The 72089-nt window shown below is 35.8% G+C and overlaps 3 protein-coding genes, 1 long non-coding RNA gene, 1 other non-coding gene and 1 pseudogene across 5 annotated transcripts; 2 read left to right on the top strand and 4 right to left on the bottom strand.

Annotated features, from left to right (window-relative positions):
• Positions 1 to 17918: 17918 nt before the first annotated feature.
• Positions 17919 to 19196, bottom strand: LOC148210885 (uncharacterized; annotated as a pseudogene).
• Positions 18502 to 18608, top strand: LOC148210886 (small nucleolar RNA R71). Its single transcript, XR_015792046.1, has one exon. It is a non-coding gene; the product is annotated as a small nucleolar RNA R71 (small nucleolar RNA).
• Positions 19197 to 20864: 1668 nt separating the features above from the next.
• LOC148210884 (uncharacterized) lies at positions 20865 to 24958 on the bottom strand. Its single transcript, XM_088125234.1, has 10 exons — positions 24750 to 24958; positions 23780 to 24615; positions 23706 to 23738; positions 23176 to 23390; positions 22614 to 22865; positions 22355 to 22553; positions 22104 to 22249; positions 21833 to 22009; positions 21272 to 21466; positions 20865 to 21173 (listed from the first exon to the last, which is right to left on the bottom strand). The coding sequence occupies exons 1-10, from the start codon at positions 24956 to 24958 to the stop codon at positions 20865 to 20867; spliced, it is 2571 nt and encodes an 856-aa protein (XP_087981360.1).
• A 9559-nt stretch (positions 24959 to 34517) lies between these two features.
• LOC148210883 (uncharacterized) lies at positions 34518 to 38314 on the bottom strand. Its single transcript, XR_015791680.1, has 2 exons — positions 36462 to 38314; positions 34518 to 34824 (listed from the first exon to the last, which is right to left on the bottom strand). It is a non-coding gene; the product is annotated as an uncharacterized LOC148210883 (long non-coding RNA).
• A 1137-nt stretch (positions 38315 to 39451) lies between these two features.
• On the top strand, positions 39452 to 40577 carry LOC148210882 (uncharacterized). Its single transcript, XM_088125623.1, has 3 exons — positions 39452 to 39610; positions 39768 to 39884; positions 40252 to 40577. The coding sequence occupies exons 1-3, from the start codon at positions 39590 to 39592 to the stop codon at positions 40366 to 40368; spliced, it is 255 nt and encodes an 84-aa protein (XP_087981749.1). The 5' UTR covers positions 39452 to 39589; the 3' UTR covers positions 40369 to 40577.
• Positions 40578 to 45445: 4868 nt separating this feature from the next.
• On the bottom strand, positions 45446 to 46605 carry LOC111025099 (uncharacterized). The gene has a single exon (XM_022302951.2). It carries the CDS (start codon positions 46098 to 46100, stop codon positions 45687 to 45689), a length of 414 nt encoding a protein of 137 aa, XP_022158643.1. The 5' UTR covers positions 46101 to 46605; the 3' UTR covers positions 45446 to 45686.
• Positions 46606 to 72089: the final 25484 nt, after the last annotated feature.

The raw sequence follows: 72089 nt of genomic DNA, 5'->3' as shown, positions 1-72089 counted from the left end.
CGATTTTTATGGGTTTTATTTTGGGTCAAACATTAATCCTTTGTGATTTAAGTTTCAAATCTCTCCTTAAACTCATAAATACTTCAATTCTTGTTTCCCTAATCTTATTTGGAATTCAAACTTATTTTTCTCTTTTAGGTTTAGGAAACCTAGTTGAACTTAAATCCCAATCCCTTTCCATTTAGGATTTAGTTTGGGGAAAGCTTTAAATAGACTCATTGCCTAAGCTTTACAATTCCACCAAAACCCACACAACTCTCTTCTTCCCCTTGTTTTTTTTCGGCAAAACCCACTCCCTTCATCACCCTTGTTTTCGATTTCCAGCCACCACCAAAAAGAAGAAGAAATTTCCAGCATTTGCTTACATCTATGGCTTCTTCTTCTCAACATACTTCACTTCCTACCTCTTCTACTCAAGCTCCAAATGCCACAAGCATTCCTTTTCCACCATTGGAGAACTTCCAACACCACATGGTTTCAGATTCTAGGCTAGCTGCTGTTAGGGGAGGAAACCCGCTTCAAACATTTGAATGTCCTCCATCCCAAGCTCCTACACAACATCCTATAATGAGCCCACATGGTTATGTTAATTTTCAGCAACTACCCACCCTTAATATACCTCAAAACAGTGAGTTTAGGGCTGAAAATCCTCAACAACTTCCTCCAATGATCAATCCGGGTATGTACCAACCGTTTATGTTTAACCCGGTTCCATCCTATCATTTTCCCTTGTCCCAAATGCAAATTCCAGCTAGTGTTCATCCTTATGGAATGCCAAACCCATCTACTCTATTTCCTAGCCTTCCACCTTATTATGGAATGGGTCATTGGGTACCTCCAACCAATTATGGGATGATTTCACCTAGGGTTCCCCCACCAGCTCAACTTCCATTCCTAGAAAGAGGACCTCAAGCACCACAATTGAACCCTAACATATTGATTACCTTCAACATAGGACAACTAAAACCCTTAGAGCCTCCTAGGATGCCAACCCCAACCAATATGCCAATGGATGCAGGAGATGAGCATGGAGGAGAGCAAGAGAAGAGCCATAGCCATAGGCTAGAGCCCGGGGTTTCGATAGGGCAAAAGAGGAAGGGCAAGGAGGTGATGACAGACCCAGAAATTGAGGAAGATGGGAGTAGTAGGCGTCTGACGCCTAAGGATTCATCTATGGAGAACAGGGACGAGGAGCAGTTTTATTCATCTCCATTGATTATTCCACTGGAAGATGGTAATGATGATTTTCTACTGGTTTCACGAGGCCATTGTTCAAATATGCCGGAAACAGAGGATATCGACAACGAAGTGGTGAGAACAGATACTCAGGAACCTTCCCCATTGGATACACCTACAGAAGGAGCATTTTGTAGTCACCAAGAGTTGCCTACTGGGGCAACTGGATCTACTCCGTTGGCAACAGATGAGTATGTCACACCGATGGCCACTCTACCAGGGGTAAGGGATGCTCACACTATTCCTTCTAATGCAGTTAACCCGCTTGGGTGTGATACAGGTAGATCCAAGGTTGGGGAGAATAGTACTCAAGAACCTACCAGCGAAGAAGATCTTGAGGACACGCAGACGATAAGGGAAATGTTCCAATACAAGAGGCGGGAGAAAAAGAGTTCAAAACGTCGTGCAGTTCAGGCTAAGAAGCCGACAGTGCCCATGAATGAACCTAAAACGAGAGCTGCGAAAGCTAAAGCAGCTGAAGCTAAGAAGAAGGTAGTGGCACCTGGGCCAGTTGATACAATTGAACTGGACTTGTCTGAGGGAGAGGAGGTCGAGACGAAATGGAACGCGGCAAATTTAGTCACTCGAACTTCATTAATGAAATCCCGTAAGATTATGACAGAATTGGGATTCGATCTCACTCTAGGAGATGTGCCTGATGATTGGAGGGAGACCGCTAGAGACAAAGAATGGAGACCACTCATTCAGCCCATACAATGTGAGGCTTTGGAGTTAGTCAGAGAGTTCTATGCTGCTGTCCATCCCCAGTCACATATAGCCATAGTGCGCGGGAAGGAAATACGGTTTGATGCCACTCAGATCAACTACACCTTCAACATTAAGAATATTAGAGATGCTGTGGGCAATAAGATTTTAGTGACTCCGACTCTGGAACAGCTTGATGAGGCTCTAGAATGTGTTGGGAAGCCCTCTGCCACTTGGGATTTGACTACTCATGGCAAGGCACGACTAAAACCCGAGGATGTTTCCCTAGCTGCTGCAGGATAGTTATACATAGTCAAAAACAGAATTCTGCCACCGGAGCATGATGAGCATGTCACTCAGGATAGGGCACTGCTGGTTTATGCCATGCTAAAGGGCATAGATGTGAATTATGGAGAATTGATCAATACCAGTATCCATGAGTGTGCTCACCGAACACGTGGTAAGCTTTATCACCCACGATTGGTCACTTCTTTATGCTTGCGACAAGGTGTACAGCTCCCTGAGGATCAAGTTAAGAGAGATGCCCCAATTGTGGAAGAGAAGAATATTCGGCGTATTATCGCCCATGCGTTACAAAGAAGGGAAGGTACTGGGATGTCTCCTACATTGGAGATCCGTCGTCTTCGAGAGGAGAACCAACAGCTGCGAGATCAGGTTCGAGAAGTCGTGCAACATATCTACAACTTGAGGGCTTCATTGGATTTTGCGGTTTTACCTTCATGGCCTCCAGCGCTAGCTGCTATCCTTGGTCATCCATCTTCCAGTACTGACACTGATTCAAGTCCACAACCTCCGACTTCATGAAGGGGAGGTTCCTTCTTTGCTATTTTTTGTGTTTTATTTTTTTGGTTAATGACGTAGTTTGCATATTCTAGCATTACTACGCATGTTTTTGTATTGATTATGTTTCGAGCTCCGTTGAAGCATGTATAAATTAGTATCATTTATCTTCTGATCACTTAAAGTATGCCTTCACATAGCCTTAGTTTAGCTTTTCACATGCCGATTTTGAAGCATCTGTGCTGTGCATGTAATTTCATGTCGATGATGATTATAAGAGATTGTTGAGTTTTCTGTTCTATGTCTGACTAAGCTTTGAGCTATTTCCTTTGTTTATGTGATAAACTCATTTTCTTTTATGTCGTTTTGATCTTTACAAACTTTAAGCTTTTTCTTTGCTCCTATATAGGAAGTCCTTGTCCTTTTTACTGTTAAGCCTTTTTCATCCGATGCAAAAGTCTTTTCCCAGTGAGGACACTGTCTCTCTTAAGTTTTGGGGGGACAGTCGTTGTGTGAGTCGTTGTTTCAGAAAGATAAAGTGTTATTTATATTTGAAAAATCATGCTATTTTCTTTTGAAAAAGAGTCAGTTGGAAAGAAAGAAAGTGTTGAAAAGCACTTTGCTTAAAAAAAAAAAAAAAAAAGACAAAAGTTGCAAAAGAGTAAAAAAGAGTCTTTGTCAGAGAAAATAAGAGTGGGGAAAAGACTTGTGTTAGAAAGAAAAGAGTGGTAAAAACAATGAGAGTTAAAGAAAATGTATTTATGATTTCCGAGTCCTACTGTAGACACCCATTTAGTTTTAGGTTGGGTGTTGACTTTGAAAATAGCAGTAAAGATGGTGATAAGTGACTTCATGTTTCTCATTGTCGTCGTCTAATGACCTACCTGTTAGTTTCAAAGTCTTTTTACGAGTAGCTGTGGTTGAAACCGATGTTAGTGTGTGGAAACCTCAGGGGCTAGTAGCCGGTCTTTCAGATGTAAAAGTCTTAGTGTAAGGAGGGAGTGTGCAGATTCCTTAGGGGTATTTGAAAACGTTTTCTGTTTTTGAAAGGAAAAAGGATTTTGAAAGAGAGTTTTTATCATTTCAAACTTGGTTTATAGTGACTAAGCTTACAAAGGCAATAGAATGGTAGGCTTTGACATCTTTTCCTTGAGACAATTTATGATTGAACATCTCGGTTGCTTTTGCTTTTCCTTGTCCATGTGTTAGAAAGCTGATTAAAGTTGCTAAGTTTTGCTTGAGGACAAGCAAGAAGTTAAGTTTGGGGGTGTGATTACGCTTGTTTACATGCGTAAAAAAAAGATTTTAGATGCTATTTTTACTATGTTTTAACTTTGTTTCGGACTTTTTCTCGGTCGTTTGAGTTCCAATTCATGCAAAATTCATATATTCTGATTTGTGGTTGGCTTATATTGTATTTATGACATTTTAGGAGCATTTGGGAGTGCAAATTAATCAAAAGAAGCAAAAAGACGGAAAAACCTACATGGGAGGCGCCAGGCGCCTGCGTGCCTGCAGAAAAACTGGTTTTCTTCCACTTTGTCCTTAATGAAACGCGTCTTCCAATGCGTTTTGGTGGTTCCAACCGATGCATACGTGTAGAAGAAGTGTTCCACTATCAGTTTGAGCACGATTTGGTCAGTCAAAAGAGTTGGAAATGGGTGATTCACCATCGTTTTAGGACCTACCTAACCAAGTCTGCACAGCTATAAATTCCAGCAACTTCTCCACCAAATTCATCAAGCCTTGCTTCCTTCTCTTGATCATTTTTATTGTTTCTTTATTGCTTTCTAAGTACTTTTGAGTTGCTTTCATTAGTTGCTTTTGGTTTTTAAATCCCCAGCACTTTATATTCCGTTATTGAGTTTTGTTTTGTTTCCACTTGTACTTAGTTATTTTCTACTTATTCAAATTTATAAAAATCCAGCACTTTGCTTATCTTCCCTTTGCCTTTGCTTTATTTTTAGTTAAGAGAGTTGTGTTTTTAGAGGAAAGAGCACGTGACACTCCCGCCTACTTGAAAGAGAAGGGCGAAGCTCTCAATCCCGATAAAAACTCTCCGTTAGTTAACTTTTGTTTTTCACACATGCATTTCAATTTCAACCACTCTACTTGCTGTATTTTCTTCAATATGTATTTCTAAATTCCCGTCTCTAGCCCAGTTATGAATAGTTAGCCTTTTATTTCTAAAAAGGGTTATTGCTAAGAAGTAGTGTTTTTGCTTTCCATTCATTGCTCAACATGTTCTCCCAAAAGTTAGGATTTAGAGAAGGCCACTGTAAGTCTTAACAAGTCAATACTGAAAAGGTTGCTTATTTGCATTATTGAGTGGTTAAACCGAGGAGAGGAGCGCCTTAGACATAAGGGTTCCGCTTAAGTAGCCTAGACATAGGACCTTAACCCGAGGTTGCGACTATTTCCATCCTAAAACTAAGATATCTCTCATAATAGACATATTAGGGAATATCTTAGGACTTTGAACTTGCTTAGACATAGGTCAAGTGAAAAGCGTAGTCGTTGGTTCCTAAAGTAAAATGCATAACGTCCTTAGCATATCCTTGATTCTTTGTTGGCTAACTTGAAGTAATTCGGGCTAGGTTTTATCATTATAAGTCCAAATCCCAAATCCAAAACCATTATTTGTGACCACTTCCCATTTTACAAGAATCACTCATTTCAACATTCACTGTTCTTTAAAACTTTAGAGTTTGGAAATTATTTAGAAGTCCTTGAGGATCGATACTTGGATACTTCATCCATTTTATATGACTCTGACAGGTTTGCGCTTGCATCTATATAATTGTTACCACGCTTAGTGCGTGCGTTCAGCAAAAACGCCCAGTCAAAGGTCATGGTCTCAAAAATTCATAATTAACATTCCATATTTTGATACTAACCAAGCTAAAACTATGAAAATAACATAAACCGTTAAAAACCGTTATGAAGCAATTTTATGAACATTTTTAGAATCTTTTTAATTATGAATTTCAGATCTCAAATTAACAAAAAGAAGGCCTAAACAGTACCTATTTTATCTTAATAATGACCTTAAAAATAATTTACACTAGGAAGAATGATGCTTACCGTTGGTGTGTTTTTCTCTCTGCCGTAAAGAATAAAAAGAGAAAATTTTCCAGCAAATAAGAGAGCTTGAAATGATGATGGAAACCTTAGAAAATGGATATGAACATGCTTAGGTTCTATAAAAATTATTAGGAAAAATCTACTTACAAAACTAGACTAAAAGAAACCGTTCTTACCGAAAAGACAAAACCGCAATGAACGATCCTTGAAGGGATTTGGAAAAGCAACCACAACTACTCTAAGGTGTGATTTAAAACATAGTATAGATGATTGAGAGGAAATTTTCAGATTTGTTTACAAATACTCTTGGAGGGAGATGGAAGAAATATACATATGAAACTTAAAGAGGAAATTCTAGGAAGATGAAACAAACCCTCCTCTCTCTCCTCCTTGCATGGCCGAATAATTAATGGGGACGATGAGAAATTTTTGGTATTCCCAACAAACTTAGTTAATGAATGTGTCTCTTGGGTGGAAGGTGGGTTATATTGCCTAATCATGGTTAGTGAAAGATAAAACTCTCTATATTCCCCAAATTAAATTAATTTAATTAAGGTAGAAAAATAAAGAGTAAAATAAAATTAATGTGGGGCTTTACTTGGTTAATTACCTTATAATAAAACTTTGGGTAAAATGTGTGAAACTTTATAAATACTCAAATAATTCTACCATTACAATTACCATAATTCACAACATTTATCTAATTACTAAAGTACTATTGCTAATTTTGCTAATTAAATACAATTCTAATATTGCTAATCTTATTAGATTTGACTAGCTTAGCTGAAAGACAATAATAATGTAAAGTCACAAAAATACTGTTAAAGGTAATGCAGGGCATTACAGTTGTCCTCCAAAATGTCCATCATAAGAAGCAGAGTGACAATGCTCCAGCACTATCGATGCTTTAGCACTATCAACACATATGCGCATGATTTGATCTTTACATAGCTTGTACAGATAAAGGTCATCCCAATAATAGAACTTACTGTCATGAATAAACCTTTTTAGCTGCTGCTTTTTCATGTCTGGTGGTAAAATTTCACTGGCCACATAGTTGGCCATGTCAGCAAACCATGGTTCCATGTCTTTCTTCTTTTCTGTCACAACTAATAGCTGCTCATCAGGGAATGCATCTCGTATAGCAGTCTGCCCTTCCACTGTTCCTTCAAGTTCTACCCTCGATAAGTGATTTGTCACTTGGTTCTCCGAACCTTTCTTATCTCTGATTTCCAAATTGAATTCTTGCAAAAGCAACACCAATCTAATTAGCCTTGGCTTGGTGTCCTTTTTGGCTAGCAAATACTTGAAGACTGTGTGGTCTGTGTATACAACTACCTTCGTTCCAATAAGGTAAGCTCTGAAATTTTCAAATGAAAAGACCACTGGTAGTAACTCTTTCTCAGTGGTAGTGTAATTGATCTGAGCTTCAACCAATGTTTTGCTAGCATAATAAATGGGGTGGATCAGTTTCCCTTTTCTTTGTCCCAACACAGCTCCTACCATATAATCACTCGCATCACACATGACCTCGAAAAGTTCTTTCCAGTTTGGGGCTATCATGATGGGAGCCTGGATAAGAGTCGCTTTTAAAGTAGTGAAATCCTGCAAACAATCAGACGAAAAGTCAAAAATTCGTTCATTTTTTAATAGAGAGCATAAGGGTTTAGAAATTTTTTAGAAGTCCTTGATGAATCTCGTGTAAAACCCTGCATGCCTAAGGAAACTTCTAACTTCTCTAACTGAGGTGGGCGGTGGCAGCTTCCCTATTACTTCAATATTGGCTCTGTCCACTTCTATTCCCTTTCTGGACACTTTGTGGCTCAACATTATTCCTTCCTTCACCATAAAGTGGCATTTTTCCTAGTTGAGCACCAAATTGGTGTCCTTGCACCTCTTCAACGCTTGCTCCAAATTGCTCAAACATTCACTGAAGTCCCTTCCAAAGACTGAGAAATCGTCCATGAAGACCTCAACCACAGTTTGTATTCAGTTCGAGAAGATTGCCATCATACATCTGTGGAATGTTGATGGAGCATTGAACAATCCAAAGGGCTTTCTCCTAAATACAAACATACCATATGGGCAAGTGAAAGTAGTCTTTTGCTGATCTTGAGGGGCTATGGTAATTTGGTTGTAACCACTGTATCCATCCAAGAAACAATAGTATTCTTGGTCAGCCAAGCAATCTAACATCTGATCAATGAATGGTGGTGGGGAAGTGGTCTTTCTTGGTTGCATCGTTCAATTTCCTATCATACATACAAATGCGCCAACCTGTGATGGTCCTAGTGGGAATCAACTCGTTGTTGTCATTTTTGTTGGCTTTTTGGAGTAAATCTCAAATTAATTAATTTTAATTAATTAATTAATTAATGTTTTGATGATAACAAACTTAATTTAATTTATTGATATTTTTTGTATTTTAAAGTGTCCAAAGTGTAGAGCTCGTTACAATAATTCCAACGACTGTTAGATCATCCAAATCGGAGCTCAAACAGAGAAGTTACGATCGAAACAAATTGGAAGGAAAAATACCCGTAAAGATGACGTGGACAATTCGTAAGCTGACAAGTGACAAGCTTCTTTTTAAAATATATATATATATATATATATATATTGAAAAAAAGAAAAGAAAAAGATTAAAAATAAAAATAAAAACAAAACAAAACAAAAGTTACCAACGATAAAAAAAAAATTGAAAACTTTACTGTTTTCTCACACACACACACACACATATATATATTATTTTATTATTATTATTATTATATATATATATATAATTCAAAAAATTTGTCACATCTTTATATATATATATATATATATATATATGTATATATATATATTTTATCATTATTATATATATATATTATTCTTAATTTATTTTTTTTTTCAAAATTATCACAACTCTTCATTTTTAATGATTAAGATCTAATGGTTCAAAATTAAACTTGATTTTTTTACCATTTTCTTCCCTCTATTTAAACATAATTTCTCATTCAAAATAAAACAACAATTCTCTTATTCTCAATCCTCCATAACTTCAAAATTCTCATTTTGCTAATCTCTCCAAGTTCTCAATTTTTCTTTCCATCTTATTTGTGAGAGAAATTTTATTGTTGTGAGGATTGAAATTTTTGTGAGCTCAAATTTGTATATTTACTCCATTTGAGAGTTCGTAAGTGTGTGTTTCAAAATCTTCAACTCATTGTAACGATGTGATCCTCACCATGGAGAGGATCGTATTTGCTCTTGTGAAGAGCAGTGTACCGGTTTGACTCCTACCGTGGAAAGAGTCAGAATTTCAATTTACAACCCAAGAGGTGCTTAGGAAGTGGAGTAGGACAGTTGTGCCGAACCACTATAAAAATTTCCGGTGTCAAATTTCTCTAACCCTCTCTCTTATTTATTTTTGCAATTAATCTTAGAATTTTATTGTTTGCTTTAAATTTCTCTTGTTTGCCTTAGAATTTATTTTATCTTACTTTGTTAAAATTGCATATCTCAAAAAGTGTATTATTTTTGTTTAAATTGGGCCCATTTATTAAAAAGTTTATATTTTGTTAATTAAACTCTATTCACCCCCTTCTAGGGTTGCCATACCGATCCAACAATTGGTATCAGAGCAAGGTTGCTCTTGTTTGATAAACTTAATTGTTTTTTAGTTATGACAACTTTAGGTTTCATCCCTTTTACCGATAGTCAATCTATTACTAAGCCCCCTTTCTTTAATGGTAATAATTATAGTTATTGGAAAAATAGAATGAAATTTTTCTTGCTTTCTATTGACTATGATTTGTGGGATGTTGTTGAAGAAGGATTTAAAATTCCAACAGTAGATGTTGATTGTGTTAGAGTTGTAAAGCCTAAAGAAGAATGGTCTATAATTGAAAAGAAAGCATGTTCTTTAAATGCTAAAGTTATTAATTGCTTGTTTTGTGCTTTGAATGAAGTTGAGTATAATAGGGTGTCGATTTGTAAAACCGTTAAGGACATATGGGATAAATTAGAAATTACTCATGAAGGAACTAGTCAAGTAAAAGAAACAAAGATTTACATGTTAGTTCATCAATATGAAATGTTTAAAATTGATGAAAATGAAGTTATTTCCGTTATGTTTATTAGATTTACTAACATTGTCAATGCTTTAGAAGGACTTGGAAAAGAATATTCAAATCTTGAGAAGGTAAAGAAGCTCTTATGGTCCTTGCCTAAACAATGGGAGCCTAAAGTTACCGCCATTCAAGTGGCAAATGATCTCAAGACTCTCTCCATGGGCGAACTCATTGGTTCGTTGATGACGCATGAGATAAAGATCAAGAAAAACATGGAGGATGAGAAGAAAAAGAAAGAGAAGAGCATAGCATTAAAGGCCATCACCTTGGAAGTTGACTCCGAAGGTGAGAATGCCTTTGATGAAGATGATGTGGCCTATCTCTCACGTAAGTAAAAAAATTTCATCAAGAGAAAGAAACAATTCAAGAAGAATTTCTCCAACCAAAAATAGTCAAAATGCTAAAAGAGCAAAAAGGATGAGGTAATTTGTTATGAATGCAAAAAAACCGGGTCATATTAGAACCTATTGTCCTCTTCTTAAATCATCCAAGAAATCCAAGAAGAAAGCAATGAAGGCTATTTGGGATGATAGTGATGAAAGTGGAAGTGAAAGTGAGAATGAAGAAGTGGCCAACTTTTGCTTTATGGCTCATAGTGACAAGGAGGATGAACAAGATGATGAGGTAACTCTTGATCCCCTTTCTTATGATGAGCTGTTTGAAGCTTTTGAGAATATGCAAAATGATTTAGAAAAGCTTGGTTCTAAATATGTTATGTTTAAAAAGAAATACAATGTCTTAACTAGTGAAAATAAGTCTTTACTTGATGATATTGCTTGCTTAAAGAAAAATGAGCATGATGTTGTAAATATCTCTTGTGATAAGCATGTTCTTGATTGTGATGAGAAAAATGCATTACTTGATAAAATTAGATTTCTTGAGCATGATGGTTGTGAAAAAGATAATTTGATTAAATTTCTTAAGAAAAATGAATCAAATGCTTTAGTGGAACTTGATAAGGCTAAAGATTCTATTAAAAAATTAACAATAGGTGCTCAAAGCTTGGACAAGATTAGTGAAGTAGGTAAACCTTATGGTGATAAAAGAGGTTTAGGCTATAATGATGAATGCTCTACTCCCTCAAGTTCTAAAACTATCTTTGTTAAAGCATCTCCTAATATGCCTAAGTTTGTTGCTCCTAAAGTTGTATCTAAACATGCTAAAATTAACTTTGTGCCTATATGTCATTATTGTGGTGTTGAAGGTCATATAAGACCTAAGTGCTTTAAATTAAAATATGCTCAAACTACTAGAAGAAATTTTTCTCAAAGAACAAAGTTTCACAATGCTCCAAGAAAAATTTTCTCCAAGAAAAGTAAGATGCAAAAAGTTGTCGTAAAAGATAATTCATTGCATAATGTTGTTTGTTTTTCATGTGGCAAGTATGGACATAAATCTTATTCTTGTTACTTGTCTAAATCTTATGCTTTCAATAAAAATGCAAAAATGAAATGGATCCCCAAGTTTGTTAATGCTAACCTTCTAGGACCCAAACAAGTATGGGTACCAAAGGATCAAATTTAAATTTTTGTGTTTGTAGGTTTGTTTGAAAGCTTCCAAGAAAAGTAAGTGATACTTGGATAGTGGTTGCTCAAGGCACATGACGGGAGACCAATCCAAGTTTGTCACTTTCTCCAAAAAGGATGGAGGTTTTGTAACCTTTGGTGATAACAAGAAACGTAAAATAATAGGTAAGGGTAGTATAGGTAATGAATCTTCTATTTTGATTGAAGATGTACTTTTGGTTGATGGTTTAAAGCATGACTTACTTAGTATTAGTCAATTGTGTGATAAAGGATTTAGAGTTGTGTTTGATAAAAAGAATTGCATCATTGAAAATACTAGTGATAGAAAAGTTTTATTTGTTGGAAATAGAGATGAAAATGTGTATACTATTGATTTGAATGATTGTCCTATTAGTGATAAATGTTTATCGGTCTTGCATGATGATTCTTGGTTATGGCATAGAAGACTAGGACATGCTAGCATGCACTTAATTTCAAATATTTCCAAGAATTCTTTGGTTAGAGGTCTTCCCAAGTTTAAATTTGAAAAAGATAAAGTTTGTGATGCTTGTCAAATGGGTAAGCAAACCAAGTCTTCTTTCAAATATAAAAATATGATCTCTACTACAAGACCCCTACAACTATTACACATGGACTTATTTGGCCCTTCTAGAATTGCTAGTTTTGGAGGGAACTATTATGCCTTTGTGATAGTTGATGATTTTTCAAGATTTACTTGGGTTTTGATGCTAAAACATAAGGATGATGCTTTGAAAAGTTTTTCTAGTTTTGCCAAAAGAGTTCAGGATGAAAAAGGATTTTTGATTTCTAAAATTAGGAGTGATCATGGAGGAGAATTTGATAGTAATGCTTTTGAAAATTTTTGTGAAGAAAATGGATTTTCTCATAACTTCTCCGCTCCAAGAACTCCTCAATAAAACGGTGTGGTTGAAAGGAAAAATCGTACTTTGCAAGAATTTGTTAGGTCAATGTTACATGAGTATGGTTTACCTTCTTATTTTTGGGTGGAGGCCGTTAATACCGCTTGTTATGTTTTAAATAGAGTTTTAATTAGACCTTCTTTAGATAGAACTCCTTATGAACTTTGGCATAACAAAATTCCAAATATTGAGTACTTCAAAGTTTTTGGTTGCAAATGTTTCATTTTGAATAACAAAGAAAAGCTTGGAAAATTTGATTCTAAGAAGGATGTTGGTATTTTCCTTGGTTATTCCTCTACTAGTAAAGCTTATAGAGTTTTCAATAAAAGAACTTTGATAGTTGAGGAATCTATGCATGTGGTATTTGATGAATCTTGCAATGTTGTTTCTAATGATTCTTTTTGTAGTGATTCTTTAGAAAGAAATTTTGGAGATTTACTTGTTAGTGACAAAAGCAAAGAGATTGCTTCAAGTAAGCAAGAAGTGAGCATCAACGAAAATAAGGTGGACGGTTTTTCATCCATGCCTAAGGAGTGGAAGTATGCTCCATTCCATCCTAAGGATTTAATTCTTGGTGATCCCGAACAAGGTGTGAAAACTCATTCTTCCCTTAATATGTTTAATAACATTGCTTTTGTTTCTCAAATTGAACCAAAAAGTTTTAAAGATGCCGAAAGTGATGAATTTTGGATTTTAGCTATGCAAGAAGAATTAAATCAATTTGAAAGAAACAAAGTTTGGGAATTAGTCCCTAGGCCTTCTAATGCTTCTATAATTGGGACTAAATGGATCTTTAGAAATAAAATGGATGAAAATAGAAATATCATTAGAAATAAAACTATACTTGTAGCTCAAGGTTATTGTCAAGAAGAAGGAATAGCTTATGAGGAAACTTTTGCACCCGTTGCTAGATTAGAAGCCATTAGAATGTTACTTGCTTTTGCTTCTTATAAGAATTTTATTTTGTACCAAATGGATGTGAAAAGTGCTTTTTTAAATGGTTATATTATGGAAGAAGTTTATGTGGAACAACATATGGAATTTGAAAGTTTTGATTTTCCAAATCATGTTTTTAAGTTGAAAAAGGCTCTTTATGGTTTAAAACAAGCTCCAAGAACTTGGTATGATAGACTTAGTAATTTTCTTATTGAGAATGGTTTTAAAATGGGTAAAATTGACACTACTCTCTTTATTAAGTCTAAAGAAAATGAGATGCTTCTAGTGCAAATATATGTGGATGATATTATTTTTGGTTCTACTAATCCTTCTATGTGTGAAGAATTTTCTAAATGCATGCATAATGAGTTTGAAATGAGTATGATGGGAGAACTTAGCTTCTTCCTTGGACTCCAAATCAAACAACTCAATGATGGTATCTTCATAAGTCAAGAGAAATACACAAGGGATTTGCTCAAAAGGTTCAAATTCAATGAAGGTAAAATTGCCAAAACTCCTATGAGCACATCCACTAAGCTTGACAAGGATGAGAAAGGTAAATGTGTGGATGTAAAGACTTATCGAGGTATGATTGGCTCTTTACTTTATTTAACCGCTAGTAGACCCGATATTATGTTTAGTGTATGTGTTTGTGCTAGATTTCAATCTTGTCCTAAAGAATCTCATGTGCATGCCGTTAAAACAATTTTTAAATATTTGCTTGGAACTATTGATTTAGGCTTGTGTATCCTAGAAATGTTGAATTTAATTTGGTAGGATATTCCGATGCGGATTTTGCGGGTAGTTTACTTGACCGAAAGAGTACTAGTGGGACTTGCCAATTTCTTGGTAGTTCCTTAGTTTCTTGGTTTAGTAAAAAGCAAAATTCGGTTGCTTTATCAACTACCGAAGCGGAATATATTGTGGTTGCTAGTTATTGTGCTCAAATTCTTTGGATGAAACAAACTCTTCGTGATTTTGGATTAAAGTTTGAAAATGTGCCTATATTTTATGATAATACAAGTGCCATAAATTTGACTAAAAATCCTATACATCATTCTAGGACTAAGCATATTGATATTAGGCATCACTTTATAAGAGAGCATGTGCAAAACGGTCATATTACTCTTGAATTTGTAAGCTGAAATAATCAATTAGCGGATATTTTTACCAAGCCTTTAAATGAAGAATGCTTTTGCAAAATTAGGCTTGAGCTTGGTATTATTTGTTGTGATGCATCTTGATTTTGTATTTGTTATTTTTTTTTTAAATGCATATTGATAGGGAGAGCATTTATGCAAAATTGTGTTCATATTTTTAGGGGGAGCTTTTTATGTTATTAATTATTTTTTTTTGTTCTTTTTGATGATTCCAAAGGGGGAGAAGTTTAAGAAAAATTTGTTCTAGAAATGTTTCATGATTTATTGGTTTATTAATCCATGGATGTATCAATTGAGGGGAAGAAATTAATCTTTGAATGGTTTTTAAGTATGATATTTTGGATTTACTATGATGTCTATGTATTTTTCTTTGGAAGTTTGTCATCATCAAAAAGGGGGAGATTATTGGCTTTTTGGCCTTAATCTCAAATTAATTAATTAATTAATTAATGTTTTGATGATAACAAACTTAATTTTATTTATTGACATTTTTTGTATTTTAAAGTGTCCAAAGTGTAGAGCTCGTTACAACGATTCAAACGACTGTTAGATCATCCAAATCGGAGCTCAAACGGAGAAGTTACGATCGAAACAAATTGGAAGAAAAAATACCCGAAAAGATGACGTGGACAGTTCGTAAGCTGATAAGTGACAAGCTTCTTTGTAAAATATATATATATTGAAAAAAAAGAAAAGAAAAAGATTAAAAAAATCAAAACAAAAATTATGTCACTGTCACATTAAATGTTGTGTCAGTGTTTAAAAAGAAAAAAAAATTGAAAACTTTACCGTTTTCTCACACACACACACACACACACACATATATATATATATATATATATATATATATATATATATATATATATATATATATATTATTCTTAATTTATCTTTTTTTCAAAATTATCTCAACCCTTCATTTTTAATGATTAAGATCTAATAGTTCAAAATTAAACTTGATTTTTTACCATTTTCTTCCCTCTATTTAAACAAAACTTTTCATTCAAAATAAAACAACAATTCTCTTATTCTCAATCCTCCATAACTTCAAAATTCTCACTTTGCTAATCTCTTCAAGTTCTCAATTTTTCTTTCCATCTTATTTATGAGAGAAATTTTATTGTTGTGAGGATTGAAATTTTTGTGAGCTCAAATTTGTATATTTACTCCATTTGAGAGTTTGTAAGTGTGTGTTTCAAAATCTTCAACTCATTGTAACGGTGTAATCCTCACCATGGAGAGGATCGTATTTGCTCTTGTGAAGAGCAGTATACCGGTTTGACTCCTACCGTAGAAAGAGTCAGAATTTCAATTTACAACCCAAGAGGTGCTTGGGAAGTGGAGTAAGACAGTTGTGCCGAACCACTATAAAAATTCCCGGTGTCAAATTTCTCTAACCCTCTCTCTTATTTATTTTTGCAATTAATCTTAGAATTTTATTGTTTGCTTTAAATTTCTCTTGTTTGCCTTAGAATTTATTTTATCTTACTTTGTTAAAATTGCATATTTCAAAAAGTGTATTATTTTTGTTTAAATTGGGCCCATTTATTAAAAAGTTTATATTTTGTTAATTAAATCCTATTCACCCCCCCCCCCTTCTAGGATTGCCATACCGATCCAACAATTTTGCACCACTGTAATCCCTCCTTTCTTGGGTACACATTTGACTGGGCTCTCCCAATCACTATCTGCTATTGGGTAAATTATCCCAGCATCAAACCACTTGATGATTTCTTTCTTAACTACCTCCTTCATAGCAGGGTTCAGCCTTCTCTAGTGTTTAATTGAGTTCTTGCAGTCCTCTTTCAGATTGATTTTATGCATCCAGTAGCTTGGACTGATACCCTTTATGTCTGCTATAGTCCAGCCAATGGCATTCTTGTGATTCTTTAGCATTTCTATCAGCCAAAACTCTTTCTCCTCGGCCAAGTCAGCTGCAATAATTATTGACAATGTCTCAGCTTCTCTAAGATAAACGTATTTAAGATGTGTTGGCAGAACCTTCAGGTCCAACTTGGGGGCTTTCTCCATAGAAGGTAGCAATGGTGCTTGCTCTCTGTCATTCAATTCTAGCAGTTCAAATGCTTTCTTGTATACTCTATCGGATGGGGCTTCATTTGGTCTGCCTTGGATCAGTTTGGCTTCATTTTCCTTTTCTTCGAAAATTTTGGTTATCTCCTACTCCAGTTGGTCTAGTAGCTCTGCTGTTTGCATTTCTTCACTCCGCAAATCATCTGCAAGCCTTAACAAAGAGCATTCTTCTATATCAGCAGGAAATTTAATGGAATTAAAAACAGAAAATGTCACCTGCTAGTCATTAACTCGCATGGTAAGTTCTTCATTATGTACATCTATTAAGGCTCTAATCGTGGATAAGAACGGTCTTCTCAAAATAATTGGGATTTCCTTGTCAACTTCGTAGTCTAGGATGATGAAGTTTGCTGGAAAGATGAATTTGTCCACTTGCACCAAAACATCCTCAATCTTACCCTCTAGATATGTAATGGACCTATCTGCCAACTACAGGGTGACGGTTGTGGGTCTTGCTTGACCAATCCCTAGCTTTTGATACACTAATAGGGGCATAAGGTTGATGCTGGCTCCTAAATCACACAGAGCATGCCCTACATTCTTTCCCCCTAAGACACAGGAATGGTGAAACTCCTTGGGTCACCCATTTTCTGAGGAAGTTTTCCTGTCAAGATTGCACTCAAAGCCACTGTCTCAAATTCTCCTAGCCTTCTTTTCTTTGCCAATATGTCCTTGAGAAATTTAACGTAGTTTGGCATATGCTCCAGTGCTTCCACCAAGGGTATGTTAATATGGAGCTGCTTCAGCACCTCTAAAAAATGGTCATATTGTAAGTCTTGGCTTTTCTTTTGCAATTTCTAAGGGTAAGGAGGGGGTCCTCTATGCTCCACTGGAATTTTTACTTTCTTTTGCACTAGAATTTCCATCGAGACTTCTTCAACCGGTTCTATTTCTGTTGCCCCCTTTCCTTTTTTGATCTCAGGCTCAGTTTGCTTCACAATTTCCTGCTATGCCACTGGTTCTGGTTGTCCCATTTGCTCAACTGATGCTCCAACATCGTTCACTACATTCTCTTCAGTGGTCATGTTTTCTGCTACACTTTCAGTTAGCTTTTCTGTCTAAGGTTCATCCTGTTGTACTGCATTATCTTCTTGCATCAGATACAAGTATGGGTGTGGTAATGCCTTTCCACTGCGAAGAATTAATGCTTGACATTGCTCCTTCCCTTCCCTCTTAAGATTTTCAGTATCACTTAGCAAGGTACCTTGTGGCCTGTTTTTCAATTCAATAGTCATTTGTCCCAGTTGAACTTCCATATTTCTTAAAGTAGCAGCTTGGCTTTGAATCAATGCGTCACTCTTGGCCATATAATCTCTCATCAGAGCTTCCATAGAATTCGAGAGGTTAGTTGCTTCCCCTTGCTCCTTGTTGTTGATTAGGCATCAGTAATCCTGGTTGCTGGATTGTTTTCTGCTGATAATGTTCGGCATTTTGATTTCCATGACCACCCTGATTTCCTCCCCAGCTAAAATTTAGTTGTTGCCTCCACCCTGGGTTATAAGTATTTGAGTAAGGGTTGTTCTTGCTAAGATTGCCCAAATAATACAGTGATGTTGGGTTTTCTGGGCAAGAATCATACGAATGATCACCTTCATAGTAAGAATAAGAGATTGCCATTACCTTGCTTGATACAGGGGTAGTGGATGATGTTGTAGCAGGACTCATGTTCTTCATCATGTTGGTTAAGTTTGCAATTTGATCTTTTAGGGAGACCATCTCATTAGTGCTTGCAATCCCATAGTTGCCTCTATCATTTATAGCTCTGGAATCTGACCAATGGTAGTTATTGGACGAAATTCTTTCCAATATATCCACTACTTCTCTGTAAGATTTAGACAACAGGGCTCTATGAGCTGATGCATCAACAACCATTCTGGTTGCTTCGTTAAGTCCATTGTAAAATGTTTCTATTTGGATACACTTTGGCAAACCATGGTGTGGACATCTTCTGAGTAGCTCCTAAAACCTTTCCCATGACTCACTCATGGATTCTCCTTCTCTTTGCTGGAAGTTGTTGATGTCCCCTCTAAATTTGGCGTTCTTGCTTGAGAGAGGGTACTTTATCATAAATTTCTCGATGAGGTCATTCCATGAGGTAATAGATTCTGCTGGCATAGAGTTCAACCAGTCTCTTGCCTTGTCCTTCAATGAGTAAGGGAACAATTTCAAACGTAATGCTTCTTTTGATACTCCTTGCATCTTAAAGGAGTCACTCACTTCCAAAAAATATCTTAAATGGAGATGGTGGTCTTCAGATGGGTTCCTATAAAATTGGCCCACTGTTTGAAGCATTTGAAACACGACAAGTTTTAGTTCAAATCGTTCAGCTTCTACCTCTGGTCCTACTATGACTGGATGAAAACCGTGGAATGAAGGCACAGCATAAACTCTGATAACTCTATCTCCGTCGTCTACCAACATAATGGCATTAAAAGGGGGTACAACTGCTGGTTCAGCCATTTCTCCTCCGTTGTGTTCCTCAACTACTGGGTTAGGGAGCCTTGGTGGGTGATCCATTGGGTTAATTTCCACTCTTTGTCGATGTTGCTCTCTCCCTCTCTGATGGAATGTGTGCTCAATTTCGTTGTCAAGTAGATACTCTAACTCTTGCAAATCGTGCATTCACCATCAAAGTTCACCAACACAGTAGTCAAAGATCTAGCACAAAATTTCTTTAAGTAAAATACAGAGTGTTAAACAATTTAGTCCTCGGCAACGGCGCCAAAAACTTGTTGTCTACAGATTATGCAACCAATTCTTATATGCAAGTATACACAATCATCGAAGCAAGTAATAAAAAGTTTGAATCTACAGAGACTAAGTGCTAAAACACTGGATATTTCCCAAGAAATCAGTGTATTAAACTAAATAAGTTTTCTTCTGAACAAACGCTAAACTAAACAATGATGCAGACGTTTCAAATCTATTCTTAGACACATGTAAATTTTCGCTAGAGCTAGCAAATATAACCACTCAACGAGCAACTTCTTATGAAAATAAGGGCGTAAGGTGGAGAGAACAGCGACTCTTTCTAGGCTACTCTAACAATTCTGCAGCATTAATGGAGTGAATGCAGTGGTCAAACAGACAAGATACTTTTTCAAGCACCCCAAATTTTCTACCATTAGAGTTCTTAGACAAACAATAACAACATATATGAACAGTTTTTAACAAAGCTATGTGGTGCTTATCCCTAAGTTACCACACTCTAAACTCAAGTAGACTCTAGCTCGAGATGAAGTTTTTCGCTCCCTAATACATTTTTCCAAAGGTTATTAAGAAGATATTTCAATATGATGATCAAGCACATTGAAAATAGAGTGACACAACAACTTCAAATCAAAACACACTATCATTAATACAAAACAAAAAAGTTACATCCATTGAAATGAGTTCACAACATCTGCCCCTTACACAAGATGTTTAGCAAGAGATAGCCATAAGGAGACTAAAAAGTATAGGAATAAAAATAATACAAAGAGCTTAAAAGATGAAGAGAGGGAGCTGAAGATCAGCTCCCAACTAGAGTTCTCGGCTTTTTTTTATGCTATAGTTGTCTAGTCTTCTTCTCCTCTTAACTTCCTCGGGCGGTTGGAGAGGTTTTCTTGGAGTTAGGTTTGAGTAATTTCAAGAATGAAAAATGAAATATGTCTTATGTCTTATGTGTTATGTAGAGGCTTCTCTTTCTTGTGGCTGTTATGCTACCCTCCGATTTTAGGGCAACAAAACAAGCCTTGTGGGACCCAGCTTTCACTCTTAGGCGAAACCTCCAGTTACAGTAGTAAATTTCGTTAAGAAGTCTTTCCACTGCCAGCTTGCTGCTTTTTATCCCTTTTTGGACCCGATGCTTTAGTATCATTAAAGCTGCAGAAAAATGTTCAAAATTAGACCATTTATATAAATGCTAGTATTTTACAGGAGAACCTTGATTTCTTTCCAAATAAGGCACAACTCAGTGAATATGGGGGTTAGATGAGGCTATCTTTAGCTATTTTATGCGAATTTTAGACAAAAATAATTCTCTTTAGGAGAGTTATCAACATACTTTCTCAACATGGACACATGGAACACATTATACGACGCATCCAAATATGGAGGCAAGGCCAACCTATAAGCTATTGAACCAATGCGCTCCAATATCTCAAAATGACCAATATACCTCGAACTAAGTTTCCCCTTCTTACCAAAGCGTAGGACTCCTTTCACCGGTCTCACATGAAGAAAAACGTGGTCACCGACACCAAACTCTAACTCCTTTAATCTATTATCAGCGTAACTCTTCTGTCTACTCTAAGCCGTCTGCATCCTTGCCCTAATCCTTTGGATGGCACCATTAGTCTCCTGCACCAACTCTGGTCCCAACAAGACTCTCTCACCAACCTCATCCGAATGAACTGGAGACCTGTAGTTTTTTCCATATAAAGCTTCATATGGAGCCATTCCAATTATTGCCTGATAATTGTTGTTGTAAGCAAACTCTATTAAGAACAGATGTTTATCCATAGAACCGTTGAAGTCCATTATGCAGGCTCTCAACATGTCTTCTAAAATATGATTCAGACGCTCAGTCTGATCATCGGCTGGGGATGGAATGTCGTACTAAAATCGAGATGAGTTCCAACTGCCTTATGCAAACATTCACCAAAAATTTGACGTGAAACAAGGGTCTCAATTTGACACTATGGACACTGGTATGCCATGAAGTCTAACGTGGTGGCCTTGCCTAGTATGAAATTACTAGACTTTGTCAAGCGATCCACAATCACCCAAATCACTGTATATCCTTTGACCATTCTCGGTAAACCTGTAATGAAGTCCATGGCCACGTCGTCCCATTTCAAGACATATATGCTCAAAGGTTGCAACAACACGGTAGGTCTCTGTATTGAGGCCTTCACATACAGACACGTCAAGCACTTACTAACAAACTGAGCAATTTCTCGCTTTATGTTGTATCACCAAAAATGTTTCTTGAAATCCCCGTACCTCTTGGTGCTCCCAGGATGCACTGAGAACGGGGTATTATGAGCCTCGGTTAGTAAGTTCTTCCTTAAAGGGAAGTTTCTTCGTACGCACAGTCTTCCCTGATAGAACAAGGTCATCTCATCTTAAAGGGTGTAATCTCTTTGACCCACCATACAAAAACCTTTGGTTAAGTTGGGATCTCCCTTTTGGGCAGTGATGATCCGCTATCTAAAAGTGGGTTCAACCGAGAGTCGAGCTAACACTGCCAAAACATCTTCCACTGCTAACTCTACCTCATAACGCTCCAACTCGTCTAGTACTGGTCTATGAAGCACTACCGAGGGTGCTACACTCGTTGCTCTTCTAGTAAGTGCATCGGCCACCACGTTTGCCTTACCAGGATGGTAATTGATCTCACAGTCATAATCCTTTACCAGTTCTAGCCATCTTCTCTGCCTTAGGTTAAGTTCCTTTTGAGTGAAGAAACATTTCAAACTTTAGTGGTCTGTGAAGATTTGAATTCTCTCTATAAAGGTAATGCCTCCATATCTTCAGGGCAAACACCATCACGACGAGCTCGAAATCATAGGTGAGATAGTTAAGCTCGTGCACTTTTAACTGTCGCGAGGCATAGGCAATGACTTTTCCATACTGCATCAAAACACAACCCAAACCTCTCCGTGAAGCGTCACTATAGACCACTAAACCTCCTGTCCCATCAGGTACTGTTAGCACATGGGTTGTGACCAGCTGCTCCTTTATTTCTTGAAAACTTTTCTCTCACCCATCGCTCCAAGTAAAAGTAGAATTCTTACGGGTCAATTGAGTCAAAGGCACTGCTAAACTAGAAAAATCCTGGACGAATCTTCTGTAATAGCCAGCTAGCCCGAGAAAACTACGGATTTCGGTCACTGTGCTAGGCCTTGACCAACTATTGACTGCCTCTACTTTAGCTGGGTCCACAACAATACCCTCCCTAGTGACTATGTGACCAAGGAAGGTCACCTTATCCAACTAGAACTCACATTTTGAGAACTTTGAATATAAACTGTTTTCCCTCAAGGCGGTCAAAACCTGGGTCAGGTGCTCTTCGTGCTGCTCTGCTGTCTTAGAGTAAATCAAAATGTCGTGAATAAACACAATTATGAACAGGTCCAAGAAATCCTTAAAAATTCGATTCATGAGATCCGTGAATGCTACAGGGGCATTAGTGAGTCCAAAAGACATCACAGTAAACTCGTAGTGCCCATACTTGGACTTGAAGACTGTATTCGGTATGTCAGTTTCCTTAATTCTCAACTTATGGTACCCCGATCGTATGTCTATCTACGAGAACACCCTTGCTCCTTTTAGTTGATCAAAGAGATCATCGATGTGAGGGAGGGGATATCTATTCTTTATCGCACCTTATTCAACTCTCAGTAGTTCACACAAAGCCGCATAGATTCATCCTTCTTTTTCACAAAAAGCATTGGAGCACTCTATGGAGACACACTTGGGCGAATGAAGCCCTTGTCTCATAACTCCTCTAGTTGTGCCTTGAGCTCCTTAAGTTACGCTGGAGCCATACGGTAAGGTGTCTTCAAAATAGGGCTGTCCCAGGTAACAAGTCGATGCAAAAGTCCAATTCACAAACTGGGGGTAGCCCTGGAAGGTCTTCAGGGAACACGTCTAAGAACTCATTGACCATGTGGACGGGGTCGATGCTCGGTATAGTCTTACTAGTGCCGACGACACTCGCCAAGTAACCCAAGCACCATGCTGCAAGAGGTGTCTGGCCTTTAGCGTCGAAACTACCCTTGGAACTCCATCTGTAACTCCTTTGAATGTAAAACTCCGACCAGAAGGCAACTGGAATGAAACTTCCCTTTTTGAGTAATCAATGTTGGCTTGGTTGGTAGCTAGCCAATCCATGCCCAATATAACATCAAAATCATGCATGTCCAGTTGAATCAATCTTGCCGTCAAGGTATGATCGTCAAATGATAACTTGCCTGATCTTACTGGCAATCATAACTAACCCTAATGGCGTAGATACTGACAACAAAAAGCCTAACAGTTCTAGCTAAAGGTTTGCTTGACGAACAAACGCAGTGGAAATAAAAGTGTGACTTGACCTCGAATCAAACAACACATAAGCAGGTACATTATGGACTAAGACAGTACCTGAACGATAATACAATAGTAAAGACATAGACCCTGCACACATAAGCCAAGAACTCATAATAAGATAGAAGTACCTGTTAAACAATTTCGGCATTCGCCACTTCCTTGCGAGTAAGTGCGAAAACACGAGCCTTTGGTTCCCCCTCCTACGTCAAAACTGTTGAGGGGGCATTTTGACCTAGCCTCTATGTGTTCGAGCCTGTCATAGGACATTCCCTTTGCAAAATTCCCCTCTTTTCCACACCTGAAACAGACTTTAATTCCAGTCCAACACTGCCTGACATGCCTCCTCTTATAGGAGGGGCACACCTGTAGCATACCATATTGTTGAGTCTGCCGTTGGAGTGCTCTAGACGGTTGGTCAGTATAAGGCAGAGGGGCCTTTCTTTTCACACCTGAAGATGAACCAATTTCCAACAAAGGTTGGGCCTTGTAAAAGACATCCTTATCCATAATTAAGGCGCCCCTAACTGCTTCCGCGCACGTGGCTGGTCGCTGAAGATCAACAGATCCTCTGATCCCTTTGCATAAGCCTTTAACAAACCTCTTGATCTTCACTGCCTCAGTGGGAATTATGTCCAGAGCAAAACGGGAGAATTTCGTAAACTTTCTTTCATATTGTGCTACCTTCATATTGCCTTGGGTGAGATGGAGGAACTCCGCCTTCTTTGCATCTTTCACAGTCTCTGGAAAATAGTAGTCATACAACAAGTCCTTAAACCTCGCCCACGTGACTGGTACATTAGCATGGTCTTCTACCACTGCTACTGAGTCCCACCAATTCAGGGCTTCACCCCTCAACATAAAGACCGCACCTTTGACCTTGAACTGGTCGTTGCAACGTCGATACGCATAAAGAGTTTCTAATTCCCTGACCCACTTTTTCGTTGCTGTAGTTGTCTCACTCCCTCTGTCAAAAGTAGGGGGCCGTAACACTTGAAATCCTTGATGAATTGGGCCTCAATTTATGGAGCTTAAAAATGTTGGGGTGGCTGAGCTTGTGCACCACTAACCCCAGCTGTGTTATTAATTAGTGCCTGTAACGCTTCCGCCAGCAAAGCCACCTGAGTGTTTACGGGGGGAACTGCCGAGGGAGTTGGGTGAAGCACCCTTTCCTGAGCCGCTGCTGGAGGAAAAGGAGGGACTACCCCTACTTTAGCACCTGCCGGAGGGATCGGTGGGTCCGCTGCATTCTCACCTTCGAGGGCTGGATTGACGTTCGCATGCAGTCTCATACTACAACGAGTAGGCATTGTCTAGAACGGAAGGGTACAAAATCACCAACAAAACATTAGCACTTTGCTCTAAGCGTAATCTCAAACGAGGGCGAAAATCAAAACTTCCACAAAAGGGTGTGAGATCAAGTAAAATCTATCTAGCCCGCTTAGTGAGCATCCTAAGCCTAACTAAGCAGGGCTATAAACATAACTTATATATAAAAAACATAAATAAATAAATAAAAAGGCATATAAGCAATTCGAACATGGGAGACTTATAAGTTCTCAAAACAACAAACCATACGGCGTACCTGGTGATGACAAGGAGGCCGATCAGGACCACTACTCCTAAATACTCTAGTTACTAGGTCAGTCTACAGGAACGATTCGGCGCTGATACCAACTATAACGACCTTGAATTTCAACATTTATTTCGAGGTAACATTATCGAACTACTTGTTTAACCCCTCTCCAAAACGAAGACATAAGACAACTATTGTAAGGACAAACATAGAGGTTCGTGTTTAGTAGAACAGCAACAAGCGTAACACTCTCGGCAGTGCTTCATCGACCAATACTAGATGAGTTGGATCGTTCTGAGGTGAAGTTAGTAGTGGAAGATGTTTCGGCAGTGTTAGCTTGACTATCCGTTGAAACCACTTTAAGACAGCGGATCATCGTTGCCCAAAAGGGAGATCCCAACTTAACCAAAGGTTTTTGTATGGTGGGTCAAGGAGATTACACCCTTTCAGATGAGACAGCCTTGCTCTATCAGGGAAGACTGTGCGTACCAAGAAACTTCCCTTTAAGGAAGGACTTACTAACCGAGGCTCATAATACCCTATTCTTAGTGCATCATGGGAGCACCAAGATGTACAGGGATCTCAAGAAACATTATTGGTGGCATAACATGAAGGGAGAAATTACCCAATTTGTTAGTAAGTGCTTGACATGTCAGCAGGTGAAGGCCTCAAGACAGAGACCTGCCAGGTTGTTGCAACCTTTTAGCATACCTGTCTGGAAATGGGACGACGTCACCATGGACTTCATTACATGTTTACCGATAACGGTTAAAGGATACACAGTGATTTGGGTGATTGTGGATCGCTTGACAAAGTCTGCCCATTTCATACCAGGCAAGGCCACCTATTCGGTGGAAAGGTGCACAGAGCTTTAATTGCAGGAAATAGTTAGACTTCATGGCATACCAGTGTCCATAGTGTTAGATCGGAACCCTCGTTTCACGTCAACTTTTTGATGAAGTTTGCATAAGGCATTTGGACTCACTTCGATTTTAGTATGGCATTCCATCACCAGACCGATGGTCAAACTGAGCATCTGAATCAGATTTTTGAAGACATGTTGAGAGCCTACATAATGGACTTCGGCGGTTCTTGGGACAAACACCTGTTCTTAATGGAGTTTGCTTACAACAACAGTTATCAGGCAACAATTGGAATTGCTCCATATAAAGCTTTGTATGGAAAAAATTGTAGGTCTTCAGTTCATTGGGATGAGATCGATGAAAGAGTCTTGTTGGGACCAAGAATTGGTGCAAGAAACTAATGGTGCCATCCAAAGGATTAGGGCAAGGATGCAGATGGCTCAGAGCAGATAGAAGAGTTACGTTGATAATAAAAAAAGAAGTTGGAGTTTGGTGTCGGCGACCACGTTTTTCTTCGTGTGGCACCAGTGATAGGAGTCCTACGCTTTGGTAAGAAGGGGAGACTCAGTCCGAGGTATATTGGTTCTTTTTAGATGTTGGAGCGCATTGGCCCAATCACTTACAGGTTGGCCTTGCCTCCATCTTTGGTTGCGATGCATAACGTGTTCTATGTGTCCATGCTGAGAAAGTATGTCCATGACCCTTGCAAAAGAGACCAAGATGCTGAGAAACCAGACGATTGACTTGGTGAAGGTTCTATGGAGAAATCACCAAGTGGAGGAAGCTACCTGGGAAAGGGAAGATGAGATCAAAGAAAAATATCCTGAGTCTTTCGAGGACGAACGTTTTTCAAGGGGGGAAGTCTGTAATGCCCCGCGTTACTCAGGTTGGATTTAATCTCGACTCTTGAGATTTTTAACTCAAATTTATTTAAATTCATATTAAATTATTTTACCTTGCTTTATTTATTTATTAAATTATAGAATTTTTGAAGTGATGTGATTTTGTTTAACTCTAATAGTTATGGTGTGTTCGGTTGGGCTCTCTTTTTGTTGAGCAATGAGTTAGGGAATATAGAGATTTGTTTACTCCAACCCATGGGCGTATCCTAGGGTAAATTGGGCTTTTAGGGTTGGAACATATTGAGGAAAATCAAGAGAATTAAAAAAAAGTAAAAGAAACCCAAGCCACGTTTTTCCCCCTACTTCACATGTTTGCCCCCCCCCCCAAGAAAACAAAACGGTTTCATCTCTTGTGCTGCCTCACGACCACCGTCGGCAACCTCCCTATCGAACCCACCCTTCGACGACCTCACCTCAGTGATGGCATGACGGTTCCAACCCGTGGCAGTAGCAGGCACAACAATTCTCGTTCGTGATAGCAGCAGATGGTATAAGAGGTGCCGAATCCTGGGCCTGGGGCATTACAGATGGTATCAGAGTGGAACCTCTCCCAGTAGGAAGTAGTTCGGGGTCAAACCAAGGTGGAAGCTGGTGGACATGTGACGCCCGACTAGATATGAGGGGTATATGAATGAACCGATACCACATCCAAATCAGAGGGATTCTAAGACCATGGAAGAATGGTCAAGAAAGGCTTAAAAGAATTGATAACCACTACTTATACCAACAAGGTGCACCTTCCTTTTCGGTGGCTCAATCATAAGAACTTCAAAGTTAAGCATGTTTGGCTTGGAGCAATCTTCAGTTGGGTGGTCTCCTAGTTGCTTTACTAGGAAGCATGTGAGTGAGGACAAACCATGCTGGAAGGACTCGTATTGGTCTGTAGGGGCAGTCTACGCTTTTCTAAGTGGCTTAGAGTTTGACGATGGCACGGCCAGGTCGTAGGAAAATGTCGGGGCAAAGAGGTACTGAATCCGGATTCCGAATCTTGGGCCTGAGGCATTACAATTATACTGCTGACCCCTAAGTTGGAAATTTTGACCAGCCGTGGGTCGAAAATTTTGAGAGGCATAAGGAGAGTAATGTGAAGTTGCATTATTCACATATGGCGTTGGGTAAGAATATAGAGAGTATCGTAGTGTCCTTCCATATGGTTGTTGTTTCCATGAGTGTCAGTCTGCTCCTACCATTTGCACCTCACCTTCTTTCTTCTTGGAATGACTTGCCTTCTTTGCAGCCGATAACTCCTCAGTAGTACTTGGTTATTCGTGAAGGGATGTGAATCCCGGAGCGGAAGCGGACTTTCGTTGCTGATTTTCGGGATACAAAATCGAATTTTACAAAGCGAAAATACAGAGGAAATTCAAACCTTTGAAGATCGTTTCTTCACTGAATTCCCCTCGAACACCACCACCGGATCTTCCTTGCTATCCTCTTGGGTCTCGGGATCGTGCTTGTGGTAGCACCTTGATGGAAGAGAGGGAGAGGTTGAGAGAGTTTTAGAGAAAAAATTGGAGGTTTTTCTGTTCTGTAACCTTCTGTTTTCCCATTCCCCAACTCTTGAAGAAGAAGAAGGGTGACATGGGGTAACTCCCCACGTCACAAAACCTCCCACTCCCCTGCAATTTTGCAGGGGAATTTAATATTAATAATAATAATAATATTATAAATATTAATATTAATATATATATATATATAATTATAATATATATATAATAATTAATATATATATAATTAATTAATCAAATTAATTAATATAATTAATTATTAATCCAATTAATAATTAATAAATATATATATATATATATACATAAATAATTAACACTTAATTATTTATTATAAAATTAGAATCATATTCTAAAACATTTCTCTCGTATAACCTATAGTTTTAATGTACATCTTATGCACATTATTTTTAACCTATAGTTTTAATATGAATCTCATTCATATTAATTTTATTTGAATCTCATTCAAATAATATCTCTCATAATATATAGTTTTAATTTACAATTAATTATATATATTATAATGTATCAATATACATATAATCCCTTAAGTAATTTGAACAATTCAAATTCTTCCAAAAAATTTGATCCTCGTTTTACCCGTTATGAGCTAGCAAGGGGACCTAATGGACCTACAGATCCGAAGCCCCAACGATGCAAGATTAATCGGTCAAACTCATTGACCGAGTTAATCTAGATTCGTTAACTGCGGGTCATTCCACTAAAGACCCGCAGTTGCACTCTTCCACTGTAGAATGTTTTCGTATCCATGGATATATGACCATTAATGGCGAGTCAATCCTTCACGAGTGTTCGTAACTCAAGTTGGGTCAAATTACCGTTTTACCCCTGAGTTACGTCTTACTCCTCAAACACCACTACTCCTCTAATAAACAACCCGATTATGGTCCAACCAATAACCGGAAGTCTCTCTCGGCCAATGAAAGGGTAGGGCCCCTTGTTCAAGTCCCGGAGTCATCATTTAAGGGAACACTCACCTACTCCCCTGAAGTCGGGGAGGAGTGAATTCCATCTTGTGAAGTTATGTTCCCAGCTCCCCACTCGGTCTCGTCCCCAAAATGGTAGGAATGTTGAGTCGGCGACTCGGGCCACTCTCACCCATACAGATCAAAGGACGAGCCCTCACGGGCAGGAGTCCATAACTCACTCAGGATTGAGAATGAGTTGTCTGGTCATCCTAAGAAATAGCAACCTATTAGTTAACGATGTTACATCTAAAGATTGCCTATTTCGTGGTCCGGTCTTATACAAACTCATTGTATAGGATACCCCCACTCGCATGTCTCTACACGAACGACCTGGATCGAGTCATCTGTAACCTTTACAGAGTGGGTCGTATCCATAGTGTTGTCAGGATAAGGTACCCAGCCTTATCCATATACTATAGACCCTTGAGGTTATTCACGGGACATTATCCATTCATATATCAGGGGTATATCAAATATATATACCCCGTATATCAACTATATACCGAGTATATATATTGTCCCGATTACAACAAAAATAACCTTGGATGTTTAGTTTATTGGATTTTGGACAATGCAAAGCTATGATTCAACAACAAATTTATTGAATAAAACTTTATTAAATAGATATTTGTTTTTACAAAATACAAACTACGAGTTTAGGGCAACACACCCAACAATTCGCCTGTGTTTAACCCCATATTCGATCCTTTCTTTGATGGTCATAATATCAGAAAAAATTGTGGAAGTGCTTCCTATCATCCGACCATAGAAATGATGTTTTAGGGTATTGATGAACATGGAAGATAATTCCTTATCCGTGAAAGGAGGTTGGACTTGAGCTGCCGTGTCCCTCCACCTTTGAGCATTACTTCTTAAAGCTCTCTGTACTCTTCTTCTCCATCATCTTCAAATCCAAACAATCTGGAGCCATGTCTATTATATTTATTTTGCTTTAGGAAGGATTCAATCAGATTCTTCCACGAACTGATATGAGAGCTATCCAACTGCATGTACCAACGAGAAGCAGACTAGGTAAACTATCTTGAAAATAATGTATAAATAATTTGTCATTTTGGACATACGCTGCCATCTTCCGACAGTACATTATAAGATGGTTCTTAAGGCAAGAAGAACCATCGTACTTCTTAAACTCTGGCACCTTGAATTTTGGAGGGATGACTAATTTAAACACCAAGCACAATTGTGAGGCATCGATGTTTCCAAAAACATATGTGCCCTCGACTGCTCTTAGTCTTTCCTCAAGAACTTCTAGCTTTTCATTATTGGGGGCACTTTGTCCTTCCGGGTCCCTTTTTTTTCGTGGGATCACCAAGGTTAAGAACTGTAGGTGGTGTCATTGCCTGCTCGGGCTCTTGAAAGATGATGTTGGTTGGGGTTTGCTGAACTCCTTAACAAAGGGAGGTGGATACTAACCAATCGGACTATCATACAGAGGGTTATACGACTTATATTGTGGCATAAAGCCCTCTACTACTGGCCTAAGAGGTGGACCGTACCCAGGTGGATAAGGTGGGATTTCTTACGGCTCATGGACGAGGTTGCTAGATGTAGTAGGATCTGCAACCGTCTTGCCTTTTCCAACGCGAGGAGGACGACATCTAACTTTCCGTGTAACTCATCAATATCTTTTCTTGTTTTCTCCTGCTCATCCTTTTGATCTTCAATTATTACTCTCGCCCTGTTTCTGGTACGGTAAGTGCGATGTGGTGCCAGTGAGCGAACTATCTTGAACAATCCCTTTTTGTTTTTGGAAAATAGAAGACAGAAGGAAAGAGAGAGTCGATGATTTTATTATAAATAGAGTAAATATATAACTAAATAAGTATTACAATAATGAACTAAAGAGAAAAAAAAACAAGTCAAGTTTGAACCACCAAGCTTAAATCACTAAATTGGAAATAGACTAAAGCATAGTAAAATTGTCCCTAATGCGCTAGATCTCATCTTAGTTTGCCAAGGCATTTGAGCCTTTTTTTCATGATATCCTATTGTTTCGAAGTTCCTTGTGTGCTTTGAAACATTGCTATGACATTCTCCACTGAGGTGTCGCCATGATTACGTTGCATGCTTTTTGGTCATCTGCAGACAACTTCTTGGTATTTCTCTCCCCATTATTGGGTCAGAACTTTAGTATAACTCATGCTTTAATTTACTTCCAACATTTAGTGATTTAAGACTTAGATCAAAGTTGCACAATTTGTAAGAATTACCTTAAGGGGGAGAAAGAAAAATTTGAAAAACTTTTTAGAAAAATATTTTAAAAATTAAATAATAAAAATAAAAATTAAATAAAATGATGAAAATGAAAAAGTTAATGTCAATGTAATCAGACTCTTATTTTTAATGCATTAAGACCTTTTTTTTTCAATGAGACCTGCCATTTTTAATGTAATGGGACTCTTCTTTTTTTTATGCAATGAGACCTTTCCTTATTTAATGCAATGAGACTTTTTTTTTTCTTTTATGCATCACTTTATTAACATCAACCCAAACAAAAACAGATAGCGAAATGTTATGCTAGCGCTAAGATGAGTGTAAAGTTAATGCCTACACAACCTAGAGGAAAACGGCCCCCAAAGCTTCCATACGCTTTCGTAGTATGGTCAACCTGAGTGGATAATTTCATGCTCATGCACGGGAACCGAAATTCCACGGTCACACTACTCAGTCTTCAGTCTAATCTTAAAGGTAAAGCCTGGATAGGAGACTCGTGTATTGTGTGAAATGCATGATAATGCAAAATTATAAAAGCAAATAATAAGGACAATATGTGCACACACAAAAAAATGATGGACAAAAATAGTTTATAACAGATAATAAACAACAAAAATATGGCCTGACTCTCAATAGTCCCCAGTAGAGTCGTCAAACTGTCACAACGTCATAGCGGCGTGGAGCGACCGACGTCATCCCATGAAGTGTCTGTTTCGAGATAAGGGTTTGGAGTCGCCACCAACCATCCACGAGGCGTGATTGGTCACCTAAAAAAACAAGGTCTACAAAAAACAGATTGTTGGTTCGAAATCGGTTGAGTGTGGGGAAGCTGTTAGCACCATACAACACCCATTCGAAAACGGTACCACAATTTGTCATCAATTATCCTATTATATTATTTGGTTCAAAAGAAAATATTTTTGTATTTTTATTTAAATGTCTCACGTTATATTAATTCACACTTTGTTATAAGATATGAATTAATAGGTATGAGTGGCATGAATGCCATTAAAAAAATCTTATCACCTTGAGAATATTGGAAGGTTTCAATTTCCGTCATTAGAGTTTTCGAAATAATTATTTAGTAAATGATAAATAAACAAGGTAAAAAACAAAATGTGACACTCACATGGGCTTAAGCTTATATTGTAGGTGTCAATACCTCAAAGTTCTTATCACTATGCCACACCAAAGAATGTAAACTAAATTTCCTTTCTAAATTACAAACCCTTTTTTTTAACTTTGTTAAATAAAGAAAAAAAACCCATAAACAAAAATTAAAAAAAATTATTCTATTTTGGATGTGAGACTCGTTTAAAAAAAAAATTCAAAACTTAATAAAAAGAGCCTTTAATGTGAAGATCAAACTTTACTACTTATTTTGTAGTTTAAAGACATTGTTTAAAAAAAAACCTTTTAAAATTCATATTTAAAAGGAAAGAGAGAAAAAAAAAATTAATAAAATTTAATTTTTCAAAATCTTTTATTTTCTTCCCTTTTAAAAACTTTGTACTTTTTATTTTAAAAAATATTTATTAATAATAACTCTCTTTTGAATGCTCTTCGAATTGGAATTGAACAGGGTATTCATAATTTCCTTGACGCGTTACGAGTAATTGGACTCGACTAAGAGTCTTTTGAAGCAGCAATCTTTGATGAAGCTTCCTTGAATGCCATCACTGTTCTTTTAGTTGAAAGATAGAGATGAGAGGTAAAGATGTGCGACCGGGCATGCCAATTTGTTCGATGAGAAATTCAAAGAATAGAAAACTCAAATTAATGAACTTGATTTGTATTGCATGACGAAATTCACAGCTTGATGAAGTAATTCGACTCATGAGGTCTTCGGCTTGTGAACTTTTCAGCTTGTAACTTGTAAAGTTCTTCTTTCGATTGTTTGGCGAAGAGAAGATTCATCACATTTGATTTTTATCCAATTTTTTGAAAACTTAAGTTCTTTACTTTTTTACTTCCATCATATTTGTGAGAAATTATGTATTTGTCCTAAGTTATTTTTTAATTGAATTTCTCTCATTTTCTTGTTTCTCTCTTTATCAAAACTTTTTTTCTCTCTCTCTTATTCTCTCTCTCTTATTCTCTCTCTTTCCTCTCGGACCCCTTTTTTTCTCTCTCTTTCCTCTCTTTCCTCCCTCTCCTAATTTTCTCGCTCTCTCTCTCTTTCGTGCTTCTTTTTCTCTCTCTTAGCTCAGTCTATTATGTAATATGGTAGAGTAGGGTGATCTGCAAATTGAATTTAATCTCACAACTATACATACGTCATCAAAGAAGAAATTTTTGGAGAGAGAATAAGAGAAGAAGAGAGAAAGAGAACCATGAAAAAGAGAAAGAAGAAAGAACAGAAAAAAAAGAAAGAATGAGTTAATGGAAAAATAGAGATAAAAGAAAAGGTTTTCTGAAAAAGAGAGGTAATATGAAAAAATAATGAAAGGAAGAGGGAAGAAAGAGAATGTAACGTCCCAGGATTTTTAACATCCCAACAGGGACCATTACTAAAAGCCATCTAAAACAACCCACTCGTACTAGAGAATTTAAACCACTTGACGTATAAATTATGACCAACTCTCACCACGCTTCCGCTGCGCTACTCTGATCAATAACACTTACAAGAACTTGCACTAAGCAGCCCAAACACCACTAACGTTCTAACAAAACTCAAATCCTTCACAGTTAATAATTTAATAACAAACTAACCTTATGAAACTTCTCAATGAAAACTTCACTAATCATAAACCATCCACTACACGAATCTAACTTTCACAAAAACAGCAAAACAAAAGATAACTCAAGTTCAACTTGAACAAATGCATTATACTGATAAATATCCTCAACGTATTACGTCACCACAAGTCAAGTAGCTACACAAAATTACGGTTCTCAAGAAAACGAGTTATCAATCCTAGGACATCCCCTAAATATGGAACTTCACAAAACACTTTATTAATCTAATAACAGACTTAAGCAAAAAAACAAATAACTATAACTATCCTATTTAACTTGAAACTTAATGACGTAGAGTTAACAGGTCTCTCTAATCAAGTCTCCTCCTCGCCATCACCATCCCAAGAGCTAGTTCGATACCTGCAAACTAGAGGGGAAAAAGAGGGATGAGTACAACCACAGTACTCAGTAAGCAGCCCTTATCTGAAGGGTCACGCACAAACAGCATACTTATCAAGGAAACAACGTGTCATGCTTGTTAAAGAATCAACATATCATGCTTATCACAACTCTCGAGCTTTGAATAAATAGAAACATATCACAAGAAGCAGTTTATGCAAATGTTTAACTATACATGTACCGTACATGTCAAACTCATCCTTCCATATTAACACACTAGTTCTCTTTCTTGATTCCCCCAAGGCTTACTCCTCGAATCGCATCGGCCCTTGCCATTTATCCCCAAAGCCCGACACTCATCTACAGAGGCTTGGCGTTCGACCTTGCCATTTATCCCCAAGGCCTTGAACTATGCATCGACCCTTGACCATTTTTACCCAAGGCCCCGATGACTTCACCATCTATCGGCCCTTGACCATTTTTACCCAAGGCCTCAATAGTATTCCTTCCAAAAGACTGCTCGCATCGACCCTCGACCGTTTTTACCCGAGGCCTCGATACTCAGTTAGTGACGTATCAGCCCCCGACCATTTATACACGAGGCCCTGACACTCACCCATTCACTTTCCCCAAGAATCCAACGTTCCTTACCATAACCAACTCCACATCAACCCCTAGCCTGCGAACAGGGTCCGAAAATATGCTTCAATAATACCCACATCTCATAAGAAAATAATATGACTCCGACCAGCACGCTCGCATCCTAAAGAAACGTTTATATATGCTCAACCAGCACGCTCACATCATAAAGAAAACATAATCGCAATAATTCCATTTTAAGGAGCATCCCTTGGTAATCACACATCATTCCATAACAATTCTCAGCAGTCTAACAAGGCAAAATTCCACCATTATCACCGACGAATATTCAACACTACACCAAGTATACAGATTAACACAAACGAGAGTTACCTAACACAATAGCGTATCAAAACAATATCAAACATCACAAAACAGCACATTAGAAACCAACTAACACACATTAACGCCGCACAAGGGGTCTACTTACTTTGTTATGTCTCAAAACTCTCACAAGAGTCCTACTTGCTACTATGCCATGCCTCATGCATCAATAATCTCATAACAGTCCAATATGCGATACACCAAAATGATCATATGTAAAAAAAACCAATCAATTTAAAATAGTCCAACATGATCCAACAGCTCCAACAGGCATCGTTCACAGAAGAGGCACAACCAACAACTTAACCAAAATATAATCGATAGATATCCAGCATACATCAAACACAACTGATTTCTCATAAATCTTCAATATGCTTTCGAAACAACAGATTATAGTACCAGTATACAATTTTCATCATGAAAACCCATTAAAACATAACCACAATTCAAACATAGTCATCCAAGATTACTTGGTTACAATTTATTCACACAACCACATAATTTTCCCAAGATATATCAACAGTTTTATCAACAATGACGTTTACTAAATGATAACAACAATAAGCAATCATACAAATATCACACATGGGCACACAAGCAAACAACCATATCATATCAGCACACAACAACCAATCCCTCCAGTAAGAAACTACTAACAAACAAAGAACCTAACACTCCTAAGCTTCGCCGAAAGGTTCTCACGCGAAAACCACTTGGGTTGAGAGTGGGTCGATGTCGAATGAGCTGGGCACTTCAAAACTGAGTTTGAAAAGATTTGAATTTGCTGGTTCGATGTCAAAAAGTGATGGGTAATTCAAATCAACCTTCGTTTGGTTGTGGGTAAGTACCCAATGGATGTCGAAGGGTTTGGTATCACGGATCGTACTTCGATTACGTGTGGGTCAACACCAAAAGTCATCGGAAGGAAGCAAACGCCGTAAATTTGCTACTGCTGACGTGCTGGCCGTGGGAGACGCATTGCCGCTATTGGGTTCGGGGTCGTCGAAGTTTGCTGCATGCCGCCACTGTCGCAGCCTGGGTGAGGTCGCCGCTGTCGTGGTCTCACCGAAAGTGCTGCAGAAAACGAAGAGGAAAGAAGAGGGCCACTGGATCCGGTTCGTGGAGGACCCACTGGCACAGATCAGAGTTGTAAAACCCGACTCCACCACTACGACACCCGACGCAAGACACTACCGTTGATAGAACCGACCGACGCCGGAGAGCTATGTTGTTCGGGGAATACCGCAGCACGCCAAAAATCTAAAGCTCGTGGGTTCAAGATCTGCCATCGCTGCTCGTGGAGGAACAAAACGGCCGTGGATGAAGCTTGCGTCGCCGGATCTACGTGCTCCGTCGCCGTCTACTCGTCGGAGAAGTCCGTCGGATCTGAACAGGAAGAAGGGAAGAGGGGTGCGGCAGCTGGGGGGTTTGAAGAAGAAGATAAAGAAGACTAGGGTTTGTTTTTGTTTTAATCTCCTTTTCTTTTGTTTTTTTTTCACTAAAAATCTCAAATCCCTAATTTTTAAAAGGAAGTCCAACAAAACCCACAATGGCCAAAACAAGAAGCCCCAAAATTACACTTACGTTCAACAAATAAAATCCATAGTTAACTTAAACTCTAAAACCCAAGAATTTAAATCCAAAAAGTGGAAATCGAATTTCCCAAAAACCTTTGATTTAGATTTAATTAAAAATCTCCTTCAAAACTTGATAACTTAATTTATCTTAATCCAACGAAATTGAACTTAAATTATAGTTTACCCAGAACTAGAATTCTAATGTAGAAGTCCAAAATTTAATTACCAGCTTAGGGAAAAAAAAACAATCCAAAGGCACTATTTATCCAAAAATAAGCGAGCCAGAGAACGCGGGGCGTTACAGAGAAACACTAGGAAAAAAAAGTGAGGAAGGTCAATGTGTCATTTTTCATGTAAAAATGACATAAGCGAGAGTTTAAAAAACATAAATTTTAAAGACGATGACAAAATTCCTTGGGTTTTTGAGCTGAATAACCGTAAAATGGTTTTTTTTCTAGTCTTTGCTAACATCAATCTAGATAGCAGATGGCCACCACTACCTCTCCACTGATTTTTTTCTCATTTTTATCTCTTATTTGAAAACAATGCATTTTCTCTCTTCTCTCTCATCTCTTCCTTTTTTCTCCTCCTATTTTTTCTCTCTATCATCTCCGTTTTTCTCTTTTTCCGTTTGGGTTATACAGAATCTTCCACATTCTTCTCTTTTGTTTTACAAAACACCCCTTTCATTTTTTTTCGTTTGGGTTATACATAATCTTCTACTTTATTCTATTTTTTCGCTTGAGTATTATGAAAAAAAAAAACACCTGTTTTAAATCTTCCATATTCTCTTTTTTTTTCCGCTTGGGTTTTACGAAAAAACACCTCTTTCAGATATTCAGAAGCAATTTCCAGATCTCGCTTCGGTGCTCTCTCACTCTCTCACTCTCTCTAGGTCATTGTTTTTTTTTTCCTTTCACTTAATGATAGGGGGAAAGATAACTCAAGAATTTTTTTTAATTAAATTTTAAATTTGATACTTTCACGTCATTTATTAAGGATGAAACAAAGTGAATTAAATTTTAAATTTGAAATCCAATCATAATTAAAATTAAGAGATTAAATGAGAGATTTATTTCCTATTTCAAATGATTAGTTCAAATAATTAAGGAAGATAAAAAAATCTTAAACAAATTTGGATTAAATTTTAAATTTGAATATGAATACACTAAAATTAAGGAGATTGAGGAGAGATTGAGATTCTGTTTCCGTTAATTCCAATTTTCAAATTTTTAATTAAAAAATCTTAAATCTCTAGATTATTTGTCAATCATTTTGATTTTGAATTTGACCAAACTGTTTCGAATTTTATTTATTTATTTTCTATTGATTTAATTTTGTTTATGATTTCATTTAAATTAACCAAATAAACGACATGTTATTTCAAAATATTTGAAATTATTCACTTTATAAATTGATAAATATCCATTCAAAATTAATTCAATAATCTCCCTCATCTCTCGCTCTCTCCCTCCTCTCTTCTCTCTTTTCGGCTTTTGATGCACGCATCGACGACTATTGAATGTCATCAGAATCATGGAAGCTGCTAATTAAAAAAAGAAGGAAAAGAGAAACTCGAGAGAAATTTAGAGAGAATGAGAGAAAAATACTCATAGTGTTGCAGAAGAGAGAAAGACAGAAGAATGAAAAAAGAGAAGAAAATAAGGAAGAGAAAACAAATAAAGAATGTTTTAATGGAGAATGAGATAGAAAAAAAATTGAAAAAAAAAAGAGGAAAAATGAAAACAGAGAGAGAGGAGTGTTTCAAACAGGGGCGGATGCACGTTGGGTCCGAGAGGCTCGAGCCACCCTCAACTTCAGAATGTGTACCTTTAATATTTATAGTTAGAAAAAACTAAAAGAGAAAACTAAAGAATCAAGGAAAAAAAATAAAAGTACGTTGTAAATATATTGCTACTTTTATTATTACTACCGTTACCGTTATTATCGTTATCTCTATCATTCGCTATGAGATGAAATTAAAAGTATTTTACTAATATAAACTATTGCTATAGCTACCTTGCTATTCTCCGTCGTTATCAGTGTTGTTATCGTTATAACTAATGAAATAAATGAGGAACATAAGAAGTAATTTATCACAACACCAGGGTCAGATTAACAAGTTTTATAGAACGTTGTTATATCGGTTCGAAAAAAATAGAATGTTGTCATATCTGATTCTAAATTTATATCACTCTCGCGATTCCCCCCATTCTTTTTTTTTTTCTGCGTCTGAGAAATTAAGTCGCGACTATGATTTCCATTCTCGCTCAGGTAACATACCATCCTTACTCCGATGAACTCCGATGAACTCCGATGTACTCCAATGAACTTTCGGTAGAGGTGACTCCATTTCTTTCCTGTTGAATTCACGTGCTTTGATCTCATTTTCGGTCTATTTTTTCTCGTCGAAATCTGGATTTCATTGCAGGAGCGACTGCTTGGTGCTGCATTGGGGAGTGTATTCGCTGGGGTTGTCGTTTTTGAGCAACGCAAAATCTTATATAGGTCCATTTCGGAAAACTATCCGCCGCCCATCCAATCTCCGGTATGCATAAATTTCCCTCCCTGTAACCCTAATAATCCATTTTTGTTTGTTTATGTTCATCGAGATGATTAGGATGTCCTAAATTGAAAGGTATATGAAAATGCAGATGTTTGGATGTATGGGAATAAGGGGGGAATATAATGATTAATGAAACTATCCAACATGGACAGTCAGGGATGAATTACGTTATTTCAAAGGAGTTGTTGAGATTACGTTTAATCTAAAATTTGTTCTTGGCCGACAAGTTTTCTTACCAACAATGTAGAATTCCTCAATGCAAAGGAATTCTTCTTTGAATTTATACATCCATCTAGATTCTAGTGGCTTATCGATGAATCTAATGGCATCCTCTTTGAAACTACTTTAGATGAGGAAACCTGTAGTAGCAAAGAAATATGGCCCAGAGGTTTCACACGTATGGAATAGAGCTGTAGACCAGACTTTTGGACCCGTGATTCAGGCTCTCAGTTTGCGTGGATGGTGATATGGGGGATGATGATATGTTGAAAATGCTTTCCTCATCAATGTATTTAAGCATCAATTCACGACATCCTGGATTAATAAAGGATTGATGTTATGACTGGAACAAAGCCATGACTATAAAGGCCTATGAAACAATAAAACCTTTTTTCCCCCCGATTATCTGTACTCTTTTTCACTTATTTATTTGAGAAGCTGTGTTTAAATTGTCAACTCTTTAGTTGTCTCCTCTCCCTCCCCCTCACCCCCATCTAGCCTTGCATTTCTTTGGAACATGTGTTTCAGTATGAATTCTGAGTAATTTTCCAAGTTGTTGCATATTTATATGATGCTCGAAGAGTGAAGAATGCCCATCCAATATGAAAGCTATACTAGATTGCTATGTGAGATGATATAGTATTTTTTTTATGCTTGCTATAATCTGTTTTGTTTGTCATCAAGATCTGTCAATTTGGGATGTATTCATTTGTCGAAACTTCTTTTTATTGGAGTGGAAGCTTGATCTGTAATAAATTACACACTGGAGTACATATTATGACGAATCAAAATTTTCAGGCCTATTCTTGGACTAACTAGTTGAAAACTTAAATCTTCTAAATTTAGCTTACTCAAAATCTTTTGAACAGATAAGAGAACTTTTTTTTTTTAAAATTAAATTCTAATTAATTAATTAAATTTTTTTTTTTTTATAAAAAAGAGTACCATTTTTTTTTATAGGAAAAAAGAGTACCATTTAGAGGTATGTGAGGAACATACAAAAAGGGAGGTCCACATAACATAACTTAGCCGATAAGAACCAAATTAAACAACTCGAGAGTATTGCCACACATAACATAGATTTGATCAAAAAACTTTGACTATGGACTAACTAATTGTTATTAAGAGCAAAATGTAGTGTTCACGGGCTATCATGCTAAATAAACTGGAACATCTAAAAGTAAAATCCAATTTATATTAGCATCAAACATTGTAGTTGTCTTGACTCTTAACCAAATTATTCATCATCACTATTCACTTGCACAACATAATATTGTGGGTAGATAAGTAGTAAAATACTTGCTAATAGCTCCTCAAATGAGCACACATGATAATGCACTCATTTATACTTTGCGTTTTTAGATATCATGCTCATGAATTGTTGGCTAATTACTATTGTATAATAATAACTATATGACGGAGATGATTAAATAGCCTATGGTTATATTTTGTTGCTATGATGAAACACAATGTGAGGTATCACCCTCAACAACTTGTATTTGGATTAGCGAAATGGCCCATAGGTGATACAAGTTACCCCACCAACTCGAGAGGGTGGGCGACTCTCCTTCCTATCCTTCCTGCCTAAGGCACAACAGAAAAACAAATTCACTCCTCTACTCTCCTCAGGGATTTCTAAATATCCACTATACTACCCCTCCTATAAAATTGGCAGACATTTTCTCTCGCTTGACGTTAAGCCTACTCTCCCTATGCATTTCCTATCTTACCCTTTCTAGAATATGTTTCACAATTAGGGGCCCCCATCTTTCAGCAACACCTTGTCCTCAAGGTGGAATTCTAAAAACTGTCGGGTCATATCACAAGCAGACTCCCAAGTAGCTTCTTCTTCGGGTAACCCCTTCCAATTGAGTAGGACTTCCAATTCTCCAGTCCCCTCATTCGTGCGCACTGCATAGATGTCATCTGGTTCTGCTATCCACTCCAACTCCTTAGTTAACTGAGGGGTAATGTGTTGCACTTCTTGTACTTCTCCTTTACCCTAAGTTGTGAGATATGGAACACGGGGTGGATCATCGCGTCAGTCGGGAGCTTATAGGCCACCTTGCCAATTCGCTGGTCCACTGTGTAAGGGCTGAAATACTTAGGAGCGAGCTTCTCATTCCTCCTCTTTGCCAACAATTTTTTGTCTATAGGGCCTGGTTTTCATGAAGACCTTATCCCCCACTTCAAATTCTTGCTCAGTTCGGTGTGCATCAACATATTTCTTCATCCTGTATTGCGCTAAGTTCAAGTGATCTCTTATGGCTTCCAATGCCTCATCCCTGTTTGCAAGCTGTTGATCCAAGGTGGCATTGGGGGTTTTGTGACTCCCATAGAGCACAAGGGAGGGGGGTGTCTGCAATAAACTACCCGGAATGGAGTGGTGCCCGTAGAACCATGTTACGTGGTATTGTACCAATATTCAGCCCACGGGAGCCAATTGCCTCAAGCTTTCGGAGTGTCATTCCTTGCTTGTATAATTTCCTTGTCATGCACTTGTACGTGCATAAGAACCCCGAATGTCCTACCATGACTGAATTGTGGTACTGAAGGAGTGCTGGGATGAGGGTGGAAGTCTTTGACAGCACCATACGGTTCTTGTACTTGAATGCTCCCTGATGCACACTGAATTTGGGGACACTCTCTGCATCTTTGGCCAAGTCCTCCAATATTGTTGCATAGTAGGTGATATGAACCAAAGTGTCTTAGTCCTCAAGGATTTAAAGGAAGATGTTGGAGAATCCTACGTCCAAGTTGACAACAAATTGGAGTTGCATTATATGCACTCTAGTTTCATTTATGGCCAACTCAAGTTGCATTAATGGGAGTCAAAGTTGAACTCAAGATGCATTAAATGAACAAGACTTTAAAGTCCTTCAAACTAGTTCAAACTCAACTTCATTTACTCTTAGAGGGTTACAAACTCTTGGATTTATGATGAAGGAGTTTCATTTTCGGATTTAAAGCACATTTAATTGTATTTTCAGTTTTAAACCTTTCATTTGTCACTTTTAAGTTATTTTTTAGTTAGTCGTGGTTATGGTATTGATGTACTAGGGAGTTACAACATTTACATTGTCTTTTGGTTACTTTTAGGCATTGTTTTGGAGGCTATATATAGCCTAGCTTATTCCATTGTAAAAGACAGATTTGATATTTGAGTTATGAGATCAATAAAATTTGAGTTTTGTGAGCCATGAGCTTTTCCTTTGCATTTCTTGTGTTTTAGAATTGCATGCTAGAATCATTCAAGTAGCCTTGATCAAGCTAACTTGTGGAGTGATTCGAATCTTGAGTTTGGAAATAAGTTTTCTCTACCCTTGATATTGATCAATTCATTAACTTCTTCCTTGGGTTGAAATCATCTTGATTTGGGGGTTTTAGCATTTGTGATCTAGGGGTTTGCATAACAATAAGGGTTTCTAGATCCAATTGGCTGGGGTTTTCTTATCATTTAAGGTTGGGATTTTTGGAGTTAGCTTGTACTATTTTTACTAGCCAATAAAAAGTCAATTGTTTCGACGTAATTAAATGCAGTTTGGTTAATAGTCTAACTGATTGATTAGGCAATCTAAGATCATGTCATACATTGTGTATGTATGTAGGCTATCCACGCTAATAATACAACATATATCCTTTAATGAGTACGTTAGCAAGAAGTTGAAAGGCTTTCATTTGAAGATAGACTTTGAAAAGGGTTATGATATTGATTGGAGCTTTTTGGATGGAATTAGGGCTCAAGGAAGGTTTGGTATTTGGTGGGGGCACTGAATTATGGGCTGCCTTAGTTCTACTCACTATTCTCTCTTGATAAATAGCAGATTCAGACTTGAGAGGCAAACTTTTAGCTTCGGGAGTTAAGGCAAGGGATTCGCTTTCCCCTTCTTCTTTACTCTTGTAGTAGCTCCTTCGGTCGTTTTTCATTGAGGTTTGTAGAAGAAAGAGCATTATTGAAGGTTTTTTAGTTGGGAAGAACAAAGTTCATATAACCTCATATTCAATATGCTGATAATACCCCTTCGAAATATTGCTGGAAATTCTTTAAGTTTTATGAACAAGCTTTGGGTCTAAGCATTAATCTTCAGAAATCAGCATTCATCTGCGCCGAGCACTAACTTTGTTTGCTACAACCAAAAAGTTGAAGTTTTGCTTAGTTTAACTTCCAAAAGTGCTCTAAATAATAATTATGCATAAGTGAATTTAGTGTTCTGCTTGAATATTAACAATATATGCTCTAATGTGTACATGTTATGAACAAAATGAACTAAATATTCCCTCAAATACACAATTAAAATCTACTTTTAATCCTTGAAACCAAGAGTTATCAATAGTCAAATTGATATGTATGTAACCAATTTATATATGTAAAGAAAGAGAAGATATCAGTGTTGCTTCAAGACAGGTCTCAAAACTCTAAATTTTTACAAATTTCACCCACTTATTTCCTTTTATTCGGTGACTAAATACGTCCAACTCATAACTTACTAATGGCAAATAATGGATAAGATTAGTACAGACTGCCAATTAAGTCTCTTTCACAACTAGAGCACCCTTCTTAAAATTATTTCAGACGAGAGAACCTTTATTATTTCTTAATATCATTCATAAGATGCTGCGAGAGTGGAACAATGTTGGGCACCAGATGGTCGGATCCTTGGTACAGGCAAGATTCATGCATGTTAGAATTGTAGAGAGTAACCGTTTGTCTCTATTGTACTATAATTATAATTGCTACTAGATGACATTCCAAGCTCCTTAATCATTCCTATTGAACATTTCTGCATTTTCAATTTTTCATCTGTGTTGGACATCTCAATGTTTGAAACATGAAAGTAATAAGATTATAAATGTTGTACTTCACATTTTTAGTTACTCTTTATATCTTTCATGCATTTAATTGACTTCTAAAATATTTACAATCCATCTTTGAGCCTCTTTGAAATCTGAATAGATCCTGATCTTCTATGCGAGATCAAACATTATTTGTGCAACACTAATGGTAACCTGTTTCATTTGTCATTATGATCCAGTTAGCACTGATCTGGCAATATTTGCAGGATTTTTATTATTTATATTTGTAGACGTTTGTTCTATGATATAACCATGAATCGTTTGCATGGTATGTGTTCTCAAACTGGAACTTATGGTTTGTTCCTATAACCTTTTGTTGGAAACTTTCCACCTCATTTTCGAACATTTTAAATTTTGTTTGGCCTTGGTTTTCTGGAGTTTTTTTTTTTTTTCCTCTTCTTTGTGAGTTTGTTTGTTTGTTTGTTTTTTGGGATGTGTTTATGTATACTTCATTAGCAGAATCAGAGATAGAAACTTTGAAGGAGAAAAGATTTTATAAACTGAATTCTACATATGGGGGTAGAGGGGATGAAGAAGAAAAGTTTAGGGATACTCTAGAACAGCCTCCTACTTATAAAACATTTGTAGCCATAGCCTCCATCAAACATGGAGAAATAAAGAAGAAAGAGATGAGAAACTAAAGAGAGGATGAGAAGTGCCCCAAGTGTTTGTCTAATCTCATAAACATGTTGGCATTGAGTAGCGAGCATGTCATGCACCAGGTTGTGTGGACATAGCTCGGTTTGCGTTGGCTTGGCGGGTGCGTAACACATAGTACACCCCCATTGCCAAAAACACAGCAAACATGATGCCTAACACAATCCCCAGAACCCCACCAGCCCCGAGTCCGTGCTCCCCTTTCTGGACTGCTGTGGAGTATTTGCTTTGCTGTGCAGGAGTAGATTGCACTTGGGCTGCAAGGGGAAGAGGGGAGCATTTGGATGCAGCACATGGGTCTTTGGCATTGGAATTCTGGGCACTTGGATGAAAGAAATCATATGCCATTGGAGAGAACGCGAGCGGGCTCTCGTATACCAAGCCATGAGGAGCTCTGCCTTCTGCTCGGGCAACGGAAAGAAACGTCGAGGAAGAGAGACAGAACAGGAAAGTAAGCATTTGAGTCATGTTTATCGAGTGGCTTGAAGCAGAAGCAGTGGTAAGTTGTGATTATAGTTCTTTTGTGGTGCTTTTGGAATACATTTATAGTGTCTTTAGAAGTGGTTGTTGCTTGGACTTGAATTTTGGTGGTGACGAAAACAACTAGAGGTCGTAAAAAGAGGGAACACAATCATAAGAATGGCATTCTCTCCCAGGTGAATTTACACCACTACCCTTCCAAAGGTCAGCAGAATGACATGCTTGGTGGAACTGTTATCTTGGTGGAGAAGCTAAGTTTCCAATTCATCCTTGGGAAGGTTCTAAAATTTTCCAATTATGGCCTATCTAATCCCAATCTAATATATTTTGTTTTGATTACACGTTAATCAAACCCATTAATTCAAATCCTCATTTGTTGAAGCACAAGCTTTTGTATCAACCAAAGTGAAGTTAAAGCCACTAATTATTACCTCACATGCGACTAAAAAAACATACATTTACAGAATCTTAGGAAGGGAACTTATTTTTTGGGTTGCTTAACTTGTGGGATCAGCAAAAGTTCATTATACTGTAATGGATGGATTATAATTGATTTTATTTTATTTTATTTTTATTTTTATTTTTAATTGGGTGATCCATTATTGGTGAGGGGGCCAAACGCATGCAATTCCTGAAATCAATACCTTCCATTCCTTATACTTGAATCTTCATTTCCACTTTCATGCTTTTCTTCTCATCTTTTTTTCTCTATTTAAAAGGCAAATTCAATATGTGCACGAGATCCCTGCTAGAGTTAGAATCTCATTTGGGGCTCACATGTCCCAATTTCAATGTCAAGTTGCTTTCTTTTGCGTCCCCAGTAAGTCTGGGGGGAACTTGGGCTTAGAAGCCCACGATTCATATCTGGGCCCAGCCCAGTTCTTGTTCACCTTTGATAGGCCTTTCTGTGATGTGGAATTTCTTGTTCATGGAGAAAGTTAGAATTACAATTAGTTCTTCTTTTCTTATCTATTATATATGTATATTTTGGTTTAGCCCAATCGTGTATTTTATAGCTGTTTTGACTTGTGTCATACACCATTTTAGGCCACTGCATGCTCCATCTTTATGAAACTTATTTTTAGAGTTTTTTAGGTTTTTAAAAAAGCAGAAAAAATTTTGGTTTCTTGTATTTCTCACTTATTTTTCTAAATTTTTTTAATGGAGTAAAACAAAAGCGTAGATAGATGTTGACTGATAAGTGCCTATGTATTATTCCTCTCACAAAAGTGTAATATGAGAGAGTGTGCATACTGAACATGTGGCAAACTCCTCCACAGCAATTAGGGCAGATAACATCAATACAAATGTTTTTTTTTTCCCTTTGATGACATTTGAATGTTTGTTACTTTCACCTCCATTAATGCGTAAGTACATTTTTTGCTGTGTTAGCACAATCTTCAATGTCAAAATAGCACAACTAAACGATAATTGACATCTACCCCATCCCTTGAGATCGGAGGTTCAAACTCTCATACCTTCAATTTGTTATCTTAAAAAAATATATATATATTTGCTTGTCGAAAGAAGGAATATTCTCTTGGGTTATTTTTATTTTTATTTCTTTATAGTTTTGCTCATATTTATAGTATTAAGTATTAACTTATTTATTTATTTATCTATAGATGGAAAAAATTAAAGAAGTTTCTCTTGAGGGAGTTGCCGGAAAGACATCCCTTCTTGTTGGAAAAGTGAAACCAATTCAATGGGAATCTTTAGCTCTATGTTACCATTTTGTTTATGTTTTTCCCATTTATTTGAATTTCATATTGGACTTGACTTTTAACCTTTCAAGATATTATAAAAACTATTAAAATTTTGAAAAATGAAGGAGAAGACTCATAAATGTGCAGAGAGATTAAAGTGAAATGAAGACCTCAACTTCTTTTATGAAAGTGAAAGAAATGATTTTTCTTTTTAATTTTTTTTTGTGCTTGTATTTCACTTGAATCGATTTTAATAGTATATATTTGATTTGAGCAAATAACTTTAAACTTGAATAAATTTTGAAACTATATTTCCAATTGATAGACATAACTCTAGGAAACCAAGTTAGCTCAAAGAATTGTTTAATTTTACTTATGATTTTAATTAACAACCAATTCCATAACAAAATTGATGATTGTGGTGAATAAGCTTCAAGATAACTCTCAATTACTTCAACTTGATTCTGAGACAGTTGTGGATTCATTTTCATATTTTTCATTAGAAAAACAGAAACTAGTTATTTCCATCTCGTTTCATTTTTTTGCAGCCTAACCATTTATCTGCTATTTGTAAGTAGTAACCTCTAGTGGCCAATTATTCCATAAAATATAGATATAGTTCAACAATTGGGAATTGGGAAGGTAGAGAGTGAACCATGACTTTTGAGATGGTATACGTATTTTATTCACTAGACTATGTCAATTTGGAATAAGTAATAATATTTTAAGTTTTCTTTATGCCAATCCTTCCCATACATAGTGATCAAGAAATTGAAAGAATAAAATAAAATTATGGATTTCTGGTAGCATCACAACGGTGACCGTAGAGGGAAAAATTTAGCTCATTGACATGTGAAAAAAGTGTCAATATATACGGTACGGATGTAGACTTAACTTAATTAAGTCATTTAGATCAAATTGAAACTCTTAAAAATGAAACTAAATTAAAACAACATCTAAATCATAGCAACTCAACGGAACTTTTAAAAATACAGAAGTTGTTCGTGGAGTAAATTTTCACAACCTTTCATAAATTTCTATTTAGAATTATTGACACTTTTAGATTTCCAGAAGAATTTTTTGTGGCCAAATTACCCTCACTTACGATCCTCCTATCAAATTTATTATGAGATTTTAGTTCACAATTTTATAATTATCTAATTTTAAATTTAAGGAAAACATATTCATTAATGATTAAAAATTCAAATACTGAATCTTGTTGTAAAATTGAGGAACGAAACGAGGCAACATCGGGGAAATAAAATAAACAAAACAATTCAAAAACAAAGAAAATTCAAAATTCAAAATAGCATTTCCCACCAATTTTCAAACTTGATTTCCCACCAAATTTCTCACTAATTTCTCACAAATTCTCACCACTAATTTCTCACAAATTCTAACTACTAAATGAGCACCACATTGACCTTATTTATAGGTCATGGATAAGCATGTGGTGTGATTTACATAACACTAATAATGTATAAAATTGAGATACATGAGACATTTAGGGTTTCAACACATGGTGCATGGATAACGGAACATATGAGGTTTTGAATAAAAGACACATAGAGGACATATGGAGCATGGATTTTGAGACACCTCAAAATTGGACACTAAGCAAGTGGGAAAAAATTCATAATACTCCCACTTAGATGCCCACTGTATATATGAAATATGCCTCGTTAAAACCTTACTAGAGAAAAACCCAGTGGGAAAAAATCCTAGTGAAGGAAAAAGAGTACATATTTCATATAATCTAATAAACCCAAAATAATACAATATATTTAACTCCCCCTCATGGAAACATCACTTGAGATCTCTGAGTCGTCGTATTCCAATGTCGCGCACCAATGTTTCAAAGGGTTTTGTAGGTAATGCCTTTGTGAATATATCTGCCAAGTTATCTTTCGAACAAATTTGTTGAACAGTGATAGTACCATTCTTTTCAAGATCATGAGTATAGAAAAGTTTTGGCGAAATATGTTTTGTTCTATCTTCTTTAATATATCCTCCTTTGATTTGAGCTATACATGCTGTGTTATCTTCGTAAAGTATCGTTGGAAGATTTTTACTAGATGATAGACCACATGTTTCACGAATGTGTTGAGTCATTGATCTTAACCATACACATTCTCGACTAGCTTCATGAATTGCAAGAATTTCAGCATGATTTGAGGAGGTGGCTGTTATGGTTTGTTTTTGAAGGGATGCGAATCCCGGAGCGGAAGCGGATTTTCGTTCCTGATTTTTGGGATACAAAATCGAAATTGAAAGAGGGAAAATACAGAGGAATGCCATTACCTTTGAAGAACTTTTCTTCAACGATTTCCACCCGAACAGCACCACCGAGTTTTCCTTGCTATCCTCTTGGGTTTCGAGAACACGCTTGTGAGAGCGTTTTGTTTTGAATGTCAGGGAGAGTTGAGAGAGACCTTGAGAGAGATTCACCTTGGGAGTGTTCTGTTGTTCTGTTTTTGCAGAACCTTTCTGCAAATTTTCCCCAGAAAACCAGTGACGTGGGGAGTTAATAATTAATATTAAATAATATTAATAATATATATATATATATATATTTATATAAATAATTAATATATATAATATATATATATATAATAATTAAAATATAAAATTAATTTATTAATTAATCATATTAATTAATAAATAATTATTAATTATTAATCCAATTAATAATTAATATACATATATATAAATCAAATAAATAATTAACACTTAATTATTTATCACAAAAATAGAATCATATTCTATAACATTTCTCTCGTATAACATATAGTTCTAATGTACATCTTATGGACATTATTTTTAACCTATAGTTTTAATATGGATCTTATTCATATTAATTTTATTTGAATCTCATTCAAATAATTTCTCTCGTAATATATAGTTTTAATTTATAATTAACTATATATTATAATGTATCAATATACATATATAATCCCTTAAGTAATTTGAACAATTCAAATTCTTCCAAAAACTCGATCCTCGTTTTACCCGTTATGAGCTAGCAAAGGGGACCTAATGGACCTACAGATCCGAAGCTCCAACGATGCAAGATTAATTGGTCAAACTCATTGACCGAGTTAATCTAGATTCGTTAACTACAGGTCATTCCACTAAAGACCCGCAGTTGCACTCTTCTCACTGCAGAATGTTTTCGTGTCCATGGATATATGACCATTAATGACGAGTCAATCCTTCACGAGTGTTCGTAACTCAAGTTGGGTCAAATTACCGTTTTACCCCTGAGTTACATTTTACTCCTTAAACACCACTGCTCCTCTAATGAACAACCCGGTTATGGTCCAACCAATAATCGGAAGTCCCTCTCGGCCAATGAGAGGGTGGGGCCCCTTGTTCAAGTCCCGGAGTCAGCATTTAAGGGAACACTCATCTACTCCCCTAAAGTCGGGGAGGAGTGAATTCCATCTTGTGAAGTTATGTTCCCAGCTCCCCACTCGGTCTCGTCCCCAAAATGGTAGGAATATTGAGTCGACGACTCGGGCCACTCTCACCCATACAGATCAAAGGACGAGCCCTCACGGGCAGGAGTCCATAACTCACTCAGGATTGAGAATGAGTTGCCTGGTCATCCTAAGAAATAGCAATCTATTAGTTAACGGTGTTACACCTAAAGATTGCCTAGTTCGCGGTCCGGTCTTATACAAACTCATTGTACAGGATACCCCCACTCGCATGTCTCCACACGAACGACCTGGATCGAGTCGTCTGTAACCTTTACAGAGCGGGCCGTATCCATAGTGTTGTCAGGATAAGGTACCCAGCCTTATCCATATACTATAGACCCTTTAGGTTATTCACGGGACATTATCCATTCATATATCTACCCCGTATATCAAATATATACCCAGTATATATACTGTTCCGATTACATCATAAATAACCTTGGATGTTTAGTTTATTGGATTTTGGAAAATGCAAAGCTATGATTCAACAACAAATTTATTGAATAAAACTTTATTAAATAGACATATGTTTTTACAAAATACAAACTACGAGTTTAGGGCAACACACCCAACAGTTTTACTGATCGCCATAATATAGCAGTTCCTCCACATGTGAATAAATAACCGGTTTGAGATCTAGCTTTGTGTGGATCAGATAAATATCCAGAATCTGCGTATCCAACTAGATCAAAATTTGATTTGTTTGAATAAAACAAACCCATATCAGTCGTTCCTCGAAGATAGCGAAATATATGCTTAATCCCATTCCAATGTCTTTTTGTAGGATAAGCACTATATCTAGCTAATAAATTAACTGAAAATGCTATATCTGGTCTTGTATTATTAGCCAGATACATAAGTGCACCAATTGCACTAAGATATGGTACTTCAGGACCAAGAAGCTCTTCATTATCTTCTCGAGGTCTAAATATATCTTTTTTCACATCAAGTGAGCGAACTTCCATTAGAATATTTAATGGGTGCGCTTTATCCATATAAAATCTTTTCAAAATTTTCTCTGTATAAGTTGACTGATGTACAAATATCTCATCTGCTAAATGCTCAATTTGTAGGCCAAGACAAAATTTTGTTTTCCCGAGATCTTTCATCTCAAATTCTTTCTTAAGATACTCTATTGCCTTTGAAAGTTCTTCAGGAGTTCCGATTAGATTCAAATCATCAACATATACGTTATAATGGCAAATCCCGACTGTGATTTCTTTATAAAAACACAAGGACATATTGGATTATTCTTATATCCTTCTTCCAACAAATATCCACTTAGACGATTGTACCACATCCGTCCTGATTGTTTTAATCCATATAATGATCTCTGTAACTTTATGGAATACAATTCCCGAGCATTAGAATTGGGTGCTTTAAATCCTTCAGGAATTTTCATATAAATATCATTATCAAGAGATCCATATAAATATGCAGTGACTACATCCATAAGATGCATGTCAAGACTTTCAAACACAGTCATGCCAATTAAATATCTCAGTGTAATCGCATCCACCACAGGAGAATATGTCTCCTCATAATCAATACCGGGTCTTTGTGAAAAACCTTGTGCAACCAATCTTACCTTATATCTTGTGATTTCATTGTTTTCATTTCTTTTCCTTACGAATACCCATTTGTATCCCACAGGCTTAACATTTTCTGGTGTTCGGACTACTAGTCCAAAAACTTGACGTTTTGAAAGTGAGTTAAGTTCTGCCTGGATTGCTTCTTTCCATTTAAGCCAATCTTTTCTCTGTTGACATTCTTTCATAGATTTTGGTTCACAATCGTCACTTTCAGATAAAATGTCGATAGCAACATTATAAGCAAAAATATCATCAATAACTACATTAGTTCGGTTCCATCTTTTTCCAGTCATAACGTAATTCATTGAAATCTCATTATTATCTTCAGGTACTTGACTTTCCTCAATATCTTTATGAGTAGTCATGTTTAGGAATTCTTCTGGAATATCCTCATTCTCAATTGTGTCATTTTGATTATTGACTATTTTTCTTTTCCGAGGATTTTTATCTTTGGAACCCATTGGTCTATCACGCTTATGGCGTGTTGCAGATTCATTAATGACAACTTTCTACATTGGGATGTCAATTTTCGATGGAACATTCGCAGCTGGTATATGTGACTTAGTCACTTTCTTGGCATCAATAAATGCATCTGATAATTGATTTACTATATTTTGCAAATGAATTATTTTCTGAATTTCAAGTTCACATTGATCTGTACGGGGATCGAAATGAGACAATAACGATGCATTCCATGTAATTTCTTTTTCCAACTTCATTATTTCTCCCCTTAATGTTGGAAAATTTGTCTCATTAAAATGACAATCAGCAAATCGTGCAGTAAATACATCACCCGTCAAGGGTTCAAGATATTTAATAGTTGATGGGGAATCAAATCCAACATATATTCCTAGCCTCCTTTGAGGACCCATCTTAGTACGTTGTGGTGGAGCAATTGGAACATATACTGCACATCCAAAAATTCTCAGATGGGAAATATTTGGCTCTTGGCCATAAGCTAATTGTAACGGGGAATATTTATGATAAGATGTTGGTCTAATGCGTACGAGCGACGCTGCATGTAAAATAGCATGTCCCCATACAGATGTAGGGAGCTTGGCTCTCATAAGTAATGGTCTAGCAATTAACTGCAATCGTTTTATGAATGATTCTGCTAAACCATTTTGTGTATGAACATGAGCTACAGGATGTTCAACATTTATCCCAATTGCCATACAGTAATTATTAAATGATTGGGATGTAAATCCACCAGCATTATCAAGACGAATACTTTTAATTGTATAATCAAGAAATTGTGCTCGTAACTTTATTATTTGAGCAAGTAGTCTTGCAAATGCAAGGTTTCGACTTGATAATAAGCATACATGTGACCATCTACTTGATGCGTCTATTAACACCATAAAATATCTGAAAGGACCGCTTGGTGGATTAATAGGTCCACATATATCACCATGAATTCGTTCTAAAAATATAGGTGATTCAGTCCCTACTTTAAATGGTGATGGTCTAATGATCAATTTGCCTTGAGAGCAAGCATCACATGATAATTCATTAGATTGAAGAATCTTTTGGTTCTTTAATGGATGTCCATGTGAATTTTCAATGATTCTTCTCATCATTATGGACCCAGGATAACCTAATCGGTCATGCCAAATGGTAAATATATCTGGATTTATGAACTTCAAGTTCGTAGTTGCATATGTTTCCATTACTCGTATATAAGTATAATATAATCCAGAAGATAAAGCAGGCAACTTTTCAAGTATACGTTTGCTATGTGAGACAATAGATATAATATAGAGATATTCTATATTATTCTTGTTATCAGTCTCAATATGATAACCATTGCAACGTATATCTTTAAAACTCAGTAGATTTCTCTTTGATTGACTAGAGAACAATGCATTGTTAATTGTAAATTTTGTTCCTCTAGGCAAAATTATGTCTGCTTTTCCAAAACCTTCAATCAAGTTTGCAGAACCTGATATAGTATTGACTTTTGCTTTCAACATTATCAATTTAGAAAAATATTGTCTACTTTTCAGTATTGTGTGCGTAGTTGCACTGTCTGCCAAACATAGATCACCATTGCTCATTTTCGAGTAATCCAATATATGAAAACTGTCCATGCTTCTTCATTGAACAAAATAATAGTCACCATTGCTCATTTTTTAGTCATCCAATATATGAAAATTGTCCATGCTTCTTCATTGAACAAAATAATTACAATAAGAAGAAGGAAGAAGAAGAAAAAAAACTTGAAATACAAAACATACATAAAAGATATAAAAAAACATTAGTTCTGAATATTCTCAAAATCAAAAGAAGCACTTGTTGTTCCATCCATTGTGCTCAATGTGTCAATTTGTTCTCCAGGAGATTCAAGAAAGTCAGCCACATCCAAACTTGTAATGTTGGCAGCGTCAAAGATATCACCATCCTGGTAGGCAAGATTTGCTTCTACATTTTTTCCTTTTTCTTTCAAGGAAGCTTGATAAAGATCCACTAAGTGTTTCGACGTACGACAAATATGTGCCCAATGCCCAGTCATACCGCATCGAAAACACTTATTTTCAACACTTCTGGAATTCTGATCTTGTGGAGCTTTTTCTTTATGATCAACATTTCGTGTGGTTCTTTTAACATTTGGACGATTATAACGCCCACCACGAAATGAAAAATTATTTCTTCCTTTGCCACGGTCACGCCCTCGACCACGACCTCGACCTCGACCACGATTATTGAAATTTACAGCATTCGCCTTTGGTAATGGCGTTGCTCCCGTTGGTCGAGATTCATGATTTTTCATCAATAGCTCATTATTTTGCTCAACAACCAGAAGGCATGATATGAGCTCAGAATATTTCTTAAAACCTTTGTCTCGATATTGTTGTTGCAAGAGTATATTCGAGACATGAAAGGTTGAGTATGTCTTTTCTAGCATATCACTATCAGTAATTTTTTTCTCCACATAACTTCAATTTCGAACTGATTTTGAATAGTGCAGAATTATAATCACTTACTGATTTGAAGTCTTGGAGCCTCAAATGCATCCATTCATAACGAGCTTTAGGAAGAATAACTGTTTTTTGATGATCATATCTTTCTTTCAAATTTTGCCACAAGGCAAGAGGGTCTTTTATTGTCAGATACTCCATTTTCAACCCCTCGTGAAGATGGTGACGAAGGAAAATCATGGCTTTTGCCTTTTCCTGACTTGTGGTTGTATTTCCTTCTTTCATGGTTTCTCCCAGGTTCATGGCATCAAGATGGATTTCAACATCTAGTACCCATGACAAATAATTATTGCCATTGATATCAAGAACGACAAATTCTAATTTGGTCAAATTTGTCATGGTGACACTATCACAAAAAAAAAAAAAAAATACTCAAATTAGGGATTTAACATATGAAAATAACATATTACTTGAAAAATAAAAATTAAATTACCTACCTTCGGAACCTACCTTCAACAGGGGAAATGACAGAGGCTCGTGCTGATAACGTGTTGTAAAATTGAGGAACGAAACGAGGCAACGTTGGGGAAATAAAATAAACAAAACAATTCAAAAATAAAGAAAATTCAAAATTCAAAATTGCATTTCCCACCAATTTTCAAACTTTATTTCCCACCAAATTTCTCACTAATTTCTCACAAATTCTCACCACTAATTTCTCACAAATTCTAACTACTAAATGAGCACCACATTGACCTTATTTACAGGCCATGGATAAGCATGTGGTGTGATTTACATAACACTAATAATGTCTAAAATTGAGACACATGGGACATTTAGGGTTTCAACACATGGTGCATGGATAATGGAACATATGGGGTTTTGAATAAAAGACACATAGAGGACATATGGAGCATGGATTTTGAGACACCTCAAAATTGGACACTAAGCAAGGGTTAGTGGGCATCTATTTAAAAAATTCATAATAAATCTTTATTAATTAATGTATTATTCTTCCCTAACAAAATAGTGTGTGGGGTTTTGGCGGTGGGGCTCGGTCATCAGTCTTGATTGATCGCCGGCCGAGTAGCTGTTGTCTTTGCTGGTGCGATGATCGGCTGTGGGTTGTTCGTTTGATTTCGTCTTCATTCCTCAAGGCGATGCACAAACACCAGAAAACGAGGGGCGGTGGTCTGACGAGGCTTGTTTTCTCTCCGTCCTCGTCTCTGTCTTTGGGGTTGGAGCGGTGGGTTGTGGAGGTGGATGGTGCTAGGGTGTTGCATGGACCGGTTGAGGCTGGAGGGGCCGGTTCGGGGCAATAAGGAAATTTGGTGGTTGGCTAGTATTGGGTCCGGTTTGAAAGTTTCAGCACCGGTTCGGATTGTTTCTCTTTGATTTCGCCCGGTTCTACAGTGAAATTGCCCGGTTCAGGGGGTTTAGTCAATGGTTCTCCTCGTGCGAGTGCTTCGGATAGTGAGTTTGGTGGTGGAGGTGCCTCGGGTGGGGTGGCAAGGATGGTTCATTGAGGGATTTGTTTGGTCATTCCTCCTCTTCTTCCTCTCTAGAGTTTGTTACCCCTAGATGGCAAGTTTATTGAGGCACCGAGGAGGTTGTGCTTCATGGTTAGCAACAGTGGGGTAACACTCTTATGGGCCAGTTTTTAGACTCTTGTCCTCGTTTGTTGATGTGTCTCGTTAGGTGGGCAAGATCTGGGTAGGTACTGAAGTGCCAACTATTACTTATTTGGATAATGGCCTTATCTTATTCCAATATTGCCACAGTTCTTCGCGGGACTGGGTGGGACTAGGTATTGGCTAACGGTCTTTAGCACATTTGCGGTAAGCCCTTGGTTCTTCACCGTTGGATTCCAAGTATTGTACTTCAGTCCTTTACCTTTGATACGATCGATGTGGTTGAAGTTCTCTAATATTTCCCTTGAACTCTGGACTCCCCAAGCTTTAAGTATTATTGCTAGTCTGGTTGGTAAGTCATTATGTCTTGATAAACTACTAAGGACTACAACCAGTTATATTATGCTCGTGTTTATATTGAAGTGGGTGTAGAGTCCTTGTTTCCTAAGGTTATAAGGGTCCGTGTGCGAGATGTGTTATATTATGCTCGTGTTTATATTAAAGTCGGCTGTAGTAATCATTATAAGCTGCATTCGAGACATTTGTGTCCTTCGGGGGTTGATGTGTCTCCCCCCCTCTGGTTCTCATACCTAGTTGGTGCTCGTGGAATGTGAGAGGCTTGAATTCCTCCACGAAACATAGGGAGGTACATTTGTTCCTTTTTTCGATATGCTCAAATTTTTATTGTTTGTTGGAGACATAGATTCTTCGTCATAATTTTGCTTCTATTTTTCGGTTCTTTGCGGATCAATGGCAGTGTGTTAGTAGTTACCATTCTATTGATTTGGGGAGGATTTGGGTGATGTGGCGCCTCAATCACTATTTTTTCACTCTCATTATTGTGTTTTCTCAGTTTATGTACGGATCCCTATTTGATCTCGTGTCTCAGGTTACTGTTCAGGTTGTTTATGTATGCCGCAAACAGTGTTGTGCAGTATCGTAGCTTGTGGGAGGCTCTTTCTTCTATTTTTTGACTTGGTCTGGTTCAAGCATAGTGATGGGTGGTTTTAATGTCATTCGAAGCTCCTCAGAGTCTTATGGTGGGAACTCGGCGTTGGCAAATATGGTTGCTTTTGATAATGCGTTATTGGAAGCGGATTTGATGGAGGCTAAGGTCTCATGTCATTGGTTTACTTGGTCAAATGGGCAGTAGGGTGATGTGTTGATTTCAAAACGTCTTGATTGAGTCCTTGTTAATGAGGGTGGTTAGTTTCCATGCTGGTGGTCGAGGTGCAATTTAAGGAGTGGGGGGTTTAGGATCATTGTCCCCTCGTGGTGTCTGTTGGGGTGTTCTCTCCGAGGCGGCCTCCCTCGTTTCGTTTCTTCGATCATCGAGCCTCTCATGAGCTGTTTTTGTCGATTGTTCGTGCTTTGTGGAGACAATTTTAAGATGTTTCCCCTATTGTGGATTTTTTTATAACCTATAGTAGCTCAAGTCTGTTTTGCGGCCGGGAGTTCGGTCATTTCATTTATACTCTTTAGAGGGAGGATGCAAGGGCTAGGATGCTTTCAGCCTAGGCTGTTTTCTTGGGTGACCCTTCTGCTCAGTTACAATAGAAGGAGCGAAGGGCCATGGGTGAGTTTTGGGGGCTAGCCTTGAGAGAAGAGACATTTCTTCGGTAGAAATCTTGAGTCCATGGATTGTCGATGGAGGATCAAAACTCTGCCTTCTTCCATAGGGTTGTTAAAAGGCGGGTGGTATGTAATAATATTGTTTCTTTGCTTGATGTCTCAGGTCGTCAAATGATTGATTGTGGAGAAATTACTGCTTTAGCAGTTGAGTTTTATCATAACTTGCTGGGGAGTTGTTGGGTTATCAAGACCTTACTAATAGGCTCTCTGATATTGTGGACTTCACGTGGCTAGAGAAGTGTTGTCCTGACTTGAGCTGGCCTATAACATCTACGGAGGTACGTGAGGTTTTATTTTCTATGAATATTGGCAAAGCGTTAAGGCTTAATGGTTTTTCTGTGGGATTTTTAAGGCTTGAGTGTTGTGGGGGATGATTTTTGTAAGGTGGTGCTTCATTTCTTTGAGTATTCTTTCTTGCTCAAGGGGGTTAATGCTACTTCCCTAACTTTTATTCCAAAGGTCCCTAATCTTGTTGGGTTGAGTGATTATAGACCGATATCGTGTTGTAATGTGTTTTTTTTAAACTTGTCGTAATGTGTTGTATAAATGTATTACTAAAATTATGGCTAACATGTTGAAGGTGTGGTTACCATATTTCATTAGTCCTAATTAGTCAGTTAGGGGGGGAGTATTGTGATCAGATTAGGAATTTTGAATTTTTCATGATAAACATACTTTTTATTAATCTAGTCCCTCCTTAAATAAAAAAAATCATTTTCTCACTAAAAAATTATGGATGAATTTAAGATGCTTTGTTTTATGAATCTTTGGCTAACTTGGTAAATTGTGTGATATTTGATTTTATATTATTTGTTTGTTTATAATGCATATGTATGAATTGTTGTATGTTTTTATGTTGCATATTGTTAGGTTTTGGCAAAATATTGGAATTAAAGTTGTCGCACATTGGAACAATACAAGGATGGTCTCCATATGCTACAAGTTGTCGCACATCGGAAAAGTACAAGGAGGAGATGTGTTTCAACTACTATAAAAGGAGCTCATGAGCTTGGGTTTTTATCATCCCAATTGAAATACTTTAAGCCTGATATACTAGCTCTAGTTAACTGAGCGGTATTTGCTTTGAAAGAGTGTTTTGTGTAATTGGGGTCGGGGAGAGAAATTTGTGTGATTGTAATAATTTTTCACATAGTGGATTTTTCCTTGTCGGCCGTAGTTTTTTCTCTGGTTTGGAGTTTTTCCACGTTAATTCTTTTGTTTCTTTATTTTATTGCTTTCTTTAAATTTCTCAGTTATTTTCTGCATATTCCTGCGGTAGAAGTAGGGGATTTTTCCCAACAAGTGGTATCAGATCTGTGGTTGCAACATTGTCTGAACTTCCACATCAGAAAAGATTTCTTGAAACGAGCTACGGTTCTGTGAATAGTGTGGATTGTTCACTATTTGCAGATTTGCTAGGAGTGTGAAGCAGATATGTCATTCTTTATGAGTCCAGTGAAGATTGACGTGGAGAAATTTGACGGAAGGATCAACTTTGGCTTGTGGCAAGTGCAAGTCAAGGATGTGCTGATACAATATGGGTTACACAAGGCGTTGAAGGGAAGACCGAGTGAAGGTGCTTCGGAAAAGCTAAGCGGTGATGGTGGTCCAATGGAGTCCAGTGGTGGTTCCAGCAGAGGTTCTAAGAAATATAGCATGAGTGATGAAGATTGGGAGGAAATGGATTTGAGAACTTCAAGCGCGATACGAACAAGTTTGGCTAAGAATATTCTTGCGAATGTGCATGGAATTTCGACAGCCGAAGAACTTTGAGAGAAGCTCGAAGCGTTGTATCAGGCAAAGGGCATCTCAAATCGGCTGTACCTGAAGGAGCAGTTTCACACGCTGCGAATGGAGGAAGGTTTGAAAATTTCAGATCATCTGAGTAATCTCAATAGCATCATCTTTGAGCTGGAGGCGATCGAATTGAAGATAGATGAGAAGATAAAGCACTCAGGCTCATCTTATCACTTCCACCTTCTTATGAACACATGAAGCCGATCTTGATGTATGGGAAGGATACTTTGAATTTTGCTGAGGTTACTAGTAAACTCTTGTCAGAGGAAAGAAGGCTGAAGAGTGAAGGGCGTACTTCACATGAAGATTCGGCACTGGTAGCTAGCAATTGAAAGAAGAAGAAAGACTCCGTACAAAAGAAAGCTTGTTGCTGGGGATGCGGACAGTCTGGACACATGAAGAAAGATTGTCCCAACAGAGCCGGTTCGTCAAAGGGCTTTGGGCGGGATGCTGACAATGTTTCTCTCATCAGGGGAGACGATGATCAGTTCCTTTGAAGAGAGAGAGAATTTATCCTCATGGTATGTCCGCTTTACCATGATAGAGGATGTGATGTTAGCGGTTCCACAAGTTTACACATGGGCATTGAATTGGCGGTTATGCAAGGTGTGTGTGGTGGAAGTTATGTCGATGCCTGAAGAACTTCCAATTGAGCCAAGTAGGTGGAAGTTGCACCATAAATCTCAGCAGGATTTATCGACATGTGACGAGGAAGAAAACTCTTGGACGACGGCATTCCAAGTGATCTATTTTTTATGGTGGAGTAGACTATAGTTCTCTGAATTGAGAATTATGATTGTCGGTGAAGACAATGAGTGCAGTAGAAGCTGTGAACTTTTTTCAATATCTTGCCAAGGTGGAATTTGTTGGGTTTTGGCAAAATATTGGAATTAAAGTTGTCCCACATTGGAACAATACAAGGATGGTCTCCATGTGCTAAAAGTTGTCCCACATCGGAAAAGTACAAGGAAGAGATGTGTTTCAACTACTATAAAAGGAGTTCATGGGCTTGAGTTTTTATCATCCCAATTGAAATACTTTAAGTTGGGTTTTTATCATCCCAATTGAAATACTTTAAGCCTGATATACTAGCTCTAGTTAACTGAGCGGTATTTGCTTTGAAAGAGTGTTTTATGTAATTGGGGTCGGGGAGAGAAATCTGTGTGATTGTAATAATTTGTCACATAGTGGATTTTCCCTTGTGGGCCATGGTTTTTTCTCTGGTTTGAAGTTTTTCCACGTTAATTCTTGTGTTTCTTTATTTTATTGCTTTCTTTAAATTTCTCAGTTATTTTCGGCTTATTCCTGCGGTAGAAGTAGGGGATTTTTCCCAACACATATCATGTCAAAAATCATGTTTATTTGATAGGACCTCATGTATGTGTATGATCATGAATATGTTTTATAAAAAATTTGTGGCAATTACCCTCATTTTAATGTAGATGTACACAAATTGTTGATTTTTGATACTAAGACTGAGAAGCTAGGTTGGTGGGTTTCGGCACCAGTATAGATTTGGTGCTAACTATCATTTGTTTGGTTATAGCCCGCATGAAATTTGCCACCACTATGGAGTTGGTAACTTAAATTTTTTTTATGTACATCACAGACGGTGACGCTTTGTAAGGTAAGACTTACTACACCGATTGGGTGCTAACTACTATCAATTGGGGTAAAGTCACCTAGAAGACTCACTTAGGTATCATCATAGAGTTTGGATTATTTATGAAATGATGAGTTAATTGTTCGCATTGGCCAAAAAGGAAAAGGAAAATAATTTTGACTGATAAAGATTTAAGTTCCACATATTTATGCTATAATGATAAATGATATCTATATGTATGTATGTCTGACCATGTTAGCTTGATTACTTAGTATAATACTCACTCATTTCCACTTACATATACTAGTCTGATACGATGTGCACATGCACGAAGTATTTTCAATTTAATTTAATTTTATTATAACATAAATAGATGAGAAAAAACAATACCACTAGAAGTTAAAAAAAAAATAATACATAAAAAAATTAAGATGTATATATTGCAAACTTCCTCAAATATATGTCTTTTTTAAAAAGCAAAATATGTACACTTTTTATTTGATATTGCCAACATAATTTATCATATGGATTTTCATATATCTCACGCTCTCTTAATATATTACGTAACAATTTGAGTTGCTTTTGAGATTGAAAAGTGAAAGAAATAATACAACAAAAATAGAGAAAATAAGATAGAACTAGTATTGTTGATGGAAAAATGATAGAATAACTTCTTTTTATAATAACATGATAAAAGAGTTCTAAAGCTTCTTAAAATTTCACAATATGTTAAATTATATAATTAAATATGGTTAAATATAAACGCTTTAAATTTTTAGAAATTAAAAGAAACTTTTTATATCAAAATTTTAGTTAAACACATACTATTGAAATAATTTTTAAAGCAATAAATAAAGATGAAAGTAAGTATGTATATGTGTATGGGTATACATTTGAGATTTTATGACTTTTGATATTCTTAAATTAACTATAATATAATTAAAGGTAATAGTTATTGAATTAATTTTGTGAGTAAATTTTTACCATTCTAACTTTTCAAATCACATTTTATGATTCAAAATTAAACACATAAATTATCAATAGTAAATAATTGTAAGTGGCATATTTTGTAAATTCTTAAAATAGTCAAAATATTTTTAAAATATTATTTTTTATAGTAGTTTATTAATACGTACAATGCAGATTTCTTTTATAAATAATGTTATTTTAAAAACTAATAACATAAATAATGTAGTTTAGAAATTATTTCTAAAAATAGAACAGTGAAATCGCAGTCATTGATTGTCATTTGATGTAAAACGCAGTCAATGATTGCGATTTCAACAAAAATGCAGTCATTGGTCACGATTCCTACTTGAAATCGCAGGGCTGCGATTTTGATTTGACGTGACTGCCAACTAAGCATGAAATTTTAAATTTCAGAAGTTGTTTGAGGTGTAGTGGCTGGCAAGTACCAAAGTAATTGTAGGTTCTTGAGTTTGATTCTCGTCCTATTCTTTTTTGAATTTTTTTCCTCAAATTTTAATTAAATATTTTTTATTTAAACTTCTTTTATGTTAAATTTCAATTATAATTTTCTTTACCTAAAATGGATTTGTTATCTGCCGCTCAAGCAATCTTTCAATTTTTTTATTTCAATTTATTTATTATAAAATATATCTCAATTTCAATTAGTATTTTTAAAATAATTTTATTTTCCAATATTTTAATTTCTTTATTATAAAAATATATCAATTTCAATTAGTATTATTTAAATTAATTTTCTTCTTCATATAACTACCAACCTAATGTTTTGAAACAAAAATATCTAATTGTTGTCGGAAATTTTAAGTAATCTTAAGCATTTTTATTTTCAATTTGTACGTTTGTCATTTCATATAAGTAATTCCTTTATTTATAAATTATTGTACGGATATATTTATACTTATACGATATGAAATTTATTAAAAAAAAAAATGTTCCATATGAATCTATAATTTTAGATATATGTGAAATAGCAAAAATACTAATAAAATAAATAATATTTTATATGTAAAATAAATAAATAAATAAATAAATAACTAAATACATAAATATATAAATATTTTAAATGTTCCATGAGTAGAAATCACGTACATGGTACGCGACTTCTATAAATAGAAATTGTGTACATTGCAAACTTCCACAGAAATCGCATACAATGTACGCAATTTCCGGTGTTGACTCATCCTCCAACATTCATCTCTATGACATGTTGGCACATAAATCGCATCCATTGTACGCTATTTTTTACCTTGACTAACACCTAACCTATTTTTTTAATAATTTGGATTCCTACCTTAACTTTGTAATTTTTATTTAAATTACATTTACTTTGTTATTACTTTTAAATCTACATTATTTAATTTATTTTTTAAATTATAATTTTTAAAACTTAACCTCGTGCATGCACATTCTATTTAAGTTGCTTATATATTAATTTATTATTTATAATTATTCTATTTTTAAGTTGCTTATATATTAATTTATTATTTATAATTAGTATAGTTCTAAAAGTATAAGATTAAAAAAACAATAATTATTATTAGTAAATATATTTAAAATGAAAATATACGAAATATCGTAAATTAGTTATCTATACCATTCATTTCTTTTTCTTTTTTACATTTCATTATTTTTAGTATATTAATTAAAAAAGTTTAAGTATTTTAACATTTTTTATTTTTAAAATATATCATTTTACCTAATTTGAATCCATAAAATTTTTAAAAATTATTTTGTTTGTTTATTAAAAATTATAAAGATTTTTAATTTTAAAGATTTTTCAATCTAACATTTTGTTATATATTCAACTTTTTAATTTGAGATAAAATTATTCTACTAATTGAATCCTTTAATCTGTATAGGTGTATTTAAATTGCATTATTTCATACCACATTTTCAATGTTTTTTAAGTTACATTTCATTATTTTTAATATATTAATTAAAAAAAATTCTTCTATTTAGAAAATATTATTTTACCTAATTTGAGCCTATTGTTTTTCTAAAATATTTTGCTTGTTTATTAAAAATTCTATAAAAAAAATTCAAGCTAACATTTTGTTATATATAAACCTTTTAATTTATACAAGTATAGTTTCATATTATAATTAAAATTATTAAAGAAAAATTATTTAAATTATATCATTGGGAAATGAAGACAAAGTTTTGCTTTGTATTTAAACTTTTAATTAGATTTCATACAAATAATTGTTCATAATTAATTAATTTATTAATTTACTATTTACAATTAATAAAAATATTTTGAGGTATTACCTTACATGAATTTATTTTTTAACAAAAAGAACATAAACTTATAATTGATCAATACATTATTTCTTTCTAAAGAAGAATTCTAAATAAAAGAGTACACTAATTATAAAAGATCAATAAAAGGAAAAAACAACAGTAACAAACAAATAAAAATCCGAACTCTAACTATACACCCATCTAAAATATGCTCACTTGATAACTACTCGACAATCGCTATTATTCAAGTTCATGAATTGTAGAACGTAACGTCGCAAGCTTAGGATCCCAGATATAGATTCGACACATGCGTTTCTTGCAGCTTGATGAATATGCCACAAACAGAATCTTGAGATGTTTTTTCGATTGAATAATCTTTGAGGGCAATGTTTTGAGAGAACTAAGTTTTGCGAAGAAAATAGTGAAAGAGAAAGTCCATCTTTATAGTAGTAGATGATAAAAAGTTACAAAACTTTTAGAATTCTAATATGAATTGTAATTAAAGATAAAATTTTAATTTTATGTTGTAGAAAACCTTTTGCATTCTTGCATCTTTTAGATCATATATATTTATTGTTATTAATGATTAATAATTAGTTAATAATAATTAAGTTAATATTTATAATAAATTATTAATGACATAGTTTGTAAATTTATAAATTAAGTGATAAAAATGTCAAAAAATGCTTTTTCAAGATCCTTCCATTTTAATATAGTATAGATTTAATATAGTGAAGACATACAAGGCGAGTGACAAGAATATATGTTGGTTGCGCCATCGGTTTTGGTTTCCACCTTATTTTTATAGTTTATTTTCACAGTAAGAAAAGTTATTTATTTAACTATTATCATTTATGTAAATTCTTTCAAAGTATCCCGTATAAAGCTTTTTAATTATTAGGAAATTATAATTTATTATTCAACATTTCTTAAATGGGTTTAAATGTAAATAGCATGCATGTGGTAACGTCCCTAGGCAATCAAAGTGACTAAATGTGGTGTCGTTACAAAGCTCCTTAACAACATCATGTGGTTGGAAAAATGTGGGATTGTCTAGACTCTATTGGTCCAATCATCACATATTTTGTACTTCAAAATGTAATTAAAAAAAAAGAACTAATCATCAATTCATGACTTAAGAACATAACTTTCAACTAATAAATTTAGTTGCAGGTTTAAAAATTAGGGAAATAAGTTTTCATCCAAGAGGAACATTCTTTATGCACCATACTTATGCACCATACTTCTCGTATTGTTTCCAATGTAGAGCAAGGTTGTTCAATATTCCATAAATCTAATTAACTTTAAACACTTTAATTTTTATGATAAGTTCCTAGATCAATAACTATGACACTGATGTTATTCGTACTTTTTGCCCCAAGCAAGCCAAGTAAGTAGCGCAGCAATCAATGCACTTCAAGAGGGATATAAAGTTCCAACCCATTCTTCTTCTATTTGAGTAAACACATTGAGACCTACCGTCGCAGTAATAATAGTTACTGGTTCATTCTTTAAGACACTCATGAACTACCTCACAAGCCAAATCACTAGGGAGAACATCTCACAAACCATCATTTGTAAGTCTACATAACCATTAGCTTAGAGCTGTAATACCAATTGTAATGACCCGACTTTTTATGACTTAAACTTCCTAGGGATTTTACTACATGCATGCTAATTAAATTTAAAATCATTTAAAAATGCTAAATAATAAATTATACTTTCATAAAATTATTTTGCAAAAAATTCAAAAATTTTATTTCGGAGCCCATAGAAAAATTTATATAACACATAAATAGTAAACTGAAAATATTTTAATACAATAAAAAGAAAATATGAAACTAAAGCATAAGTAAAAACTTGTCGCACAACTAGCTGACATTCTAGTCACTTGCATTGTATGTCTTTGTTATTTTGTATAAAAACAATGAGAAATGAGTGAATATTAAAAATATGTAATAAGTATCCAACTAACGGGGTATATCATACATACACATACATAACATGTATCATAATAACATAGATATGTGAGACCTAAATCTTTGAGTTAAAATCTTTTTCTTTTTTCGTTTTTGGCCAATGTTGACAATTAGCACATCCTTGCATAAATAATACAAACTTCAATATTGTACAAAAGCGAGTTTCTTGGGAGACTCTACCTAACTAATAGTAGTTGGCAACTAGTCAGTGGTGTTAAGTATCACTCGAGGGACAAAGCACCTTAGTCTATGATTTAAATAAAAATGTCTTAGTTACCAACTCTATAGTAGTGCATATGCAGGTTTCATGTGGGATTTACCCCAACACATAATACTTGGCATCTAATATGTGGTGCCAAGACCCACCCACCTAGGTTCTCAGTCTCAGTCTTTATACATCTACTTTATAATGATGGTAATTGCCCAATCTTTCCATAAAAACATATTTGTACGTGATCATTCACATATGCATGATGTCCCATCAAATAAACTTATTTTTTTATATGATGTGCAACATAAAAAACATACGCTAATTTTTTTTTTTTTGAAAAGGAAATCTCAATTAATCAATTAACCAGCCATTAAGACAACAGAGTTTTGTGCATCAGCAATAATAAGCTGATGTATCCATAATGGGAAATTTGAACACCATAAAAAACCCGACCCCATCTGAAAAGGCTTCGAAGTTAAGGAGTGAGCCACTTTATCTCCCTTTTTGGGGAGAATGATGGGGAGCCTAATTTGAATATGATTCACCTCTTGAAATTAAAATTAATTTAAATTGAAATTCTAAAAAGATTCTATTTATCTCCCTTTTTACTTTTTAGTTTTAAATTAGGAAATGTGTTAATAGATATTTTAATTATTTGTAATCTATATCTTAAACCAAATAGTTCTAGGTAATATAATTAATAATAAAAAAATCTTATGGCCAATTAAAAAATATGCAAATTACCAATTATCTTACCTATAAAACTTTACCAAAAATGTGGAGCATACACTTCATCAGATCTAATTCTCTTCTAGTGAAGGTAACTTCAGCCTCTAATATCACAACTGATTTTAGATTATTATCGCTTGTCAAAACATCGTAAGTAAAAATAATTTTTATTAATTTTCCAAAAGAAAATTATTCAATAAATAACATTCTTATTATTGTGTTGCAAGAAATGTTATTTCAAGATGAACAAGAATAAACTTGATATAAAAAAAATAGAAATCTAATGTCTCTCCAAAAGATGTTAAAGGAATGAACAATGTCATATTGACAATACATGAATATAAGGAAAAAGAACAAAGAATTATGCTTATTCAATCTCCACATTAATTAATTGATCAAAGTAGTTGAATTCGTACATTAATACAAAAGTTTTTTACTTAACATCAAGAATTATTTCCGGTACTCAACCTTAGAACATAAATACAAATGTTACATTCAATAGCTACACTTCCACACATACATTAAATGATAGTAGGTTATAAGCCTTTTTTTTTTTTAAATCTTATTCTTAAAATCAATGTATTGAAGGGATGGAAATTTCCAGAACTTTTATAAATCTCTCTAAAAAAGTTGTTTTGAATGATTGACCATGAAATTGCAGATGAGAAATAAGGCAATAAAAGAACACGAATATGATTAGAGTTCTCAACTATCGTCGGGAAAAGCCTTTTTTTCCTGACATAATACATAACGCCAGGAAAAACCCACTTCTCTCGATATTTTTCAAAAACATTGAGATAAGTAAGAATTGCCAACATTTTTTCAAAAAATATCGAGAAAAAATTGATTTTTCCCGACGTCATATAGAAAACGTTGAAGGATATTAAATTTCTTCCGACGTTTATATGAAAATGTCGAGATAATAGCTCAATAAATTAAAACATACTAATATTTCCCAAAGTTTACTTTTCCCGACATTTAAAAAAAACGTTGGGAAAAGATAATTTCTCCGAATGTTTAAAAAAACATGGGGCAAATCAACCTTTTGCCAACGCTATTTTTAAGAACGTTGGGAGCAATTGACTTAGGCCAACATTTTTAGAAAACGTGAGGAGTGATTCACTGATACCAATGTTCGTTAGAAAACGTAGGGAGAAGATAATTTATCGTAACGTTTTTAAAAATGTTGGGATTAATCTTTTAAAATGAACTAAATCTTCAATATTCTATCTTTCCCCAACTTTATTTTAGAAAATGTGGGGAGATGATAACTTAACCCAACGTTTTTAATAAACTGTTCGGGAAAATCTTTTAAAATATAATTCCTATTGATAATCTCTTCCAACCTTATTTTAAAATTGTTGGGTGATGTTGAAGTATCCCAACGTTTTTTTAAAGTAGGGAGAAATCTATAAAATCCTGATCAATAATCTTTTCCAACGTTATTTTAAAATGATTGTGAAATGTTTAAGTATCTCAACATTGTAAAAAATGTGGGAGAGGATTACTTATCCTAATGTGAGAGAACTCTTCTTTCACTCAGCCACAAAATTGAGTCGATTTCTCTTTCAAACCATTCACTCCCCTCGACAGGACATCCCACTGCTACCGCATCCTACGCCATCGATGCATCTCGTCACAACAGTTGTCACCGTGATTCATTCCCTTCGATTTTCATCTGTCCCCAAAAAAGGTAACGAAACTAACCTCCATCTGAAATCAGCAACGCATAAGATAACTTAGCTTAGCTTTGAATAGTGATTTCAGTTAATTTTGAGATTTGTGCAGCACTGCTAATGAAAATGCTCCTCCATTTGCAATCAACGAGATTTCAGTAACTTCATTAACTTCTTCGAAAGTTTCGTGAGTACTCAGAATCAAGCACACCGTCTAGATAGGTACGAATCACTTCATTCTCGTAACATGCATATAGATTTTTAAACATGAATATAGTTTTTATGCTAGTTGTATGGCTATTTTACAGTTATGATAGCCAGTATAGAACTATGACTTATGTTTTGGAATTATGCTTGTTTGTGTTACTAATGCTTGGAACTGCAACCATCAAACAGTGCATGTGTTTTCATTATGAAGTTACTTTAGGGAGTGAGTTGTGTTTGCGTTGTAGTTATGATGTAGGCTTGTAATCTTAAGGAGAGTGTTATGTTTAAGTTGCTCGAGTTTGTGGTCTGACATATAGTTGCTTTAAATCATGAAGTTGAGATGGATTGAGAGGGATGATGGCTTCTGTACTTATTATATGTATTAATCATTTTGTTGGGGTTAGTTTTTTTTCTTTATTATTTGGTACAAGTTATGGTGAGGAATGTGATTTTTGTTAGCTATATTTTATGTTTTATGTTTGTGGATCTGAAATTTGTTTTTGTTAGCTATGTTTCATATTTTCATGACGCTTAATTTGATTGTCACATATATTGAGTGGTGATCATTTTGGCTGACATAAGCAATATTTTTTAGATTCTTCAGATTTGGATACTATTAAGCTTTACCATGTAGCAAATTATGGATAAATGTAAGGATCATCGAGCTCGGTAAGCTCAATTGAAAAGGATCTACAAGAATCATCTCAACTATATCAAATTAGTTAGCTCTCACTCATACTGGATTGGTGAGCTCATTTCGGGGAATTTCAAGGTTTATTCAGAATATCATATCCATATCTGATTGGTGAGCTCACTTGGGAGGGATCTTGGGATACATGCAAGGATAATCAATGCTTGGTGTGTTCATTTAAAAGAAATTTAGAGCAAGGACAAAGATGTTCTCAACCATATTGGCTTTGGTAGGCTATTTCAAAGATATTGAAGGTATATATCTCATATATAATACTTTAGACAACTAAAACAAGTAATTCAAAGTATTGTCTTCTTGAGTTAAACTGCCCCGTAAACTCAATCATGCAAAGAACAAGAATATCGTTAGATATAGGCAAATAAATCGATTTTGTGTGAGAATGAGAGTTCACAAGCAAGAGAGCGAAGAGCTTCTATTAGATCAATATGAAAATATGGCTTAAGAATGCTTTTTCCATATCTTTAAAGGAGGAGAAACAAATAGGTAAGTAACACAAAAGATAAATCTCTTGAACAATAAGAGATTAAAATTCTTTTTTTGGATATTTAAAGGTAAAATTAGGATATGAATGGAATAAAATGATCAAAGTGTAATTTTGGATAATATTTTTAAGAATAGATAATTGCTTCTTAAGATTTAATCGTATTTATCTTATCGTTTCTCTGAGTTGGCTTCAGACCTTTAGTAAAAAGATTCTAGTATAGTGTTCAATTCCAAGTTATTGACACCATTTAGTTTATTTGTTGTGTTGGATGTTCAAGACTTCGTTGACTTCCAAGTTTTGTCTTGATGGTGATGAGTTGTAGTTATGGGTGAAATAGTCTTCAATACCAAGTTATTGATACCATTTATTTTATTTGTTGTGTTGGATATG

Source organism: Momordica charantia, assembly GCF_013281855.1.
Source record: "Momordica charantia cultivar OHB3-1 chromosome 6 unlocalized genomic scaffold, Mcharantia_2.0 BLBB01000006.1, whole genome shotgun sequence".
Taxonomy (NCBI): Eukaryota; Viridiplantae; Streptophyta; class Magnoliopsida; order Cucurbitales; family Cucurbitaceae; genus Momordica; species Momordica charantia.
Note: the sequence above shows the minus strand (reverse complement) of the source record. Positions and strands in the feature narration are given on the sequence as shown.

Excerpts from the sequence above, each read along its gene's own strand:
- LOC148210884 (XM_088125234.1), bottom strand. The coding sequence starts at position 24,958 with ATGCCTACTCGTTGTAGTATGAGACTGCATGCGAACGTCAATCCAGCC. Across the intron at positions 24,616-24,749 it reads GTGGCTTTGCTGGCGGAAGC|AGGGAGTGAGACAACTACAG; the intron begins GTTACAGGCACT and ends TACTTTTGACAG. Across the intron at positions 22,866-23,175 it reads ACCTTCCAGGGCTACCCCCA|ATAGACATACGATCGGGGTA; the intron begins GTTTGTGAATTG and ends GTGTTCTCGTAG.
- LOC148210882 (XM_088125623.1), top strand. The coding sequence starts at position 39,590 with ATGATTTCCATTCTCGCTCAG. Across the intron at positions 39,611-39,767 it reads TGATTTCCATTCTCGCTCAG|GAGCGACTGCTTGGTGCTGC; the intron begins GTAACATACCAT and ends ATTTCATTGCAG. Across the intron at positions 39,885-40,251 it reads CGCCGCCCATCCAATCTCCG|ATGAGGAAACCTGTAGTAGC; the intron begins GTATGCATAAAT and ends AAACTACTTTAG.
- LOC111025099 (XM_022302951.2), bottom strand. The coding sequence starts at position 46,100 with ATGACTCAAATGCTTACTTTCCTGTTCTGTCTCTCTTCCTCGACGTTT.